The sequence below is a fragment of the Hevea brasiliensis genome, chromosome 8 (genome assembly GCF_030052815.1).
Source record: "Hevea brasiliensis isolate MT/VB/25A 57/8 chromosome 8, ASM3005281v1, whole genome shotgun sequence".
NCBI lineage: Eukaryota > Viridiplantae > Streptophyta > Magnoliopsida > Malpighiales > Euphorbiaceae > Hevea > Hevea brasiliensis.
In genome coordinates, this window is record NC_079500.1 from 87,451,669 (window position 1) to 87,512,616 (window position 60,948).

The window sequence follows — 60,948 nt, forward strand, 5'->3', positions numbered from 1 at the left end:
TGTTTCCATAATATCTATTAGAGGGCCCCAATTCAATTCTTAGTTTTAGAGGAAACTTCAAAAAGCACTTGGCATATAGCTAAATTTTAGTACGACTTTCTACCTACAAACAGATGGGTAGTCTGAAAGAACAATTCAGATATTGGAGGATATACTTCGCATGTGCGTCATAGATTTTGGAGGTCAATGGGATGATCAGCTACCATTAATGGAGTTTGCTTATAATAACAGCTATCATTCCAGTATTGGACTGGCACACTATTAGGCATTATATGGCAAAAAGTGTAAGTCCCCTCTATGTTGGACAAAAGTTGGAGAGGTGAGAGTCATGATTTAAATATGGTGCAGTACACTTCAAAGATTGTTCCTTTGATTAGGGAACAGTTAAAGACAGCTTTCAGCAGGCAGAAGAGTTATGCAAATCCAAAGAAGAAAGATGTAAAATTTGTTATGGGTGATTATGTAACATCCCCACTGTATGTATTCTATACGTTCTATTCCTCCAGTGGCCAAATAACAATCCAGGCAAGTTAGGATGTTTGAAACTACACTTCGGTGATAGTGAGCAGACATATAATGATGAAATAAATAAAAAGAAAATATAATAAAAATCAAAGAAAAATGAAAGAGAGAAAATGAAACTAAGTTCCGCAGCGATGGGTGACCGCACTAGGAAGGCCGTTGCCAACCCCAAGATTGCGAGGAACCCTCGGAATTTAATTTTGAGGCATAAATAAAGGTGTATTGAAATGTAATTGACACTAAAAATATCAAAGAAAAATTAATAAATTAATACAAAGAAAAAGGAAAAATCGAGAAACAGACAAAAATCGATTATTCAGAAAAATCAGAATATAACCCGAAGTGGGGTATTTTGGTCATTTGACACCTAGAGTTGCCTTTTGACCTCAATGTCCATTAAAAATAAATGATATTACACTTTATAAATGTCATGAAAAATTAAATTGTGATACATTATAAGAATAGTGAAAGAAATGGGGGATAAAATCTAATTTATGAAACTTTGAATAATTAACATTGAAATCCAAGTTAGTGCTCCACTAACTCTTAATTTGGGACACTTAATTAAGTCATTTTGAACAGAAATTCAGTCCATCTTCTTCCTCCCAAATGACCAGCCGAATTGATCCTCCCAAAACCTCCATGGAAGTCCACCATGGCCAAACTCCCTCCATTACCATGCACCATTGATCAAGCCATCCTTTCCTCTTAATTCCTTTATTAAAGCTTGCCTACTTACCTTGGGGAAGATATTGGCAACAAGAAAAACAAGATTTGGTGAAGTTTTGATAAGCTTCAAAAGTGGTAAGTGTCCAAAACCTCTCCCTTACTTTAGTAAACCTTGTGTTTAGGTTGAGGTGAGTATTTTAGTGAAGAGAAATGAAGAAAATCTTGAGAAATGAAATGGTCCATTTTTGGCAGCCATGAATATATGTTGTAGTTGAATGTTTCTTACCTCTAATGGATGGAAACTAAGGTTGAATAACTTAAATGGAGTAAGTAGTAAGTTAAAATCTAAGTATGTGCATGTAGTGCTTGAATTAAGGGTGTGTAATGAAACCTTAATGCTTTGAGCAAACTGCCATGTTTGGCAGTCTATTAAACCATGAATTTGTGTATGAACATGTAGTTATTAATGAAATATGCTAATGTTAAATTGTGGGCAGCAAGTGTAAGTGATATTGAAGTATGATTATGTTGAAGTGTATGTGTAATATTGACATTGAGATATGTTGAATTTTGGTGGAAGTGAATGTTGAACTTAATGGTGAATTGTGTGCATTGAGCACTTGAATATTCTACCCAAAATTATTGCTGGAATTGTGTACAATATATATATATATATATATATATATATATATGAAAGTGTTATTGATTGAATATTGAAGTAATGAGGAGGAGAAGGAATATCAAATTGAAAGTGTATGTACTTTGTGCAGGTTGTGTGTTGAAGGTAGTACCTAAATTAGGCCATAAGTGCCAAACTATGAAGCCAATTGGCATGAAGCCAATGGGAGGTGAAACTAGACACCAAATAGGCCAACTTTCATGTAGAAATGTTGCCAAAATTCTGCCTAGAAACTGACCTTAAAAATGACCAAATCCGGATTAGCAACCTTGCAACCCAGATTTTTGACCATATGAACAGTAGTCCTTGGGATGACCATAAATCACTCAAAACAGGTCCAATTGACCTGAAATTTTTGACATGGTTATTTTAGACATAGATCTACAATTCTTATGAAGACACCAAAGCCCAGAAATGGCCAGAACCAAGTCAAATGGCTTGCACAATTTCGGGTACAAAAACTGCCGAACCAAAAGTGACCTAAAATTGACCAAATTTTGCACTAAATGTGCAATCTGTCCAGTTTTAGTAAATTGACCATATCTTGGTCTATACAACTCAGAATGACCTGAAATTTTACCCCGGGTGCAATAAGACATAGAGCTACAATTTTAATTCTTTGACCGGAGGCTAAAAACTAAGAGAAATAGGACTTTAAGCTAGACCAATCTAGCACACAAAAATTAAGAATTTGACATTTTACATACAATGATGCTTGAAGCATTTTGGCAATGAATGCCAACTTGTAAAAATGGTAAATTGCACTATATTGGCAGCATATTGAGATATAAATTGTGACATATTGGTGCTAGAAACAACTTATCCATATTACCTAAAAAGGTCAACATATGCATTGACTTGTGAATTATATAATAGTTAGTAAACTCCAAAGATTGAAGAATTAAACAATTAATTTATATTGTGCCCTAGTTTGCCTAGTTGACTAGTATGGATAGGTTGGCATGCCAATAGGATTTTGACAGCTGTTCTGTAAATGGCTTCATGCCATACTGTGTTTCTATGGCTTATTATGCCGCACTGTGACTTTAATAGCCTATGGCTATACATATTGTGTATTTATTCTTGGCTTATCGCCAGATTGACTATATGACTTCTTAGCCACAATAATTGCACACTGGAAGACACTTTGTGACCGATGGTGTGACGGCCCAAGGTACTAGGTATCCAGTGCCAGTATATTCGTTTATCCAGTCTGGTCAGTATATAGGCTACACAAGCAGTAATTCAAGTACTATTAAATTCAAATAACTAAATCCAGTCTACTGACATACAGCACCACCAAAAATTCATAAATACTCTATTTACTTTATTTTAGTGTATATTTCTTTATATTTGGCACCACTAAGCAAAATTGCTTAGCGCGTTACTTTTGTAACGCGTAGGTATTGGAGACACAGCTGGGGAGCCCAGCAGACCTATGACCGGGTGAGACATCAGATTTGCACAGGAGTCCAGAGTCATCTGCACTGCATTGCATACATGGTAGGACTTAGGATATCTTGTATTTTGTACTTTTATTGTATTTTTGAAATTCAGCCTTGTATTTTGTAATATTATGAAAGCCCTAAAGTTTGTAATATCTTGTACATATTAAATAACATGGAGATTTTCTATATATATTTAAATTATTATGGACTGTATTATGGAACTGTTTAATGACTGTAAAAGTCTATTGACTTTACTGAGAAATAGAGACTGTGAAATATTTGAGATTTTGATATTATCATATTGAACTGTTTTCAATAGGTTTAGAAGGACAGTTTGTCCGAAATACAGACGGCACCTTATCAAATTTTTATTACCAATCTTGAAACATTGATTTTATTAATATATGAAAATAGTATCAGTATCATATGAATATTACATAAAAGACTTCTTGAAATCAAATTGAGCTCAGGAAAAGAGATAATCACAGCTAGGTGTTCCGGCACGCTGTGTAGCACGCCTTGCTCGACTATTCTGTAGACGAGTGAGGGGTGTTACATTTAGTGGTACCAGAGCACGGTTTAGGCGTTTCTAGACCTAGATAAATTGCATATCATGCATTGCATTGTAAGTGTTAAGATGACTCTAATGCAGATCTTTTGATTTGTTTTATTATTTTGATCAGAATATGGACTCCACATCGCAGAGAGCGATAGATGAGGAAGTGGAAAGTCATGCTCCATCTATGACTGAACCAGGAGACAGAGGAGGAACTGCTCCACCGATGCAGTGCACCAGCCACATTTCAGCAAATGGCTGAGTTCTTTAGACAGATGGCAGGAGTTATGCCACCACCACCACCTCCACATCAAAAATCTCATATGGAGAGACTCAGGAAGTTTGGAGCAGTGGACTTTCTGGGAAAAAGGGAAGATGATTTTGTCACAGCGAAAAACTGGTTGGACAGAACTGGAAGAGTCTTGAAACAACTTCATTGTACTCCAGAGCAGAATTTGGAAGCTGCTGTATCACTACTGCAAGATGATGCATACCAGTGGTGGGATCTGAGAACTAGTGAGGTGCCACGAGCAGATAACTTGGGATTTCTTTCTCAGAGTTCGAGAAAGAAGTATGTGGCGATGTATACCGGAAGAGAAGAGAAGGGAGTTTATTACCCTACGCGAGAGATGACAGTGGCTGAATATGAAAGAGAATTTGTCAGACTGAGCCGCTATGGGCGGGAAATAGTCCCTAATGAGGCAGAAAGATGCAAGAGATTTGAGGAAGGACTCAATGATAACATTAAAGTAATGATTACAGCCTTGGGGATTACAGAGTTTGCCAAATTAGTGGAAGCTGCACTGAAGGTTGAAAAAGTTAGAATGAATGAGCGAGCAGAAGGGACAGACAACAAAAAGAGGTCGTGTCGGACACATACATCTTACGCCCTAGTAAGAAATTCAGAGGTTCACCTACTTAGAGTTTCAGTAGAGCACCAAGTCAGGGTCAGTCACAGAGGCCCAAATCTCAGTTTGCACCAAGGAGAGGCTAGTCCACCCCTTCAATGGCTAGCTCTCCAGGGATAGGGTATAGGGGACTAGCCCCAACAGTATCTGTTGCTTGCCCACATTGCCAAAAATGGCATAAGGGTGAATGTTGGAGGATGATAGGTGCTTGTTTACGGTGTGGATCTACAGACCACCTAGTCCGAGATTGTCCTCGCAGAACTGCTACATCCACTCTAGTATCAACTGATAGGCCTGCCCCTCGGCTCAAGGGTAGAAGGTCGGGTGGCCGAGGCGACGATTACTTCACAGAAACCTGTATCAGAATCTGTGGAGAGAGCAGAAGGCAGAAAACCAGCCAGAGCCTATGCTATAAGGGCACAGGAGGAACAGGATGCTCCATATGTCATCAAGGGTACGTTCCTCCTTTATAATACTTCTATGCAAGCATTAGTGGATCCTAGATCTACTCATTCATATATTTGTAACAAGCTGCCCGTAGAAAAGGGAATACCAGTAGAGGAAAGTGACCAAGACATCCTAGTCACAAATCCGCTAGGCCACAGTGTGGTAGTAAACAAAGTGTATAAGGGCTGTCCATTGAAGATTCAAGGGAAAGAGTTTCCAGCAGACTTAATCGAATTGCCTTTTCATGAGTTTGATGTGATTTTGGAAATGGACTGGTTATCCCATCATCAGGCAATAGTAGATTGTAAATTAAAGAGAATCTCTTTGAAAACTGCTGAGAACGAAGAAATAATAGTAGTGGGTGAAAGGATAGATTTCTTGTCCAATGTCATCTCAGCTACAGTTGCAAGGAGATGGTTGAGAAAAGGGTGTGAAGCCTATCTGGCACACGTGGTTGACACCAGGCAGGGTAAACTTGACTTGTCTGACATACCCACAGTAAGGGATTTCTCTAAGGTATTTCCTGAGGAATTGCCTAGTTTGCCACCAGAAAAGGAAGTTGAATTTGCTATTAAGATTATGCCTGGTACAGCTCCAATTTCAATTGCTCCATATAGGATGGCACCTGTTGAATTGAAAGAGTTAAAAATCCAGTTGCAAGAATTACTAGACAAGGGGTTCATACGCCCCAGTGTGTCACCGTGGGGAGCTCCGGTACTATTTGTAAAGAAGAAAGATGGGACACTGAGGTTATGTGTTGACTATCGGCAGTTAAACAGAGTAACAGTGAAGAACAAGTATCCGTTGCCTAGAATTGATGATCTATTTGATCAGTTGAAGGGAGCCGGTGTGTTTTCTAAGATTGATCTCAGATTAGGGTATCATCAGCTAAGGGTTAAGGATGCAGATGTGCTTAAGACTACATTTAGAACCCGGTATGGGCATTATGAATTCCTGGTGATGCCATTTGGGTTAACAAATGCTCCAGCAGCATTCATGGACCTTATGAACCGTATCTTCCATCCATACTTAGATCGGTTCATAGTGGTCTTCATTGATGACATCCTGGTGTATTCCAAGGATAAAGCAGAACATGATGAGCATTTGAGAATTGTTTTGCAGACTCTAAAAGAGAAGAAATTGTATGCTAAATTGTCCAAGTGTGAGTTCTGGTTAAATGAGATTACATTCCCTGGACATGTAGTATCAGCTGAAGGGATTAGAGTGGATCCCAAGAAGATTGAAGCAGTGATGGAATGGAAGCCTCCCAGAAATACAACTGAGATCAGAAGTTTCTTGGGGTTAGCTGGATATTATAGAAGATTTGTAAAGGGGTTTTCCCTGATAGTTGCTCTAATGACCAAATTACTACACAAGAATATGAAATTTGACTGGAATGATAAGTGTCAAGCTAGTTTTGAGAGGCTGAAGGCTATGTTGACAGAGGCACCAGTGTTAACACAGCCAATATCTGGAAAAGATTTTGTAGTCTACAGTGATGCCTCACATAATGGGTTAGGGTGTGTACTCATGCAAGAAGGGAAAGTGATCGCATATGCTTCCAGGCAGTTAAGGCCATATGAAAAGAATTACCCTACTCATGATTTAGAGTTAGCAACAATTATCTTCGCATTGAAGATATGGAGGCATTACTTGTATGGAGAAAAATGCTATATATACACAGACCATAAGAGTCTGAAGTATCTGCTAACCCAGAAGGAACTTAATTTGAGACAGAGGCAATGGATTGAATTCCTAAAAGATTATGATTGTGTGATTGACTACTACCCTGGGAAAGCAAATGTAGTCGCTGATGCTTTAAGCAGAAAATCTATTGTAGCATTAAGATCTCTGAATGTCCAACTGTCCTTAACACATTATGGAGTTATTTTGGCTGAGTTACAAGTGAAGCTGAATCTATTACAAAAGATACAGGATGGGCAGAAGACAGATGAGAAATTAATGGCTGTTATGGGCAAAATCATTGAGGGGAAGGAAACTGAATATGAAGTGAAAGAATATGAGTGCCTATACTATAAAGAAAGAGTATGTGTACCAGATGATAAAGAGTTGAAAACCAGTATTCTGAAAGAAGCACATAACAGTGTGTATGCTATGCACCCAAGAAGCACAAAAATGTACCATGTCCTGAAACTCCGATACTGGTGGCTAGGTATGAAGAAGGACATAGTTGACTATGTAACTAGATACTTGACATGTCAGCAAGTCAAAGCAGAACATCAAGTTCCATCAGATTTGTTATAGCCCATAAACATACCTGAATGGAAGTGGGACCGAGTCACTATGGACTTTGTCAGTGGTCTACCTCTCACTCAGAAGAAGCATGATACAGTATGGGTGATTGTAGATAGGTTAACCAAATCAGCACATTTTCTGCTAGTCAGAACTGACTACTCACTGGAAAAGCTAGCAGAATTGTACATCAGTGAGATAGTTAGACTGCATGGAATTCCACTTTCCATTATATCTGATAGAGACCCGAGGTTTACATCTAGATTTTGGAAGAAATTACAAGAATCCTTGGGCACACAACTCCATTTTAGTACGGCTTTTCATCCTCAGACGGATGGACAGTCAGAAAGAATAATCCAGGTAAATTTTGAAACTCATTAAGTTATTGTAAACAATAAACCGATAATAATGATAGTAATAACTGAATATGTGTGATAGGTCCTCGAGGATATGCTGAGAAGTTGTGTTATTGAGTTTGAGGGAAGTTGGGACAGATACCTTCCACTAGCAGAATTTGCATATAATAATAGCTATCAAGCTAGCATAAAAATGGCACCCTATGAAGCACTGTATGGGAGAAAATGCAGAACACCTGTATGTTGGACTGAATTGGGTGAAGATAAGCTAGTGGGGCCAGACCTGATAAAATAGACAGAGGAAAAGGTGAAACTGATAAAGGCCAATTTGAAAGTTGCCTTAGACCGACAGAAATCTTATGCTGACTTGAGGAGAAAAGACATTGAGTATGAAGTTGGCGAGAAGGTATTTCTCAAAGTATCACCGTGGAAGAAAGTGTTGAGATTCGAGAAAAAGGGAAAATTAAGCCCCAGGTTCATTGGCCCATATGAAGTTATTGAACGTGTGGGACCAGTAGCCTACCGATTAGCCTTACCACCTGAGCTGGACAAGATACATAATGTATTCCATGTCTCGATGCTCAGAAGATACAGATCAGATTCTTCACATGTCATCTCAGCAGAAGAAATTGTGGTACAACCGGACCTGACATATGAAGAAGAACCAATTAAAATCTTGGCACGAGAGGTAAAAGAGCTCAGAAACAAGACAATTCTACTAGTGAAAATCCTATGGAGACACCACAACACGGAAGAGGCAACATGGGAGAGCGAGGAGACAATGAGGCAACAGTTCCCTCAGCTCTTCACATCAGGTAAATTTCGAGGACGAAATTTTAATTTAGAGGGGAAGAGTTGTAACATCCCCACTGTACGTATTTTGTACGTTCTATTCCTCCAGTGGCCAAATAACAATCCAGGCAAGTTAGGATGTTTGAAACTACACTTCAGTGATAGTGAACAGACATATAATGATGAAATAAATAAAAAGAAAATACAAGAAAAATCAAAGAAAAATGAAAGAGAGAAAATGAAGCTAAGTTCTGCAGCGATGGGTGACCGCACTGGGAAGGCCGTTGCCAACCCCAGGAATGTGGGGAACCCTCGAAATTTAATTTGAGGCATAAATAAAGGTTTATTGAAATGTAATTGACACTAGAAATATCAAAGAAAAATTAATAAATTAATACAAAGAAAAAGGAAAAATCGAGAAACAGACAAAAATCGGTGTTACCGAAAAATCAGGAATATAACCCGAAGTGGGGTGTTTTGATCATTTGACACCTAGAGTTGCCTTTTGACCTCAATGTCCATTAAAAATAAATGATATTACACTTTATAAATGTCATGAAAAATTAAATTGTGACACATTATAAGAATAGTGAAAGAAATGGGGATAAAATCTAATTTATGAAACTTTGAATAATTAACATTAAAATCCAAGTTAGTGCTCCACTAACTCTTAATTTGGGACACTTAATTAAGTCATTTTGGACAGAAATTTAGTCCATCTTCTTCCTCCCAAATGACCTGTGACACCCCTTACCCGTGTACTGTATACCCGAGTAAGTAATGCCACACGGTGTACCGGCACACTCTATTATACCTTAATAAATTTTCATCAATAATTTTGATTATAGCTTGTGAAATATGTTTTATTTAAGTCATTAGTGAAATTATAATTTATTTGAGGTTCCGAAAATTTTATAGAAAATCCGCAGTGATCTGGCTAAAAATGGAGAAACCAGTTCTTCGGAACCTGTGAAAAACACTTCCTATATTCATATTCCATCATCTCAACTCCATTTATCAAATTCTCAACATTTTTCAATCATTCATTCCTCATATACAAACAATAAATAAATGCTCAAGTTTTGCATTTATAACCATAACTTTCACTATTTACATAAACATCAAAATACATTACATAGATCCAAATACATATGAGAAAATCAAAATTTATTACAGAATGCCAAAATGACACCTAGTGTCCTACCAATGCACTGCAGAAGTTGAGGTGACAAGGACACTGAGCAGAACGGGATCTCCAGTACCTACGCGTGGCAAAAGCAACGCGCTAAGCAATAATGCTTAGTGGTGCAATAATATAATAGAAGAAAATAGCAAGAAAATGAATGTGTATAGAATGTGTATGCTTTCTTTGTTTGGTATTGGTATATCCATTATTTCGTTAACGTTGTTCACTTTTATTCATTTGGTTGCCCCAAGTAACCTACACTAAACGATCATTTGGATAACGGGTAACCGCCTGGGTACCTAGTACCTCGGGCGTCACACCATCGGTCACATATGCATCTCCGGTGTGCAGCGACTAACAATGTCAGAATAATATCAGGCACAAGGCCAAGTCTCAATACAAAGTCAGAATGGCTAAAAGCCATGAAATCACGGAATGGCATATTGCCATGTGCAGTACCGCTAACTGAACCCTATTGGCATGCCAAACTATCCAAACCAATCTTGTTAGGTATACTAGGGCATTTGAAACTTTTAAATTCTTCAATTTGTAAATTTCATGTTTTGGTATTACTATTCACCTCATTGGTCAACAAAAATGTTGACTTTTGGATAGAAAATATGTTCATTGACTTTGGCACTCCCAACATACCACATTTGGTGTTTAAAACTTCTTGGCATTAAGTGTTAATACCATTTCAAAGTGTAACCCAACACAAATAGAATTTTCAGTTTTGTTGAGTCAAATTCACTGTTCCATTGGACACTGTTACTGTGGGAATTTGAAGAAATGTAAAACATGAAAGTTGTTCCTTATTTTGTCTAGTTGAATTTCCTTTTTTGAATCACTCCATTTGGAGTTTTGTAGCTCCAGATATGGTCCAAAAACCACAGCTGGCCGGATTCCCATTCTGCAGAAAATACCATATCTACAGTAACAGGAATAGTAACTTCCACTACCATTTGGGTTAGGTTCTGGCCATAATTTGGGGTAGGTTCCTTCATGAAAGTTGTTTTTCTATGTCTTAACTTGTTGCTGTAAAAATTTCAGGTCAATTGACCATATCTACAGTGAGTTATGGCCAAATGAACAGTTACTATTCATTTGGTCAATTCTGCAGAACTAGTTGCAGGGTATCCGGATTGGGGCCAAGTTTTGGTCCTCTTGCTTTGGTCTTTTGGGCATGGTTTCTTCAGCAAAAATGTGCCATTATAAGCCTAATTTAATGTCCAATTGGCCAAACACCAATTGGACTAACACAGCCCAAGTTATGGCAGTGCAAATGGACTGAATTTTCAGTCCCTATGTCTTGTCCTAGGGCAGCCTGCAACCTCACTTTGCAACCTCATTTTTCAGTCCATTTGTTAGTCAAATTACCTAAAATGGTCACTAATTGACCATTAAAATGTTCTCTAACAATTTCCTAAGCCAAGTCACATTTTCACCTTTCCAAACCCTAATGTCCAACTAAATTTACTCATAACCTTAATTAACATACTTAGTTTAATGTCCATGTATATTAATACCTTAACCATCATTTCTAGCCACTCTAATTTTATTAAAACAATCAACCTCATACTTCCATAGGGCTGCCGAAAATTTAAGGTACCATAACACATGTAATTTACTTCAATTCCTTAAAATTTCTTAGCTCAAAATGATGTTCTAACTAGGATTTAAAAGAAGGAGAATGAAATTGTAGCACTAACCTTGAGTGGCAGAATTTTTCAAGTTAAATCTTCACTTTCCTTCACTTTCTAGGCAGCCAAACACTTTCCCAAAAGATGTGGTTAGGTTTTAATGAAAGGGTTTAGAGTTTAGTGGAGTAAAATCAATGAGAATTGAAGAAATAGATGAAAAAAAAATTTCATGGGAGAGGAGACTTGATTTGGCCATGGAGAAGTGAAATGAAGAAGATGGCTGTTTTTATTTTGTTTTTATCTCATTTTAGTTCATTTTTATCTCTTTTATTAATTTGTCAAATTGTGATTGGTGGAGCTTTTTAAATTGCATCACCATATGTCATAAATGGGCATTTTTATGGATTTTTCTTTTCTTTTCATCACTACTCAATTTCAATTTAATTTCTAGTAATGTTTATTCATATTTTATGTTATATTAATTATTTACTCAACTGGACAAGTCGGCCAAAAATCACCTCGGAAGGCAAAATGACCAAAATGCCCTTCGTTTGGCTTAACGGGTCAAAATTGTCTGTACTGATTGAAAAATTTTTCTAGGTATTTTCTTGACATTCTAATGCCATAGGAACCTCAATGACCCTTCTCTGGAGTCCCAAAAATTATTTTACAATTTTTTCCCCGAGTCTAGGGCTCCTCGTTGCGAGAACCGCAACTTTCCTCTGGTTACCCATCGCTAGGGCACCGGCTCGTTTAACTTGGTTGTATTTTATTTCTAAAATTTTTACTAAATTTTTCTTATTAATTTTTGAGTTAATTATGGTTCCTGACTTTAGTTTAAATATTTTTCCGGACATTCTAGCTGTCCGGACCGACACCGGTCACCGAAACAGTAGGATGTACGGAGTGGTTATCGGGAGGGTGTTACATGACCAGCCGAATTGATCCTCCCAAAACCTCCATGGAAGTCCACCATGGTCAAACTCCCTCCATCACCATGCACCATTGATCAAGCCATGGAATCATTAAAGCTTGCCTACTTACCTTGGGGAAGATATTGGCAACAAGAAAAACAAGATTTGGTAAAGTTTTGATAAGCTTCAAAAGTGGTAAGTGTCCAAAACCTCTCCCTTGCTTTAGTAAACCTTGTGTTTAGGTTGAGGTGAGTATTTTGGTGAAGAGAAATGAAGAAAATCTTGAGAAATGAAATGGTCCATTTTTGGCAGCCATGAATATATGTTGTAGTTGAATTTTTCTTACCTCTAATGGATGGAAACTAAGGTTGAATAACTTAAATGGAGGAAGTAGTAAGTTAAAATCTAGTATGTGCATGTAGTGCTTGAATTAAGGGTGTGTAATGAAACCTTAATGCTTTGAGCAAACTGCCATGTTTGGCAGTCTATTAAACCATAAATTTGTGTGTGAACATGTAGTTATTAATGAAATATGCTAATGTTAAATTGTGGGCAGCAAGTGTAAGTGATATTGAAGTATGATTATGTTGAAGTGTATGTGTAATATTGACATTGAGATATGTTGAATTTTGGTGGAAGTGAATGTTGAACTTAATGGTGAATTGTGTGCATTGAGTACTTGAATATTCTGCCCAAAATTGTTGCTGGAATTGTGTACAATATATATATATATATATATATATATATATGAAAGTGTTATTGATTGAATATTGAAGTAATGAGGAGGAGAAGGAATATCAAATTGGAAGTGTATGTGCTTTGTGCAGGTTGTGTATTGAAGGCAGTACCTAAATTAGGCCATAAGTGCCAAACTGTGAAGCCAATTGGTATGAGGCCAATGGGGGGTGAAACTAGACACCAAATAGGCCAACTTTCATGTAGAAATGTTGTCAAAATTCTACCTAGAAACTGACCTTAAAAATGACCAAATCCGGATTAGCAACCTTGCAACACAGATTTTTGACCATATGAACAGTAGTCCTTGGGATGACCATAACTCACTCAAAACAGGTCCAATTGACCTAAAATTTTTACCATGGTTAGTTTAGACATAGATCTACAATTCTTATGAAGACACCAAAGCCCAGAAATCGCTAGAACCAAGTCAAATGGCTTGCACAATTTCGGGTACAAAAACTGCCGAACCAAAAATGACCTAAAATTGACCAAATTTTACACTAAATGTGCAATCTGTCCAGTTTTAGTAAATTGACCATATCTTGGTCTATACAACTCAGAATGACCTGAAATTTTTCCCCGCATGCAATAAGACATAGAGCTACAATTTTACTTCTTTGACCGGAAGCTAAAAACTAAGAGAAATAGGACTTTAAGCTAGATCAATCTAGCACACAAAAATTAAGAATTTGACATTTTACATACAATGATGTTTGAAGCATTTTGGCAATGAATGCCAACTTGTGAAAATGGTAAATTGCACTATATTGGCAGCATATTGAGATATAAATTGTGACATATTGATGCTAGAAATAACTTATTCATATTACCTAAAAAGGTCAACATATGCATTGACTTGTGAATTATATAATAGTTAGTAAACTCCAAAGATTGAAGAATTAAACAATTAATTTATAATGTGCCCTAGTTTGCCTAGTTGACTAGTATGGATAGGTTGGCATGCCAATAGGATTCTGACAGCTGTTCTGTAAATGGCTTCATGCCATACTATATTTCTACAGCTTATTATGCCACACTGTGACTTTAATAGCCTACGGCTATACATATTGTGTATTTATTCTTGGCTTATCGCCAGATTGACTATATGGCTTCTTAGCCACACTAATTGCACACCGGGAGACACTTTGTGGCCGATGGTGTGACGACCTGAGGTACTAGTTACCCAGTGCCAATATATCCGTTTATCCAGTCTGGTCAGTATATAGGCTACACGGGCAGCAATTCAAGTACTATTAAATTCAAATAGCTAAATCTAGTCTACTGACATACAACACCACCAAAAATTCGTAAACACTCTATTTACTTTATTTTAGTGTATATTTCTTTATATTTGGCACCACTAAGTAAAATTGCTTAGCGTGTTGCTTTGGTAACACGTAGGTATTGGAGACACAGCTAGGAAGCCCAGCAGACCTACGACCGGGTGAGACATCAGATCTGCACAGGAGTCCAGAGTCATCTGCACTGCATTGCATACATAGTAGGACTTAGGATATCTTGTATTTTGTACTTTTATTGTATTTTTGAAATTTGGCCTTGTATTTTGTAATATTATGAAAGCCCTAAAGTTTGTAATATCTTGTACATATTAAATAACATGGAGATTTTCTGGATATATTTAAATTATTATGGACTGTATTATGGAACCGTTTAATGACTGTAAAAGTCTATTGACTTTACTGAGAAATAGAGACTGTGAAATATTTGAGATTTTGATATTATCATATTGAACTATTTTCAACAGGTTTAGAAGGACAATTTGTCCGAAATACAGATGGCACTTTGCCAAATTTTTATTACCAATCTTGAAACATTGATTTTATTAATGTATGAAAATAGTATTAGCATCATATGAATATTACATAAAAGACTTCTTCAAATCAAATTGAGCTCAGGAAAAGAGATAATCACAGACTAGGTGTTCCGGCACACTGTGTAGCACGCCTTGCTTGGCTATTCTGTAGACGAGTGAGAGGTGTTACAGATTATGTGTTCTTAAAGGTCTCTCCTATGAAAGCGGTTATATGATTTGAAAAAAAAGGCAAGTTGGCACCCCGTTATATAGGACCTTTTAAGATCACGGACAGAGTGGGAGCAGTTACTTATCGGTTGGAGTTGCCACCAAACCTTTCTTATGTCCACTCAGTGTTTCATATTTCCATGCTTAGGAAATATGTTCTTGACCCTTCTCATGTGCTGCAACCAGACACAGTGGAGTTAAATGAGAACTTGACTTTTGAGGAACAACCAGGGGTCATAGTGGATTATCAGATGAGGCAACTTCGGTCAAAACAGATCTCTATGGTTAAAGTCCTATCGAGAAGTCAATCTGTAAACGAATACACTTGAGAGTCAGAGTGGTAAATGCGCAATAAGTACCCATACTTATTTAGTATGTAACTCAGTGTATTTGTTCTGCCTTGTATAAAATTCGAGGATGAATTTCTATAAAGATAGAAGAATGCAACATCTTGAACTTTTAAATAATTATTTTATGTGAAAATTTGACTAGTTTGGCAGGCTCAATAGGGGCATTATATAGTTGTTATGCTATGGGCCTAAGGCCTTTTAGATTTAGAAGTGTTAATTGAGTTATTTTATAGGTTGAGTAAGTCCTAAGTACAGGAAAAACTCTGTCGGATTTCCTGCATAAACCTAGGGTGTCTTAGGTTCTTTAGTTCCTTATTTTGAGTTAATATTGATAAATTTCTTAAATATGATTGTTTAGGTGATCCAAGTTAACCTTCCTTATCTTTTTAGTGGCTCCAATGACATTTAAATAATCTGTGAGTAGATATTGATTTTATTTATAATTTTAATATTATTATATATTCAACGCATGCCTATGCATTTACTTATAAATATGTATATATATATAATTAATTACTAGGCATGCATTGTATTACATATTTAATTGATGATGCTATTGTGGATGTCGCCTTAAGGTAATTTGAAGTTGTGTGCGTGTGTCGGCATGCGTGTGGTGTGTTTATGGATATGGGTAGAACGGATAGCCGCGGCTAGAGCTTGACTCACTAGGACTCGATCCTTTTTGTGGATAAATCAGGGTGAGTACAGCTTTGAGTTAATCTCGCTGGCAGGTGTTGAAATTAAGAGAGCTGTATAGGGGATCAGCTCTCTCTCTCTCTCTCTCTCTCTCTCTCTCTCTCTCTCTCTCTCTCTCTTTCACACACACACACACACACACACATATATATATATGTTGATGTGACACGCCGGTGTGTGAGTACTCCAAATTATCTTTTGTATAAATATTATTTGACTTGTTTAGAAATATGTGTGTATGTTGTATTTCATATATAGGAATACATTAGGCTTAGATAGTTATAAAAATTATATTTAAAATCAATATTTTACTCTATGAGTCGAACGCTCACTCCTATTCAATCTTTTTTTACCATGTGATAGATGAACTATTTTTCTAAATAACCTGCTTCATTTCTCATAGATTTGCACAGTTGCAACTTGTTTGTATTTTATTTCCTTGAATTATAATCTAGAACTCCACATGTGCTAGTAGTGTTCTAATCTTGTTGGGATTGTAATAATCTATTTCTTTTGAAATTGTAAACTTGTTGTATGGATATGTTGGATTGTATGAGATGAGTATCCACTTTGGATGAAGGAGGCAAACTCCCATTTTATTATTTATTGTTTTGAAGATTGTGAGGGTGAGCTGAGCTCCCCAAGTTGAGTTATTTTTGTATTTACAGATAGAGTGAGTTAATACTCCCCGTCGAGTAGTCCAATTTATAGCTGGACTCTACAGTTAAGGGCCTTATGGTTGGGTTAGGGATAGTTAGGCTTACTACGAGCTTTGGGTGCCTTATACTGACCCAAGTCCTAGTGTCGATCTGACCTAGAATTTAGTTTATAATAATACTAATTATATAGAGTTAATGTATGAATAGTACATTTAATTATAATATATTTCACAATTGATTATATTACTAATTGAATAATAATTAATAATTGAAGAAAAATCTAGCATTTATAATAGTGCTACATACTAATTATATGGAATTAAGGTGTATATAATATATTTAATTATAAAATGTTTCATAATTGATTTAGTACTAATAATTTCAGTAGTAGCAATTGATGTAAGATGTTTAATATATTTTATAAAATTATTAAAAATAAATTTAACTAAAGTATACTATATAATACCTTTTGAAAACATTCTAAAATTTTCAATTAAAATTTTAATATATTAAAATTCAATTAAAATTTTAAATTTTAATATATTAAATTTTTGTCACAATAAATATAAAAGTTTTATACATTTATAAATAAACATATATATTAAATGAATAGAATAATTGATTTTTATATTTTATACAATTATTTAATATCTATATTATATATAAATGTGGGAAGGGGAATATTAGTTTCGGCAAAAATGCCCTTAATTCTTCAAATTAATTACAATTATATTTTTATTATCTTAACAAGAAATTAATAAGTAAAAAATAAAAAATACATGTAATATATATATATATATATATAAAACATTGACTTGACATTACCACTAATTGAAATAAAAAAAAATATCATGGCAGTATTACATAAATGGATATAGACATAATGTAATATCATAAATTTCATAATATTAATTTGATAGAAAAAATTATCCTTTTATTATAGCAATATACTAAATCAAATGTTACAAATTTTAAAATTATCTCTAAAAATTAGTATATAAAGAGAGGATTAAAAATATATTATTATAAATGTAAACTAATTAAAGTATGAGTATATATCAATCAAATAAGAAATTATAAACATGAAAAATTTTAAATTATTGAGTATATTTTAATAGTTGTTTCTAATATCTAATTTTACAAATAAATTTTATGTTAATATAGATTATTTTAAGGTAAATATTATCTTTTACTATAAATTTTATTTTTTATATTTTATATTTGATTTTTCACTTATGATCCATATAACTAACTTATTTTTTAAAAGGGATTTAAAATTAAAATTGTTATATTTAATAATGTGGTTCATATTTTTAAATTAAATTTTTTTTTAAAAGAGGGAAAACTTATACCATAACTAATAGTGTAGTTAAAGAAATTAATCATACTTATTTTAATGTTCATAAAAAGTTTAAACTATTACTGTAATAAAAAAAATATATTATACTAATTCTTTAAAAAATATTAAAATATAACTTCAAAACTTTTGATAAGGTAAATAATTATACCAAATAAAATAAAATTGTAAATTGTAAAATTAGTTTATAGTATATTGATTTGATAATTTTTTATATAAATTTTTTAAATATAATTATTTATGTAAAATCAACTTATAAAACTAAAGATAGAAGTAAAAGAGAAATTATAATTATTATCAAAAGATAATTATTATTTTTGTCACACCTTACTCCTCCGTAAGGCATAGCATGCTCCCGTAGAATACTTAATGAACTACCGAACTTCACCTACCGATAACTCATTAAGTACCCTACAAGGGATTTTAAAACAATTTTCTTACATTTTGGAAGTGGTGAGCATTTTGGTAAGAATTAAAAACCATTTATTCAAAGTTTAAATACTAGTAAAAATTTTTGTCCATTCAAATTTTGTCGCAAATTTTATAAAAATTTTGACAGAGTTCCCTCTGTATTTTGAGAAGCCAGTTCTTCAAATACCTGTAAAAAGCACTTCCAAAACTATTTTACAACTCCCAACCTCCAATAATTCACAATTCAACTCAAGTCAATCCATTTCAAAACAGTTTCACAATCCAAGTCAAATTTGTCTACTCAGTAGGTTCAATAATTCCATTCACAAAACATAAGGCAGAAAATCCATATGTACAAATATTAAATTTACAGAAGAAAATCTAAAATAATATTATTATAGTTTATTTACAACTGCTCAATTTACATTGATACTTATGACATTACTGTATTTACAACAAAATAACCATAAGGGTATAAAATAATACCCGTACAAAAAGGGATCAAAAAGATCTTGTCAATTCCGCAGCTCACTCTGCTGCTTTCTCCTTGCTTTTATCTGCGACAGTAAATTAAACTATCACGAGTATAAACATACTCAGTGGTGCACAATAAAGATTTAAAATGTGATACATAAATCATTTATTGATGAAACATAATTTGAATACTTCACAATCACATTTCACAAATATCAAGCTCATAACAACTTATTTGTCAAATAATATATTAAACAATAGTTTAGTCAAACAATTGCATAAACACAGTGTTGCCAAAGTCGTACACAACTTAAGCCATGACACAAAATTTCCGATCAATGCCGTGTTGTACACCACGACAAAGCAATATCAACCCCATTAATCGAAACCAATGAGGAGGTGGCTAGCTAGCTAATGAGTACTCATCCGATCTACAACCTCAATCGGCAAGCCGAGAGGGAGGAAAATAAACGATCTCAACCCCATAAATGGAGGAGGAATAATAAGTAACTGTCATGCTAAGTGTGAATCAAAAATTCATTTCAAACATTTCATTCAAATATTGCATACAAAAATCAATCCATTTCCAAAGTTACAATTTGATCGCAAGGTGGCAACACAAAAGTTCATAAATTCATAATGCGTAATAAATCAAATTTTCAAGGATAAAATGCTTAAATAGGGTTTATTGTGCACAATCCTCAAGCGAGTCGTCCCTTAGCCTCGACTGCTTCCTCGGTTCCTTCCGATATTCTTTCCAACTGAAACACAAAATTTGACAATGTTTCAGTACTAGAACTTAACATAAATCCCAAAATGAATTTTAACTTGCATTTACCTATTTCTAACGTGTTAAATTCGACGTTCTCGAAATTTTGTGTTTCAGGTTACTATTCACTGCACTATTTAAGTCAAATAATTGACTTTCTAAGGATTAATAGGTATGGGAACTCCAACTTCACCCACATACCACATTTTGGTCACCAAACTTGTTGGTTTTGGTCATTTGTTTAAAGCTTAGGTCATTTTGGCAAAATTGCCAATTTTCGCTTTGGTTCTCCGAAGTTGCACTGTTCCATTGGTCGATCTACTGTTGGAATTTGACAAAACTTCCTTCATAGAAAATGTTCCTTATTGTCTTAAGTGTATTCTCATTTTTGGATCACCTCAATCGGAGTTTTGTAGCTCAAGTTATGGCCAAAATAAGTTTACTGTTCACGTGTCTTTGTTCATACCGAGATTTTGGTCCGTGATTTTTGGTCCAATTTTGGTTAATAATTTGATCAAGTTAAGTTCATAATTTGGTCTCACTTTCTTCATATGAAATGTTGTACTATGTCTTACGTTTCCATCGGTTCAAGAATCGCCTAAATCCGAGTTTTCTAGAGGGAGTTATAGCTATCCAAACATTGCTGCTCAACAAAATCTGCAGAGTTGTAGTACAGTAATTTAATTTTGCTCAATAATTTTGAAAGGGTTAATGGCCTAATTTGGGTTGGTGTTCTTCATGAAAGTTTTAGGTCTATATCATATCTAATTGCTGGTAAAATTTCAGGTCAATTTGACCTACCTAGCTCGAGTTATGACCAAATGAACAGTTACTGTTCATTTGGTCAGTTTGGTGCAGGGCAGGCTGCTATCAACTCACTTTGGTCAATTGTTTCACCAACTTTTGGTCAGTTTTTGGTCATGGTTCCTTAATGAAAGTTGTGCTCTTTTATGTCTATTTTCATCTCCAATTGGTGGCATATCCATTAGGCTTGTAAAATTTGAGTTTTGGTCCTTCAAAGTAGGTTTGGTCATGCAAAGAAGCATGACCATTGACCTACGAATTTAGCTAAATTTTCCACCATTCCCACACAACTTATTTGGTCATAATTGACCATTAATTCATGTCACAATAGGTTAAACATGCCATTTATGCATTTCTTCAAATTTTAGTTCACTAACCCTAACATTCAAACCCTAATCTCACTAATTCATTGTGTTTAACTACTTTCAAAGCCTTAAACCATAATAACTCAACTACTTAAGGTTCATATACTCATACACACCTTTAAGTCCATCAAATTCATACACACACATCAAAACCCTAGCTGGATGAATTTGTCTTTAATCCTCCCACCATTAATTTCTTTTCATTTTAAGTATATTCCTAGGTTAATTAAGCTATAAACATAACTAAATCAACTAACAATTCAAGTTTAGTTTACTAACCTTGTGTGCAATTTCTTCTCCCTTTTCTTCAAATTTTTCTTCTTTCTTTTCTTTGAATCCTCTTTCCTAGTTGTCCAAACAACATCTAGTTATGGTAGGACAATTGGCCATGGTTGGATTTTGGTTCTTCAAGCTCAAAAATGAGCTTTCATGGTGGTTTTGGTGTGGGAGTGTTAGAGTGACGTTTTTTTGAAGAAGTTGTTTTGTTTTTTAATTTTTTTTTTTCTTTTCTTTTCTTATGGAAGACCAAAATTCCCAATTTAATAATTCAAGAAATTAATTTGTTTATGACATCATTCATGATGTCATCAACTTTGACTTTTCCATCTTCTTCCCCTTTTTTTTATTTATTTTTTTCTATTAGTTATTTAATTTAATTATCTATTCCAAAATTTGCTTTTCTTCGATTTTATTTGTGATTAGGTCGAGTCACTCTCGGGGTCAATTGACCAAATCGCCCCTCACCTGTTAATCCGGTTTGCAAATAATCCAATATTTCTTCCGCTCCACGACCTAATTATTTGACCGGCTTACAGCTTCTTTTTCATGATTTTCTCTTTTCCACTTTGTGTTCATAAGGGTCCTAAGGACCATGGCGTCACTTTTTACGGTTCGAAATTTGAGTTTAAAACGACTTGCGATGCGTTCAGGAGGTCACTCATCGCTGTGACTCTCGGCTCGTTAAACCTCTTATGTTCTGTTTTTCTTATTTATAGTTAACTAATTAAACATTACTAATTATTTGCGTTTATGGCTTCTCAAGTTGTCTTAAGTGTGGCCCTAATCCCATTAATTGTCCGGACCGACACCGATCACCGGAATAATAAAATATACTAGGCTATACAACGGGGGTGTTACAATTCTCCCCCCCTTAAATAAATTTCGTCTCGAAATTTTACCTGGTATCAATCTCTGAATAGCTGTGGGTGCTGTCTTCTCATGTCCTCCTCTCGTTCCCAAGTAGCTTCTTGGCCCGAATGATGGTTCCACAGCACTTTTACCAATGGTATCTGCTTATTCCGTAGCTGCTTCACCTCATAAGCCAGAATCTTTATGGGTTCTTCTTCATATGTGAGGTCTGGATTCACTTCTATTTCTTCTACTGGTAGTACATGAGATGGGTCTGATCGATACCTCCTCAACATAGACACATGGAAGACATTATGTATCTTCTCCAACTCTGGAGGTAGTGCCAAACGATAAGCCAAAGGACCCACTCTTTCCAGAACCTCATATGGCCCAATGAAACGAGGACTCAGTTTCCCCTTTCTGCCGAATCTCATAATTCTCTTCCAAGGAGAAACTTTGAGGAAAACCTTCTCACCCACTGCATACTCAATATCCCTTCTTTTCAAATCAACATAGGACTTTTGTGATGCGATGCGACTTTAAGTCGATCTCGATCACCCTGATTTTCTCTTCAGTCTGTTGAACAATTTCGGGTCCGATCATCTTTCTTTCACCCACGTCATCCCAACACAACGGGGTTCTACATTTTCTGCCATACAAAGCTTCATATGGAGGCATCCCAATGCTTGATTGGTAGCTGTTGTTGTAAGCAAACTCAATCAAAGGCAAGTGTGTATCCCAACTGCCCTCAAACTCAATCACACAAGCCCGTAGCATATCCTCCAAAATCTGAATTACCCTCTCGGTGGCCATGCATGCGTGGATGGAATGCGATCGAAGTTCAATCTAGTTCCTAGGGCTCTCTGAAGACTACCCCAGAATCTAGAAGTGAACCTAGGATCTCTGTCTGATACGATAGATACTGGCACTCCATGCAATCTCACAATCTCATCGATGTACAACCTGGCCAATCTGTCCAAACTATAGTCCATTCGGACTGGCAGAAAATGAGCAGACTTGGTTAGTCTGTCAACAATGACCCAAACTGCATCATGACTCTTCTGTGTCCTTGGAAGTCCCATCACAAAATCCATTGTTATTCTCTCCCATTTCCACTCTGGTACTGGTAGTGGATGTAACAACCCAGCGGGTACTTGATGCTCTGCCTTTACTTGCTGACAAGTTAGGCATTTAGAAATAAACTCTGCCACATCTCTCTTCATACCCATCCACCAGTAATGCTCCTTTAACCCTTTATACATTTTTGTGCCACCAGGGTGCATGGCAAAAGGAGACTCATGTGCTTCCTTCAAAATGATCTTCCTCAATTCAACATCAATAGGAACACATATTTTGCCCTGGTGTAGCAGTAAACCATCATCTCTAACTGAGAACTCTGGTTTCTTGCCCTGCCGGACTTCTCCCAACGACCGATACTTCTGATCATTCTGAGTAGCCATTCTAATCTTATCAATCAACACTGGCTGTACATGCCATGCAACTGCTGCTTGCCCATCATCATTAACCTCTAAGCTGGCATGCAATGATCTTAACTCATGTACCAAAGACAAAGGAGTAACCCATAGACTTGCCATAGTCTTGCGACTTAAGGCATCAGCCACAACATTAGCTTTCCCTGGCTGATAGTCTATCAGACAATCATAGTCTTTTATCAATTCTAACCATCTCCTCTGTCTCAAATTCAACTCTTTCTGGGTGCCCAAATACTTCAAACTCTTATGATCTGTGTAAATGTAACACTTCTCCCCATACAAATAATGTCTCCAGATCTTAAGAGCAAACACAATGGCTGCAAGCTCCAAATCATGCGTCGGATAATTCCTCTCATGCGGTTTTAGCTGGCGTGATGCATAGGCAATAACATTTCGATCTTGCATCAACACACAACCTAATCCGTTGTGAGAAGCATCGCTATAAACTGTGTACTCTTTACCCGGAGTAGGTAAAGTCAGGACTGGAGCCTCTGTCAAACATCTTTTCAATTCATCAAAACTTTGCTGGCATTTGTCCGTCCACTGAAATTTCACATCCTTTCTAAGCAACTTGGTCAATGGAGATGCCAACATGGAGAATCCCTTCACAAATCGACGGTAGTATCCATTAACTTGACTGCGAATCTACGTGACATTTCTGGGTGGCTTCCAATTAAGGACAGCTTTAATCTTGCTAGGATCTACCTTAATGCCCTCTTCTGATACTACATGCCCCAAAAAGGATATCTCATTTAGCCAAAATTCACATTTCGACAATTTGGCATATACTTGTTTCTCTCTCAAAGTCTGTAGTACAATCCGCAGATGTCTATCATGCTCTTCTGCATTCCTCGAATAGACCAATATATCATCGATAAATACCACAACAAATTGGTCGAGGTATGGTCTGAAAATAGTGTTCATCAGATCCATAAAAGCAGCCGGAGCATTGGTTAACCCGAATGGCATGACTAGGAATTCATAATGGCCATAGCGGGTTCTAAAGGCAGTTTTAGAAATACTCTGCTCTTGTACTTTTAGCTGATAATAACCTGATCTCAGGTCAATTTTAGAGAACACAGCTGCACCCCTCACCTGATCACACACGTCATCAATACGGGTAATGGATATACATTCTTTATTGTCACCTTATTCAGCTGCAGATAGTCAATGCATAGCCAGGAGAGTGCCATCCTTCTTCTTTACAAATAATCTGGCGCTCCCCAAGGTGACACACTAGGGCGAATGAAGCCCTTATCAAGCAACTCTTGCAATCGCACTTTCAATTCTTTTAGTTCATTGGTGCCATTACGTATGGCGTTATGGAGATTGGGTCCACACTGCATAACATCAATTTCAAATCGCACTTCTCTTTCGGAGGTAATCACGGCAATTCATCAGAAATACATCAGGAAAGTCACATCTGATAGGAATGTCCTTGATCTTTGGACTCCCCACTTGGGTGTCTATCACATGTGCCAAGTCGCCTCACACCCTTTTCTAATCATTTTTCTAGCGGTCAAATTGAAATGATGTTTGAAGGCAATAACTGCCTCTCCCCCTATATTACTACATCACCATACTGAGGAAGACCAAAAGTGACTGTCTTCAGTCTACAGTCAATCATAGCATGATGCCTGGCTAACCAATCCATGCCCAAGATAATGTCATAATCTCTGAAGGGCATTTCAATTAAATCAGACAAAAATGTGTCCTTGGATCACCAAAGGGCCGATCTCTATATAGCCTATTTACCACGACCTCTGGCCTAATGGACTAGTTACTAACACATCATAGTCCATTGGTACACGGAATAGTAGTAGAACACATCACACTAGCACTAACATACGAATGTGTGGAGCCAGGATCAAATAACACATGCACATCTTTGTCAAGGATGGAGAAAATACCAGCGACAACGTCTGATGTTTCAGCCTCTTCCCTCTGACGCATGGTATACACTCTAAGCCCAGTGCGCCATCGGATCTGGTGGTTAACGTGCTCGACTTCCGGGGTGTTACCGGGACCCCTACCTCTGCCTGCCTCTAGCGGTGATTGTGACCCTGCAGGTGCGAGACTTGGTGATCCTTCAGATGTAGTGAAAGACCCAGACCGGCGGGGACTAGTGCAATCCTTAGCGAAATGTCCGCTCCCTCCACAGTTAAAACACGCACCAATAGCTCTGTAACAAACCCCACCATGAGTTCTACCACAGGTTTCGCACTGCCGTACTGATAGAGCTCCTCGAGTCTTTGGTTGGGTCTGCGACTGGACCAAGGTGGTCTTTGGCGGAAAATCGCCTCGGCCTCTACGGAGCTAGATCCCCAAAGCTGTTTCCTCTTCCCAGAACCACTTCGGATGCTTGTTGGTAGTCTTTTGATTTTCTCTTGTGGACCCTTCTTCACGCCCCTTCGATTCTATCTTTTCTAGTTCTAGGGCTGTGAGATCAATTCGGCAAAATTCGATGTCCGAATCCCACAACTTGCATTCTCGGACTCTGTCTTAGCCCGACCTCAAACCTCTTGCATCTGTCTGCAGGGTGGAGACTAAGCTTCGACATAGTGGCTTAGTCTTGAAAAATCTCTCTCATATTACCTTTCTGATTCGGTTCCCTTGTTTCAAACTCAAGAATTCTTGCAACTTCATGTCCACATATGCATCGGGAACCCATTTCGCCGGAACTCCCTCAAGAAGTCGACTGAGTTAACACAGTGGCTCCACGGTGTGGGGATGGTCTTCCACCATTCATAGGCATCCCCTTGTAATAAGGAGACAGAATACTCAAACTTCATTTCTTACGTACCTGCAGCTTTCTAAAAACCCGTTCCATTCTTTCCAACCACATTACGCTTCGGTGGATCCACAGTACCTTTAAACTCGGTGGCCCCAAATTTCATCAATTTTTCATACTGCCGAGCTAAGGGCTGTGGTTGTGCTGCAGGTACTGGCATTTGACCTTGGGGTGGCACATTGCACCGCCATTTCTTTGAAAGAAGCGACCATCTGCTGCATAAATTGAGCGAGAAAGCTGCGGTCTTTGGAGCATGAGTGAGTGGTGACCCACTCACATTCAGAGTCTTGAGGCTTCCCCTTGAACCTCGGTCTCAGCAGTTGTTCTTGAATGATCTCCTCCTTCCATTCCGTTTTTCACAATTTTCTACTTCACGAGATCAAACACAAGGAGGTTGACCTCGTTAGTGCATATTCATGATGTAAATATGTCATATGCATCAATTAAAGACACTTGAGCGATTATACTTATCAAAGAAATATTCACATACATAGTCAAAATTCAGTGCAAAACCATGCTCTGATACCACTAAAACATGTCACACCTTACCCCTCCGTAAGGCATAGCATGCTCCCGTAGAATACTTAATGAACTACCGAACTTCACCTACCGATAACTCATTAAGTACACTACAAGGGATTTTAAAATAATTTTCTTACATTTTGGAAGTGGTGAGCATTTTGGTAAGAATTAAAACCATTTATTCAAAGTTTAAATACTAGTAAAAATTTTGTCCATTCAAATTTTGTGCAAATTTTATAAAAATTTTGTGAGTTCCCTCTGTATTTTGAGAAACCAGTTCTTCAAATACCGTAAAAGCACTTCCAAAACTATTTTACAACTCCCAACCTCCAATAATTCACAATTCAACTCAAGTCAATCCATTTCAAAACAGTTTCACAATCCAAGTCAAATTTGTCAACTCATGAGGTTCAATAATTCCATTCACAAAACATAAGGAGAAAATCCATATGTACAAATATTAAATTCTGAGAAGAAAATCTAAAATAATATTATTATAGTTTATTTACAACTGCTCAATTTACATTGATACTTATGACATTACTGTATTTACAACAAAATAACCATAAGGGTATAAAATAATACCCGTACAAAAAGGGATCAAAAAGATCTTGTCAATTCCGCAGCTCACTCTGCTGCTTTCTCCTTGCTTTTATCTGCGACAGTAAATTAAACTATCGCTGAGTATAAACATACTCAGTGGTGCACAATAAAGATTTAAAATGTGATACATAAATCATTTATTGATGAAACATAATTTGAATACTTCACAATCACATTTCACAAATATCAAGCTCATAACAACTCATTTGTCAAATAATATATTAAACAACAGTTTAGTCAAACAATTGCATAAACACAGTGTTGCCAAAGTCGTACACAACTTAAGCCATGACACAAAATTTTCGATCAATGCCGTGTTGTACACCACGACAAAGCAATCTAAACCCCATTAATCGAAACCAATGAGGGAGGTGGCTAGCTAGCTAATGAGTACTCATCCGATCTACAACCTCAACTGGCAAGCGGAGAGGGAGGAAAATAAGCGATCTCAACCCCATAAATGGAGGAGGAATAATAAGTAGCTTGTCATGCTAAGTGTGAATCAAAAATTCATTTCAAACATTTCATTCAAATATTGCATACAAAAATCAATCCATTTCCAAAGTTACAATTTGATCGCAAGGTGGCAACACAAAAGTTCATAAATTCATAATGCGTAATAAATCAATTTTTCAAGGATAAAATGCTTAAATAGGGTTTATTGTGCACAAACCTCAATGAGTCGTCCCTTAGCCTCGACTCGTTTCCTCGGGTTCCTTCCCGATATTCTTTCCAACTGAAACACAAAATTTGACAATGTTTCAGTACTAGAACTTAACATAAATCCCAAAATGAATTTTAACTTCGCATTTACCTATTTCTAACGTGTTAAATTCGACGTTCTCGAAATTTTGTGTTTAGTTACTATTCACTGCACTATTTAAGTCAAATAATTGACTTTCTAAGGATTAATAGGTATGGGAACTCCAACTTCACCCACATACCACATTTTGGTCACCAAACTTGTTGGTTTTGGTCATTTGTTTAAAGCTTAGGTCATTTTGGCAAAATTGCCAATTTTCGGTTTGGTTCTCAGAAGTTGCCTTTATTCCATTGGTCGATCTACTGTTGGAATTTGACAAAACTTCCTTCATAGAAAATGTTTCTTATTGTCTTAAGTGTATTCTTATTTTTGGATCACCTCAATCGGAGTTTTGTAGCTCAAGTTATGGCCAAAATAAGTTTCTTGTTCACGTGTCTTTATTCATCTTGAGATTTTGGTCTTTGTGATTTTTGGTCCAACTTTGGTTAATAATTTGATCAAGTTAAGTTCATAATTTGGTCTCACTTTCTTCATATGAAATGTTGTACTATGTCTTACGTTTCCATCGGTTCAAGAATCGCCTAAATCCGAGTTTTCTAGAGGAGTTATAGCTATCCAAACATTGCTGCTCAAGCGAAAATCTGCGAGTTGCGATCTGAGTAATTTAATTTTGCTCAATGATTTTGAAAGGGTTAATGGCCTAATTTGGGTTGGTGTTCTTCATGAAAGTTTTAGTTCTATATCATATCTAATTTCTGGTAAAATTTCAGGTCAATTTGACCTACCTAGCTCGAGTTATGACCAAATGAACAGTTACTGTTCATTTGGTCGATTTAATCTTGAGGCAGCCTGCTATCAACTCACTTTGGTCAATTGTTTCACCAACTTTTGGTCAGTTTTGGTCATGGTTCCTTAATGAAAGTTGTGCTCTTTTATGTCTATTTTCATCTCCAATTGGTGGCATATCCATTAGGCTTGTAAAATTTGAGTTTTGGTCCTTCAAAGTAGGTTTGGTCATGCCATGACAAGATGACCATTGACCTACGAATTTAGCTAAATTTTCCACCATTCCCACACAACTTATTTGGTCATAATTGACCATTAATTCATGTCACAATAGGTTAAACATGCCATTTATGCATTTCTTCAAATTTTAGTTCACTAACCTAACATTCAAACCCTAATCTCACTAATTCATTGTGTTTAACTACTTTCAAAGCCTTAAACCATAATAACTCAACTACTTAAGGTTCATATACTCATACACACCTTTAAGTCCATCAAATTCATACACACACATCAAAACCCTAGCTGGATGAATTTGTCTTTAATCCTCCCACCATTAATTTCTTTTCATTTTAAGTATATTCCTAGGTTAATTAAGCTATAAACATAACTAAATCAACTAACAATTCAAGTTTAGTTTACTAACCTTGTGTGCAGAATTTCTTCTCCCTTTTCTTCAAATTTTTCTTCTTTCTTTTCTTTGAATCCTCTTTCCTAGTTGTCCAAACAACATCTAGTTATGGTAGGACAATTGGCCATGGTTGGATTTTGGTTCTTCAAGCTCAAAAATGAGCTTTCATGGTGGTTTTGGTGTGGGAGAGAGAGAGTGACGTTTTTTTGAAGAAGAAGATTTGTGTTTTAATTTTTTTTTTCTTTTCTTTTCTTTATCTTATGGAAGACCACAATTCCCAATTTAATAATTCACTAAATTAATTTGTTTATGACATCATTCATGATGTCATCAACTTTGACTTTTCCATCTTCTTCCCCTTTTTTTTTTATTTATTTTTTTCTATTAGTTCTTTAATTTAATTCTCTATTCTGAAATTTTCTTTTCTTCGATTTTATTTGACAGTTAGGTCAGGAGTCAGCTCTCGGGGTCAATTGACCAAATCGCCCCTCACCGGTTAATCCCGGTTTGCAAATAATCCAATATTTCTTGGCTCCTAACCTAATTATTTGGTAGCTTAACAGTTCTTTTTCATGATTTTCTCTTTTCACTTTGTGTTCATAAGGGTCCTAAGGGCTGCAGCGTCACTTTTTACGGTTGAAATTTGAGTTTAAAACGACTTATGATGCGTTCAGGAGGTCACTCATCGCTGTGACTCTCGGCTCGTTAAACCTCTTATGTTCTGTTTTTCTTATTTATAGTTAACTAATTAAACATTACTAATTATTTGCGTTTATGGCTTCTCAAGTTGTCTTAAGTGTGGCCCTAATCCCATTAATTGTCCGGACCGACACCGGTCACCGGAATAGTAAAATATACTAGGCTATACAACGGGGGTGTTATAATTTTAATATTTTTATTTTTATTATTTAAATTTAATAATTATATTTTTATTTGTTTAATTTTATTATTATTTAGATTTAAGTAATAATTTTCTATCTTATAGTTCTATACAAAAAATTAATAAAAAGTTATATAAAAATAAATTAAATCACGAGTAATGAGTATAAACAACGTGCACAACACGTCTAAAAAATTAACATATATTAAATGAATAGAATAATTAATTTTAATATATAATTATTTAATAGATGCACTCACATTGATATATATATATATATATATACATATATTAGAAGAAAAATTAATAAATATGTAATATTGTTTAAATGATAAAAATATTCTTTATATGTTGAGAAGTTTAGTGTTCAATTCCTCACTTCACTAAACTTCTTTTTAATTTTAATTTGATTAGTTTGATTTTTTATTAAACTGGTTTGATTTTTTATTAAACTAAATTTTGAAATATGCTACATTGAAAATAATCATTTGAATTAAATATTACTCTTTAACCGATAATATTATCCTTTTTACATTAAAAAAATTATTATTATTGTGTATAACATTTAATGTATAAAATATTAATAAATATAATTAAAAGTTAATAAAAATACTAATAAGTCCCTCTTGATTTGATCAACTTGATCCGCATGCCATTATCATTTTCAACTTTCAAAATCAACCGTTCATTTCCATCTCCCCAAATCGAATCATCCACGTCATCAATCCGCGTCTCTTCAAAACCAACCAGTCACGTTTCACCCCTTTTCCCTATATAAACAATTGCAATCTCGCCTCTCAATCCAACTCAATCGAAATCCAATTCTTTTACTCAAAACTCTCTCCCTTTTGCTTCGTTGAATACCATACCTAACTAATGGCGCCCAAGGCAGCGGAGAAGAAACCGGCGGAGAAGAAACCAGCAGCGGCAGAGAAGGCACCGGCCGAGAAGAAGCCCCGAGCGGAGAAGAAGTTGCCGAAGGAAGGCTCTATTGATAAGAAAAAGAAGAAGGCCAAGAAGAGCGTAGAGACTTACAAGATATACATATTCAAGGTGTTGAAACAGGTTCATCCTGATATTGGTGTCTCTAGCAAGGCTATGGGGATCATGAACAGTTTCATCAACGATATTTTTGAGAAGCTCGCTCAAGAGGCTTCGAGGCTTGCTCGATACAACAAGAAGCCCACCATCACTTCCCGGGAGATTCAGACTGCTGTTAGGTTGGTTCTTCCTGGAGAGCTTGCTAAACATGCTGTTTCTGAAGGGACCAAGGCTGTTACTAAGTTCACTAGTTCATAAATTTAGGGTATCTAAAGTTTCTTATGGATCTATATTGGGTGTTTAAGAATTGGCCTAGTAGTGATTAGGGATCTAGGGTTTTTTGGATGTAAATTGTGCATGGATTAAGGTTTTTTATTGAAATTTGACTGGCTTTTTAATTAATGAATTTTCTGGTTCCTAATTTTTCTCTTATTACTAGCTTTTGATGCCTTTAATTTTGTGGGTTTCAATTAAATTTTCTGATTTAAATTTAAGATTTTATGGATGCGTGGGAGTTGGTATTGGCTATCTTGCATACTGCAGAGCAACCGCTTGTGCCCAGTAAGTCGTTTGATTCCCTTTGTCACTAAAACATTTTATGCTAAAAGAGTATCATATGCTTATCATCGGTAATGATACAATTAACCATCTGCCATTGATGACCTTGGTTCTAGCATGAACATTGTATTCTTAATATTAATTATATATGTGTATTGCACCAAAGTATAAGAGTTATTATGCTGGTTACTAACTTCGTTCAGTAGCTAATGAGATGGGGCTATATCGGAGCCCACTTATATTTTTGTTTTTATGGATTTTGAAAGCAAGTTTGAGTGCCATTGAGCCGAAATTTTGAATGCCACAATTTGTTCCCATGATCTAATTAAGTGCTTGTACTGATATTGTAGGTTCTTTCGCAAACATTCTTTAGAACTGTTAACTTTGATGTGATAGTTTCAAATTTTTGTTGCTGGGCTCCAATTTTAATTGAAATAACTTAAATGCTTTTCATCTTAAAATGCTTTTCATCGTCTTAAGATATCTATAAAGTTTATTGAGAATGGGATTTGATTTGTGAAATGTCAAGTTTGCATCAGTTACCTCCAAAGCACAGCACAATGCATTCATTGCTTTGGCATAATATTTGTTGCTGATTGAAGGAAACTATTAGGTAGTACAAGAGTACATGTTTTTTCACTCCCATAACTTGTGGCACCCACAATACATGTGAGAGCATTTGTTACCTTGGTATGTTTTCAGTATATCGGTATGTTTGAGGTGAAGGGGGAAAAGGAGGTGATGGGATTTTTGAGGGGTGTTTTGGAGTGGTAGAAGTCTTATGCAGCAGCTCATTTTTTACAAAGCGTGTTGTTCTTTTGGATGCTGTAGCACGGGGTAATGGGCTCAATTCATCACAGGTGAAGGAATACTCATGGTCCCTGGTTGCAAGCTTTCTGTATTATTCATGACAGGTGAAGGGATACTCGTGTTTCTGGTTGCTAGTTTTCAATGTTCTGCTGGCTGATCATTGCAGTTAAGAAACAATGCTGGTTTATTTGTGATTAGCCTTATCGTATATATCCCACACATTTATCTAGCTCGTTTATTGTCCTATTATTTTTGCATTATTACATCGTTGACATTAGGTATTGCGGGCTTCTGAATTCTGAGTTTTTTCTCACATAGATGGTGAGATCTGCAGCAATGTCTCTATTGCATGATGAGCAGCACATGGAAAGTCTAGCTTTCAATACCAAGTTAGTTTATCATTTGGTTTTGGATCTCTCTTTTTCCTTATTTTACACAATGAAATTTATTTTTTCTTCCATATCTCGAGTTGATGAGCTGAATCAGGGCAGCAGAGAAAGTTGATTGGAGTTGAAACCTCGAGAGGCTCAAGCCCTTGAAGGTTGGTTTATACTTTCTCTCTTGGTATTTGCTAAAACTGACACATACCACCTTGTACTAGTGATTGACTAAGTGGCCTGGAATGAAAAGAATTTTCCGACAAAACATTTTATTTACGAAGAATGAAGAATTGAGGTGCCATTTGTTATTCCAATTATACATTGCATAACATTCCACATATAATCAGAAAAACTGTGGCAACAACTGGACACTCTACAGATATGACCCTGCGGAGCTTCCTCAACATCCATACTGACGTAAGCTCCCCTCCATCTTCATCACAAAATCTAATCAATTTCAATTATTTTCTTTTTTGTTTTTTTCCCCCCTCTTTATAGTATCGAGTATGCTCTGATCACTTCAACAATCGGTGCTCGACACAATGGGCACTTTCCTCCCCCACGAACTAACTCATTTGCACATTTTGAACAAGTGCACATGTGCCCACATCTGCAAAATGTTCAGATTTAAAATCAACAATCCCGCCAAATCAAAACAGAATGACACTGTTGCATCTTGTATTAGATCAGAAGAAAATGTCACAGCATACCTGTATAATAAAGAATCAATGTGGCTGTCACAACAAACGCAACATGTCCCTTTCCTTACATGACCCCACTTAGATCCATCCTCAGACGTCTCAGCAACAAAACCTGTAAAATTGTGCATGTTTAAACATGATTAAAATAGAAAAGCAAATAATCAACTAGACTTTATAGCCCTAATTAACAGATATTAGGGTTAAATGAATCGATGAAATAGTGTGAACCATGCTAAATCGATGGTCCAACAATAAAAATTAAAGTGAACACAAACCTTTTTCACCAGCTGATCGATTCAAAGCTGCAGACACTTCCTGTCTAACAGAACGCTGCAACTCAAGTTGCATATCCATGCAGGCCTCCAACATCCTCTGCATGTGGCTCATTCCTTGCTGAAGTCTTGCCATGTCAGCTCTCAAGTCATTAATCATCTCCCACTCCTGCACCATATCAAATTCCTCATTTAGAATACACAAGTCACATGTTACTAAATGTAGATTGGCATTGGCAGAATTAGCAACCTCTATATAGTGCATAATGGATATAAATAGGTCCAATTTAATATTACAAACAAGTCTTGAAAGATACAAGAGTTGCTAGTTATGAAGTCTTACCCTTGCACATATAGGACCATGCGCATATTTGCTATAGATAGCTAGAGAGAGAGAGAGAGAGAGAGAGAGAGAGAGATTAATTCATAAATCAGACAACTTGATTTCAGTTTGCTTCCATGAAAAAATTTTTCTCAGTTTTTGATCTTGAAAAAATGGTTCAAAAGAAATAAAGCTTGAAAAAAAATCTGCCCTAATAACTATATGACACGAGTGAACATAATGCCTGACCAGAAATCAATAAAGAATCAAATAGAGGGAAAAAAAAAAGGAAAAAAAAAACAGAAATTCAGTAAATCAAAGAGAAAAAACAATCACTTGTAAGTAAAACCCACTAAATTGTAAGCTCTATAGTGAAAAGATGGCTCACAAGTTCTGAGCGTTGCATGCTATGGCGAGACCAGCTAGTATGATGCAAATCCTGGTGCCAAAGAGGCTGAGGTGGGGGAACAGGTGGAGCTGGCAAAACCAATGAAGGTCTGTTCATAACATCACGCTGATCCTCATTTTGTTCATCTCTCTGCTGGTCCTCATCTCGCTCTGGTGAAGTGGGAGTCGGTGTTGGCAAGTTTCTGTGCAGATCCCAATCAATGGGAGCACGACCTTGCCTCTCTACATATGACTGTATTAATTGGTCCAGACTTTCACGGAAACCACTACGAAGAAGATTAGAAACACTTCTCCTATAAAATGAAGAGCAATTTTCATTATTTAGTGATCAAAGAACTATGAAGCTCAAGAAATAAGATCATCATTCTCCATCATCAAATACCTGCTCAAAAGTTCCCTAAGTTCCATACTATACACATTGTCATCATCAGGAGGGTGAAATCTATTATATCTTCTCATTGGAACAGCACGACGCATCCTTGGAGGATCAGAAGGCCCCTCTGTCCAATTTTCGACAGCTTCACGAGAGCCATTCTGATGCCAACCTCGCTGAGCATCTTGTGGACGACTTTGTTCACTCTGTACATTTCCAGGTGTTTCCTGGGGCCAGTCATTAACTGAATTCTCTTGCCAATTCCCATCTATAGGCTCTGCATCACCATTTCTCCATTCATTAAACTGACTATAGTCTGACTGTCGCCAATTACGTCCCTCATCATCTGTAATTTGTCCCTGCCAACCCCCAACTTGGTTAGCCGTTTCTTGCCAATTCATGTTATTGGCAGCAGCATTGCTTTGTAAGTTTTCTGTTTGTTCAGACAGCCGATGGGTGTCATTTTCTTGACTTCTAGATTGCAATTGTTCACTGTCTTCAAGTTGGATATTCTGAGAAGTGTTTGTCTGACTCCAATCATTTCTAGGATCATTGACATTACTATCAGGTGTGCTATCAGAATGGCCACTTACTTGGCCACGAACGATATTTTCCAACCTGAAACGGAATCCTTCCCTGCAAGAGAAAAGAGAAACCGATCCAACATCAGGAAAATCATATAGCACCCACAAAGTCTCTTATTTATGTTGTTCAGCAGCAGTCATCACTACTGCTAACATTCATGCAAGCCAAAGAGCAATAAGCATAATTACTAAAGGAATATAGTAGTTGCTCTAGACTATAGAGCGAAAAAAATCCCAGACGATTCATTAATGAGAAAAGGAGTCATAAATACCATTACGTAAATGTTTTCTTTTCTAGAGAGGAAAACAACATAAAAAAAAAAATCCTGAACACATGCGCAAGCAATTGGAGAGAGAAATAGACAAAGGGAGGATAAAAAAAATAGTGTCTATTGTGTCTTGTCTATCCAGACAAGGTTACATAAGTAAAAAGGATCATCAATTGTACAATGGTCATCATCTGAATACTTTTTTTTTTTAAGAGAGAAGGGGGCCGGGGGAGGGGGTGGGGGGGGGGGGGGGGGGGGGGTGGTTGTTCGGTTGCGCATGGGATTGCAGAATGGCATATTCTGCATAGCTTTTGACAAAATTCTAGACTCGGTGGCCAATTAGAATAGCAGTGCTATATCCATATCTGTCAGTTTGTGAGAAAAACCAGCAGTAGCACATGCACATTTGGATTACAATCTGCACACCAGTCACAGCATCCACAAATTGCTAAAAGCAATGAGAAGAAGTGAACCTAAGACTTTCTACCATTTCTCTTTTTTTCCCTCACTCCACACATCCCCCAGCCACTCCCAAAAAAAAAAAAAAGAATAAGAAGAAGAAAGATTAAGGGGTTCTCATACAATCAATATTCCCCAATACAATTTGAAATGCAGCCATCTACATAACAAACCAAACCTGTATTTAATATCATGGCTGCAACGAATTAGCGGCTTAATGAAGACCTATAAGGTCAAAATTTTTTAACACATGGGAACATCACATGAGCACGTACAAATGAAAAAAAATTGAATTTACCAAGCCATCTGGTGCTAGTTATCATCTTTCTTCTATAATGAAACTACCAAAACTTTTATTTAAAGAAATTCCCATTATAATTCACTTACTCATGAATGTGGACAACTTAAAGATTCCTCTACAATGAATTACTGTAATGAAAACCATCTGATGACAGGTTCTCCAAATCAATCAAAAGAAAGTTGTATGTATCTGGGATCATCCTAATATAAGATCTATTCCATGATTGTCCTTACCAGCAACCTCATAAACTAAAATATTGTTAATCTAAAGGCAGATAAGAATAATAGCAGAATTCAAGGGACCAAAATGCAAAATATTCAAATAAGTGGTGACAAAAATATTCAATAACAATCGAAAGGCTTGTGTCATGAGAAGACAGAAAAATCCATACCTTAATCCAGAAACAGTGTGCCGTTGTCTTAATTGAACTAGTTCACTTGCAGCCATTGAAGGCGGTCTCTCTTCTTCAACAGGTCTTTCATTTCGCAAGAATCTACCCCTCAGTAATGACTGTAAAAAATATTATATTTTAGTAATCAAGCCATTGATTATATAAATAAACCAAAACCCTACAATAATTTATTGGAAAACCTTCTAGGCAGAAGGGGAGAAGGGAGAATTTTTCAACCATCTTAAATGCAATTTTAAAATATCTGAAGCTCTAACATCTAAACTCACTTTTAACATAAAGATGAGAAGTTCTAACCTTGGGGAGGGAGATATAGAAGTCCTTTTGTGTTTAATCAGTTACATAAAAGAATAATCACGCAACCAAAAGTAATATATCTAAAGCAATTCAACCCAGTAAACACGAGCACAAAAAAAAAAAAAAAAAAAAAAAAAAAAAAAAAAAAACCCACAAAAAAAGGAAAAGAAAAGCCAGTATTTCAGTTAGGAAAAATAAAAAATTACTATGAAGTAAAACATTGGTAGCTACGGAGGGAAAAACTGCAAATATGGTACTCGCCATACTTACAAAACAACTGAAGTGCAATGAAGTAAAGTGGAAGTGTATCTACTTAAAAAGAAATCCTATACAATCTTCCTAAAAATGTAATTGTTAGGGAGGGGAGAAAGGTGTGACCCAGATAATTTCATCCAGGAAAAGGCTTAAGAAGCCCAAAGTTCCCACTGGAGAGAAATCCATTTATTTGAGGAATATCACTAATTTCTCACTCAACTGGGAAAAAGTTACATTAAGAGAATCATGTAGGACTGACTTTATAAGTTAAAAGATTCCTTTGTAAATGAACAAGTTGAACTTCAGCAGATATTGAGACCAAAACCATCAATCATATAAGAAAATATACACTATATAGACAAAATATATTATTTGCATCAAAAAAAATTGTTGACAAATATATCATACAAAATGAAGGTTTATGTTAAAACAAGAACCATGTAGTTCACAATGATTATGTTAAAACAAGAACCATGTAGTTCACAATGATGTATACTGTTCAAATTACCAGAGACTCAATCACGGTAAATAACAGCATGATAAAAAATACTACCATAAATAAACTCATTACAGTAAATAACCAACCTGAATGCGGTTACGATGAGCAAAATCAGAGACAGCTCGATGCTCCAACAATCCTTGAAGTTCCCTCTGTCTTTCCCGCTCAATCCTCACAAGTAGATCAAGAAGAGCTTGTCTTCCACGAAGCCTCAGCATGTCTCGACGGATATGTTCTGGTTGCCCTTCATCATGGTCAGCAGCTGACCCATCACGAACTCTGTCAACTTGTGCATCAAGTCCAGCAGCCTGCTCTTCCCTCCATCCCCCACGACCTCCTCGCTGCTGACTTGCCATCTGCACCCACTCCCTAACAATTCTAACCCTTTCACGTTCAGTCTCACCAAGCCATTCCCCTCTTGGACTATCATTCCTTTGAGACACATTAGATGTATGATCACTAATGCCGCTCTCCATCCATCCTCGAACAATCTGCCTCACCCTCTCCCTCTCAACTTCCCCAAGATCAGGAGATTGCTCCCTACTAGACCCATTATTATCCCCATGCTCATTCTGTGCGCCCAGCCGCTCATGTGACCAAGGTACAAATTCATTCTCGCTCTCACTTGCATCCACCAAACTTCCCTGATTCTCACTACCCCGACTCTCTGACATGTTTGTACTCGACATATTTGTATTAGACTCCACACTTCTTTGCTGTCTCAGTCTCTCCCTCACTCTTTCTCGAGCCCTATTCAATAAATGCTCATCCTCCAACTCCCGCCACATTTGTAGAATTGCAGATGCCTGAGTACTTGGCCGTTCAACTGCCCCTTGCCTCCTTGACGTGGGTGACTGCGACTCCCTCAAAAATGAGGAATCAAGCATGGAAACTGTGTGCAAACCGGCAAGTGCCATCAACTCTGACTCACGATTCCTCCTCTCAATAGTGGTTATCATCTCCTGTGCCTGCCGAGCAGCCCAACGGCTTAAAATGCGGGAGTGGCGCCTCCTTGCAGCAGATGATTCAGCCAAATCATCACCCTCCAGATCAGACCTACGTCTCCTGCGGACAAGCTGATCCCCCTCATCATCCTCCTCGTCCGCATTACGAGTGGAGCTACATGAGGCAAATGACATACAATCATCCAAGTGGCCACGCATCAATTCCTCCAATCCCCTCTCAAATTCAGCGCGGGCATCATCTGTTGATTCAGGTTTCTGCTGTAAAGGTTGAAAATCTGTCATCCTCACACAATCCCTACCCCACCTCACACCACCCACACTCAAAATTACCACCTATAAATTATAATAATCCCGCTTTAATTTCACGAAATACACATAATTACCCATAAAAAAAAAATTTTAAAAATAATGACTCTCTTCAAATCCGAAACCGAATCCTAAATTCAGTTTCAAACTAGTAAAAAAAACTGAAAAAAAAAAGGGAAAAGAAAAAGAAAAGAAACTATGCCCTAATTGGATTCTGATCGATAGAGTATGAATTCATATCACCTGATAACATTTACAAAAGTCAAAATTAAACAAAGACATCGATAATTCCACAACTTTTATTAAGAAAAAAAATAAAAAAATAAATCAAAATGAGAAGTGTTAAAATTGAAATAATGTGAAAAAATTTTAGGGATTCTGGGAGCGTGGAAAGAGACGTACCTATGACGCTGTACGTATGTTTTGAAAGCGTTTCTGTTTCTATTGTCTCTCTTTCATATTCTTTCCTGTATCAAAGTGACAGAGAAACCAAAGCCCTAACTTTCTTTTCTATTGGTATACAGAAAGAAAGACAGAAAAGGAGAGAAAATGTGAAGTGTAAAGAGAAAAATTGTTGAAGAAGAAGAAGAAAAGAGAGAGATCATACAAGAGGATGATATCACAATTCATAAAATACATGATAGAGAGAGAGATTTTAGAGAGAGAATCAAATAAGCTCTTTAGAGAGAGAAAACGTATAAGGCAATAGGTGCGTCTCGGTTCGATTTTTTTTTCTTTTTCTCCAAACCGAAACTGAAAACGAAATTTTGAACCGAATCCAACTTAGACTTTTAATTCAATTGGATTTTATTTTATTTTAGGACTTCACTTTTACATTTCGATTCATAATAACTTCATTATAATATTTTATTAAACTATCAAACCTCAAAATTAATAATTTTAAATTATAATTATATTATATTTTTTATTAAATTAGAACAAGATTTATATAATACCCCCATTTAATTTATAATTTTTTTTTACTTGTAATTTAATTTAATCTAACATATTTTCAAATTTTATAACAATTATTTTATAATGTTAAATATCTTATCATAATATAATAATTCTTTTGAAATGATCATAATATAATAATTATTATATTTAATAATGGATTAAAAATAATATTAATTTACTTAATTTAATATATTTATAGTCAAACATTTTGTAGAAAATTTTAAAAAATAAAAAAATATCAAGTTCTAAATAAACATGTAAAGATATTTAATTGTATAAATATATTTAATTAATTATCTTATTGAAATTATATAATATATTTAAAAAATATTCTATAAAATTAATTTTAATTTTATAAATATAAGGAGATTTTATTTTGATTAATAATGAAAAATTGTAAATTAATTTAATTTATTATCATATTATTTTTCAATTTCAAATATTTTTATTTGATTAAAAAGATAAATTATAATTAAGCATCTGAATTTTAACAAAATTTATAAATTAATGTCTAATGCAATTAAATTTTATTTTGTTAATAATTTAATTCTCACACTTTACTTTTATTAATAAAATGATCCTCAAAATTCATTAACATCAATTTGTTAATAAAAATAAAATATGAGAATTAAATTATTAATGAAAATAAAATTTAAAAATAAGTTATTACTAAATTTATATTAGAGATTAATATGTAAATTTTATTAAATTTTAGGGACTTTATCGTAATTTTATAAAAAAAACTACGCAAACCTTTATGAGGCACAGACACGAGGGAAGGAGAGCGACAATATTTTGTTTTATTTATTTGTTTTTTAATTAAAATTTTGGTCTGTGATAGGACAACGGATCTAACGGGAGCGCCGATCTAACGATGACTGACACGTAGGCTTTTTTTTGGCTTTAATTATTTTCATATATTTTATAGTTAAGAATTATCCTATTAATTAACTAATGCCATGTCATATTAACACGTGGAGTTTTTATATAATTTTTTATTTGTGTGTTGAATGAGAATGTCACGAGATTAACGGCCAAGTTAACCACTTGCTGGTCTTCTTTTTTTCCTACCCTACACGGCTATGAAAATATCTGTGATTTTTGGTTTTGAGTTTATCTTCTGAAATATTTGTATATATTTTGATTTTGTATAAAATCAGAAAATTAAAGTGAGATTTAAGTCTTAAAATTTAGCCTAACAATCATGTAATTTATTTTTTGAAATTCAAATGGGTAATTAAAATTTTAAAAAAATTAAATAAATTTTTTAAATTTTAAAAATATATTAAATAAGACATTTTATTATTTTAAAATAAATAAATTCTTTAATTTTTTTAAAACATATTAAATGAGACTGTACTATAACTTGCTTCAAAGCTTTGCATAAAGATTTTTTTGTCTGTGTCCTCATCAACTATCATGTGTTTCAATTTACAATATCTTATAATAGTTTAATAAGTTATTTTTGCTTAATAATTTAAAAAACTTTTCAATAAATATTTGATACACATTTTAAAATAAATTGATAAATTATTCCTTACTTAATATTCATTATACCTTCGCTAGCTTGATTATGATTTGATGATATCTTATTTTGATTATTTTATTGAGAATAATATTTTTCTTTGGTCATTGTCATTGTCATTCATTCTCATCCTATTCTTTATATATCAATAATAATGTTAAAAGAATCGCCAAAAAATAGGTTGTCAAAAATAAAATAGAGTATGAAGAAAAATTATAAACTGAAAATAATGGCTTAGTTAATATTTTTTTAAAATTTAAATGATTTATTTAATTTATTTTTTAAAATTTAAAGAGTTTATTTAAAAAAAATTGGAGAGTTTAATTAACTAGGCGTAAATAGGCAAATTAAATTACTCATTATTTAATAAACTTTGCTTTTGAATAAAAAGAGCAAAATCAAGCTAATAGAATTAATTTTTATTAGACATATTGGACTTGGATAGACTCACAGCTAAATAGTTGGATAATAAAAAAAAAATTAATAAATAAAATATTAAATTTCAATATTTAATTATAAAATATAATCTAAATTATCATATTATTAAAATTTTATATTATTAATTGTAAACTCAAATAACATAAAAAATATATATATTCTTATTCTCTTAGTTGCTCATTCCAATAGAAAAATAAAATAATTAGTGAACAAAAGAAATTCTATGGACTTCAGTTTTGAAAAAATATTTTAATTAATAAAGAAAAAAAAATTAATTATCTTATCTTAAGCGGGACATCTTTTGACTCAAAGAATAATGTGAAATAATTATTAACAATGGAATTTTTGAAAAAATAATTGAAGCAATAATTATTTCTTTATATATATATATAATGAATTAATTCTATAATATAAATTTAAATTTAGTTTTGATAGAAAAAGATTATTTTTAATAGTATTCTTTATTTGTTTATCAAATATTTTCTTTTGCTTTCTTTTACAATAACATATAAAAAATTATATTAAAAAAATCATAACAAATGCACATATTTAAGACACATACATAATCGTAATATCATAATATAAATAAGAAAAAAATAGTAAACATAAACTTTAAATAATTTGATCGTAAATTTTTAATATAATAAAAAGAGTACTGTATAATCGCATAGAATTTTTTAAACTCTAATAACAATGTATTTTTCTTAATTTTTCATAATATTATCACAATATATTGCAAATATAATATTTATACAACTCTATCCATATTAATAGAGGTATTGGCTTAAACAATAGAAAATAATGTAAATTATATTAGAAGGATTAGATCTTTAGAAGTAAAGGAAGCACTTAAGAGAATGAAAGTGGGTAAAGCCTGTGGACCCGATGAAATACCAATTGAAGTGTGGAAGTATTTGGGAGATATGGGAGTGGCATGGTTAACTAAATTATTTAATAAGATTCTAAACTCAAAGAAAATGCTTGATGAATGGAGGAAGAGTATTTTAGTACCTATTTTTAAAAATAAGGGAGACATACAGAGTTGCTCAAACTATAGGGGAATTAAACTCATGAGCCATACTATGAAGTTGTGGGAGAGAGTTGTGGAGCATTGACTACGTCATGATACTTCTATCTCTCTCAATCAATTTGGTTTCATGCCCGGTCGTTCAACTATGGAAGCGATCTTTCTCATTAGAAGCTTGATGGAGAAATATAGAGATGTGAAGAAAGATCTACACATGGTTTTTATTGATTTGGAGAAGGCTTATGATAGTGTTCCAAGAGAAGTCTTATGGAATGTGTTAGAACAAAAGAGGGTATCTATTAGGTACATACAAGTATTGAAAGATATGTATGAAGGAGCAACTACTATTGTGCGCACAGTGGGAGGGGACACAAGAGATTTTTCGATCTCAATTGGATTACACCAAGGATCAGCCATAAGCCTTTACCTTTTTACATTAGTTTTAGATGAACTGACGAAACATATACAAGAGAGTATTCCTTGGTGCATGATGTTTGCGGATGATATTGTTCTGATAGATGAGACACGAGGAGTCAATAGGAAGCTAGAACTTTGGAGAAGCACTCTAGAGTCAAAGGGTTTTAAGTTAAGTAGAACGAAGACAAAATACATGCATTGCAAGTTCAGTGAAGGCCAAACTGGTGATAGGGAAGGAGTTAGTTTGAATGGAGTGGTACTGTTCCAAAGTAATCACTTTAAATATCTAGGCTCAGTCCTTCAAGTAGATGAGGGATGTGAGGAGGATGTTAGTAATAGGATTAAAGCCGGATGGTTGAAGTGGAGACGTGCCACGGGAGTTTTATGTGATCGTAAGATTCCCAATAAATTAAAAGGAAAATTTTACTGCATGACCATACGATGGCTATGTTATATGATAGTGAGTGTTGGGCACTGAAAGAGTCGGATGCATTTAAGATAAGAGTTGCAGAGATGAGAATGTTAAGGTGGATGAGTGACCATACTAGACTAGATAAAGTCCGTAATGAAAGTATTAGAAAAAAGGTAGGAGTGGTGACAATTGAAGATAAGTTGAGAGAAGGTAGATTAAGGTGGTTTGGTCATGTGAAGCGTAGACATACGGAGGCTCCAGTTAGACAAGTAGAGCACATTAGGTTAGAGGATAGAAAGAAAAAAAGGGGTAGACCTAAATTGACTTGGAGGAGAGTAGTACAACATGACTTAGAAGCATTACACATTTCTGAGGATTTAACCCAAAATCGTTCAGAGTGGAAAAAGCGAATCCATATAGCCGACCCCAAATTTTTTGGATAAAGACTTAGTTGAGTTGAGTTGAGTTGAGTTGTATCGGCTTAAACTTAAAGCTCATAATTAACCTCACAAAATATTTCATTCAAATAACAATGTGAAACTTTTGAAAAAAACATATTTAAAATTGAAGCCATTTAAGACAAAATGTATTGAATTATTGATTTTTGAGTATTAAGAAATACATGTGGGGGGGACAACCAACTTTGTAATCTTGAATTCATAGCGATTACCAAAATTCCAAAGTAAGTGTCCTAGTTGAGAGGGAAGGCAATTTTCCTGCGCAGGACCGCTGCTTATCATTTAGATTTTGTTGCTTGGAAAATGAAAGTTTATAACTTAGATACTAAGTCTCCTCTATTAATTTTGGATTATTATTATTATTTTGTCAAATAAATGTGATATTATGAAAACTATAATAATTACCATAAAAAGTTCAACATAAGAATATATTTAGGTATTAAAATAATTTTAAAATTATATTTTTACTTTAATTTGTAAAATAATATTAATTGTTGATATTAATATATTTCTTGTATGACTATTTCATTGACTGAATGAGATTTTTTATATAACTAAAAGAAATGTAAAAGATATTGACAAGTCATATTCATAGCTACTTTAACACCTAATTATGGAAAGAAAAAATTTTCTATTTTTAGGAGAAAATAAATTTATATTATTTTAAATAATAATAATAATAATAATAATAATAATATATTATTATTATTATTATTATTATTATTAAATTTCAATTATTTTCAATCTTCATAAGGTTTAATCCTTCAAGGATCTTTTAATTTTCTTCTAATTGAAAAACATTTTATGCAAATTTGGGAAATTTGCAATTTGGCCCCTGAATTTTGCTCTGTATTACACTTCAATTCTTAGATTTTGAAAAATTAATTATTTAGTCCCTGAGTTTTACATTATATTACACTTTAGTCATTAGATTTTGAAAAATGAATTATTTAGCTTTTTTAATTTTAATACATAGAATAATTTAGTCCCTATAATTTTAATATTTATAATGATTTTATTAATTGATAGAAGAACTAAATTATTCTATATATTAAATACACATAGATTAAAGTGTATTATAGTGCAAAATCTAGAGACTAAATCTTAAAATTTATGTTTGATGTATAAATAATCTATGTTTGATTAGAGATTTTTTAAATGTATGTAAAACAAAATATGGTTATATTATGATTGTAGATTTTTTCTAGTATTTTTAAAATTACAAAAATAATATTAAATAGGTCAAATCATACAAAAATAAAACATTTTTATAAAATTATAATTTAATTAAATAATTTTAATTATCATAATTTAAGTCAAACTCAAAAATTTGATTATAATTTTAATTAATTCAATAAAATTATGCTTTCAATTTTACTAATTTTGATCAATTTGTCGGCATAATTACAGTGAGTAAAGAGATTGATAATTGTAAGCTTAATTCTAAATAATTAGATTAAATTAAAAGTCTAATGTTTGTGTGAATTATTTTTTTTAATAATATAATTTAATATTAATTTTCATATTATATATATATTTTTAAAATCATATTAAAATTTTTTAATGTTAAAATGTTTAATTAATTATGTTAAATATAATTTCAACATATATTAAATTTGAATAGTTATATGTCTATTAAGGATGTGATAGATAAGAAAAAGAAGAAGCTTTTCCAAACCTTAATTTCAACTCTCATAAATATTTAAATAGTAAAAATCTTTTTCTTTCTTTTTTTATTTTTTATTTTTTATTTTTTTTCCTTTTTTAGTTGAGGGGATAGAGTTTTTTTCTTTTTTTTTCTTTTTTTTTTTTTCCGAAGTGGGGAAATAGATGGAGAGGACCATTTGATATATTGAAATGCCACGAGGGAGATCAGGCCCTTGTCTTACTCTTTCCTTTGGGTGTTTGTTGCCTTTTTCATTGATGTTGATGTTGGGAATACATTTTCAATATCTTGTAAATGATAGTCATGTCTGTTTTGGGTGCACCAAACAGTTCCTTCCCAGAATATTATATAGCTTTAGCAAAAATTAATCACCGTCTTAAGAGGGAATTCTTGCCTATATTAAAACCAGAATATTTATAAAAATTAATAATATTAAAATTTAAAATATAATTATATAATGGGTTATATGATTAGAGAATGTGTTCGGTAGGATTAGAGCTTATTTTGTTAAGAAGAAGAGAGAGTGAAGATATTAAAAAAATAAAATTTTTGAAATTATTTATAATAGAGAAGCATGTGGTCCCAAAATATTTGTTGCAAGGCAAAGGGACGTGTTAATTTCTTTTCCCGATGGTGCAACCGCAACTTTCCCAGCCAATCTTAGATCCTTAATTGTTTGAGGTCTCAATCACATCCAATTTTACTTGTCTCTATTTGGTATTTAAACCTTTTTTTTTTTTTACAATTTTTGTTAATATTAAAATTATATTTTCGAGAAAATATTTCATGTGATTCTAATTTTTTATAAGTAAATTTAATAAAATAAACTATTTATATAAAAATTAATAGTAATTATATATCTTGATTTGAAATGTTTAATCGTATTAATAGAGTATTTAAGAATTAATGGAAAGAATGTGAAGGAAAAATATTTCCCTAGATGTGATTGCTACAAGCTAGCTTGGGTTTCAAATCAAGTTTCACATGGCACAGTTTAAGAGTGGGGTGCGAATTGCCACAATTAGACTTGATTTGGAGAGTGGGAAATGGTGAACATATTAGAGTTTGGTCTAATAAATGGGTGTCTGCGCTCCTAACTTTACATCCTGTGGTGGATCAATTTAATTCCCCTAAAGCTTTGGTTAGTGATTTTGTGGATAGAAACAAGGGATGTGGAATATTGATTTGATCAACAAATCTTTTGTTTCTTGAAAGCAAAATGAGATACTAAAAAATCCTGTTGAGAGCTCGTTTTCCTGAGGATGTTCTTTATTGGTCTCATGCAAAGGATGGGAGATTAACAATTAGATCGGGTTATCATCTGGCCATTCGATACGCAGATGGAAGGGGATTGCCGAGTAATTATCAATCAGTTAGCCAGTGGTTAATGGTGGTTGGGACCTGTCCGTCCGATTTTGGGAAGCATCTCAGAGTGCTGAAATGCTTTTTCACGTGTTTCTTTTCTTTATTTTCCCTTGCTTATTTGCTGCTTGCGTAATCTTATTGCCCAACAAGCTTATGCTATGTTCGGCAATGTTAATTATTCTAATAATTGTTAGTTGTTTTAATATCTTTTGGCTATTTTATTAATTGTTAACTGTTTATATAATTATTTAAAGTAGAAACGTTTGTAAAAATTATTGTTAGATTAACTGCTAAATATAAAAATAATAGTATCGTCTTGTTGACTTAGTTAAAATGCTCCATCAACCTTTTAAAACTATGAGAGATAATTTTTCATAAACCACTCCTTCAATATTCAAATATTAATATAAATACTATATCACCGAATAATATAAATAAAAGAAGTAGTGTTTTGACTAAAAGCTATTGTTAAATAAAACCTTAATCTTTAGAAGTTGCTGGTTTCTCTAGAATTTATAAAACTCATTTCTTTGATTAAAAAAAAATATATATATATATATATATATACATAAGGAGGAAAAGAAGAGAGAATCGCCTGCTTTGGAGAGTTTACAAGAGTCGAAAGAGAAGATAAAGGAGAAAAAAAGCAAAGAGTAAATTATATCTTTTGATATCCTATGATTTGCAAAAAAAATATTATTTAAGTTTTATATTAAAGTGAAATTAATTATTTAATTTTTATATTTTTTAAAATATATTAGTTAGTTTTAAATTTTAATTTTGCCATATACTTTGTTTTTTCATCTATTTTTCTCAATTTTACCATTAAATATAAATACTTTTAGAATTGGAAGGCTTGGAGGAGAAGATGAGAGGAATTGAATAAAGAAAAGTGAAAAGTTGGATAGAAGGTGATTTGGTGAGCAGATCTGGAATTAGAGTGGAGCCTGGATTGATCAACAGCTAACCAAGCCTGATACTCAATTATTGATAATTTTTCTAGAATTTGCTACTTGATTGACCGGATCACTCTAAGATTGGAAGATAGCTTCTGGATGGGATCAATGTTATGGCATAAAGAAGGAAAATTTTCTTCAAAGTCTTCTTGAGAGAACATCATGCAATGAGAGATTAAAGGAAGTGCCAGAGGTGGAACAATTTCTTGCTTATTTTCCTTTTCTCTTTCTTTCCTACTTATTTTTCTTTTTTCTTTCTTTCCTCAAAATTTCCAATGCTATTTCATAAATTGACAAAGGATTACACCGTTGTGTTTCTTTACTAATAACAATTCATGAGCCAGAATCTGGAGAAGAATCTCTTCGTGGCTAACTCGTCCAGATCTCTCTTTGGCTCAATAGGAATGCTATCAATAAGAGAGGGAGAGAAATTTATAAAGCCACGAGATAAAGAAGTTAAAATGTTATTTCTTGGTGTCATAATTAGAATATTATTCATTTGAAGATTTAAAAGATTATTCTGTCTCAAATTGTGGTATTTGCATGGTTATTTGAGGAGATAGAGTATCAACTTTGATTTCTGTTAGTTGAGTTTGACTAATCACCAAGTCAATTTTTAAATTAATTTTTTTAAGAAATTTGTTTTGGATCTCGACATTTAAAGTCTGCTAATTCAATACTTCTTCTGCTTAGGATAAGGGTTTCTCAGGGGATCTCATTTGCATTAAGACCTAGTGAAAGTAGCCATTAGAAGATTTGTCAGCTATTCATTGAGGATTAGCTTTACCAACTTATCTCTGAATAATTATCACAGTATTTAAATAATTGTAAAAGTGGACTCTGCATCTGAAATAAATATTTTTATCCTTTAATTTTTATTATTATTAATATTTTTATTTTTGATTGACTATTTTTTATTTTTTATTAATACTTAAATTAATAAAAATAAACGTAAGGAATCATATATTTTTAAAAATATAAAAATGATATTATTAATTTTAATATAATTAAGAGGTTAAATAGTAATCTTATTTTGAGAATTTTATTTTTGTCATAATTTTTCTCCAAGGATTTGACCCTCTGATCTAACCGGTAGTGTACTGTCAATTGCCAGCCGATCGAGCCCTTTCCTTTTCAGTAATTTATTTATTAGTGAAAATTATTCACCCACGTGAACATCACTCATAAATTGCACTTTTAAGTGATAGAACTTGATTTTCAATAATAATAATAAAAAGCATAATTTGTAATTTTAATTTTTTAAAAAACGTTTTTTTTTTACTTATTTGATTTTATTTTAAATAAAATATATTTTAATCCATCACAAAGATAAAATAATAATTTTATTTTTTAATCAGATTCATTTAACACTCTATTTGAATAAATAATTAGAGAGAAAAAAAATTAAAAAAAAATCTTTTCTTATTTTTCATCACTTATTTTTCTTTATTGTGTTTGGATAAATAAAAAAATAAAAGATGAAAAATAAAAAATAACAAAATGAGCTATTTTAACCCATTTGGTTTTTCTTTTTTTTCTTCAAATTAAAGAGAAAATAACTAAAAAAAATAGGACAAATTTTCCTTTCCTTTCTTATTTTACTTCTTCTTTTTAAATAAGAGAAAACATCTTATCAACTTTATTTTTCTCTTGTTATTTTTTTTTCTCCCCTTTTCACCTATCAAAAAAAGGTGTAAAAGTTGAAACATTAAAATGTTATTTAAAATAAAATTTTATGAATTGATGTAAGAAATATTTTAACAGATTGACTAAAATATAATGAAATTAAAAAGAAAATAAATTTAATAATAACAAATTATTTAATATTTTAATTGAATAAAAAATAATATAAATTTTATTATTATATCAATAATTTTTAATTTAATTGATTAGATTAATTTCTATTTAAATTTAAATTTCATTCTATTAAGAAATATTATTTATTAAGATTTTTTTTTAATCCAATTGAAAATTGAAATAATCAATTTATCTATTTATCTAGAATAATGTAAATAATAAGATACATATTAGTTATCATATGTTAATATATGTAAATATGAGAAAGACATGCTCTTTAGTTTTAAAGGACACATTCATTAATAAGAAATCAATACATCTTTTGACTTTAAATAATATGTTTTTTCATAAGTAACCAACACATCTTTTAACTGGAAATGACATGTTTCTTCATAAGAAATCAACACATCTTTATTTAAAGATATATCCTTTTAAAATTACAATATTTAAAAGCCATGCCGTTTTTTGAATTAAAAAAGTGAGTCTTTTGATGATATATGTTGGTATCTATAAACATGTAGTATCCTTAATATTTTAAAATATTTCTAAATACTATATTCCTTCTCTTACTTTGATTTTACTTCTCAATTTTCTCTATCTTTTTTTGAGTTGAGTTCTTATGGTAGAAGAAATCAAATAGTGCAAATTTGATTTCTTATTAGATATTGCATTTTGAGGATAAAATTTCTACACCTAGAGAGAAAATTACTATCCTATAGATATTTTTCTTGTAAATGCTTTGCCTATAAAAATATTTCTTCAATTTATTTCTTTTTTTCCTTTTATTTCTTTATTTTTTATATATTTTTTTGCAACAGTAAAAAAATACACTTTATTATTTATATTATTTGTAAAAATAGCACTAAAAACAATATCTATAAGTCAATCAGGAATAGTCTAATTGATTTTTCTATAATTTTAACGTATAAATAGGAAAGAGGTGTTGAGTTCTCCTAATCTACTTCTTTTAAGATTATTTATCTTTGTGATAGGAAAAAAGATGATTATCTCTGGCTGTATTGCCCATTAATTATAGCCAATCTATTATACTTCCATTAAATCTAATAATAATAATAATAATAATAATAATAATAATAATAATATATCTAACAACAAATATATGAATCCGTCACTAATAATATAACTCACAACAATAATATATTTATTGTTAATTCACATTAATTCATCGTTAATAATAACTAATCTAAATAATTTCAAAATAAAGGATAATTAGTCATTATTAAATCCAATCATGTCATTTTCTTTTTCATTTCATAACTCTTCCTCGTTTCCACTTTTATATACTAAAGATTAAAATTACTTTGATATATTTTTGCCTTTTTTATTTATGTATGACATGGAAAGCTAGTCTAAAGCCTGTAATAGATTACAATTAACACTCCTTTAGTGATTGGAGAACAAGATTCTCTAAACTTGCTTCCTCTCAAAGTCAAGAAAGTTTAAGTGCTACGCTTATTTCAATTTTGAAAGTCATAAGTAATTAATACCCTACTCATTAGTCTAATAAAATATTATAAAAAAATATATTTTTTAATTAATTTGATTAGCATGCCCATGACAATGAGGAGTTTTACCCCTCTAAATACTTTTAAAAAAATTATAAATTGATATAGTAAATTTTAATATATTTTCCTTTTTTTCTTAATTGGCACTAGGAAACTTTTTATTAATTTTAATAATTAATAATTTATTTAATATACTTTAAATTAAAAATATTAAAATTACTTGGTTATTGTTAAATAAGTATGAAATTTAATTAAAAATTAATTATTTAAATTTTATATTTACAAATTAGATTATAATATGTAGTTGTTATTTAGAAGTAAATACAAATCAATCTAAAAATTTTCTATTGCACCATCTTAAATTAAAGGAGATTTCTCAATTTAAATTTTTCGCTCTCACCCTTCCCCTATGGATACAGTATAAATTTGAGAGAATTACTATGAGGTCCCTAGATTTGCTTTTATTATTAGTGTCCCTTAATTTCTATAATTATACTATTTAGTCATTTCATCTGATTGCAGTCATTTACTGTTAGTCAATCACGTGACAAGCGGTCTAATGACATAGAAAATTTTTATTCCTAGATTACCCTTCCCGTCGTTCTCTCTCTGTGTTCCTCCCTCTCCTTTTCCCTCGTGTAAAAATAAAATTATAATTATATAACACTTATATTTGTTATAAAATTTATTATAATTTTTTAAAATAATAAAAAAATATTTATACTTTCACATTTTATATTATTTTTATTTTTTTATACACTCATGCACTATATTAGATTGTACAGTATAAAAATTAAATTGCGGCATAACAAAAATCTTGGTCTTGCGAGTTATGCCCATTCAATCACCAAGCATAGTGTTGATTTTTTTTTTTTTAAGGAAAGAAGTTTTTTTTTTTATTAAAAACTCGAAGGGGAGACATTTAGAGGGGTAATTATTACATAAGTGTTGAAGACTGATTCAACATTAGTGGTTTTCTGTTAGCACCACTTAGTCAATTTGTTGCTGTTTAGTCTCCTATTATTTCTCTTAGTTTGTTGAGTCAAAGCACTTACAGTTAGTGCCATATTTCTCTGATTTTATTGTTATCTTGTGGCTATATAAGAGTCATTGTTTTGTTTATTTGAATATATATTTTTAGCAGTGCTCTTTCTCCAATTTGTTTGTGTCCTTTACTTTCTATTTTCTAGTAATTTACTTGATACAGCTAGCACTGTGTTCAAGTTTCTTGTTTTCTACCCAACATTGTGGTATCAGGCTGCGGTTCTTGTTTGGGTTAGTGTGAGTTCAAATAGAGAGTACGAGAGAAACACGTGAGGGAGTGAAACACAACAGGAATTTAGCTTATGGCTATGAATGGTGTCTCAGCTTCTCTGCAACCACTCATACCCATTTTTAATGGTGAAAAATATGACTTCTGGAGCATTAAAATGAAAACACTTTTTCGATCCCAAGAATTATGGGATTTGGTGGAAACAAGTTTTGCAGATCCTGATACTGATGCGACAAAATTGAAAGAGAATAAGAAAAGGGATAATAAGGCCCTTTACAAAGATACAACAAGTCATTAGTGAAGAAATTTTTGGTCGAATTTCAGCAAGTAGTACCGCTAAAGAGGCGTGGGAAATTCTCTGAGAAAGAGTACCAAGGCACGAGCAAAGCGATTCTTGTTAAGCTCCAAACACTACGCCGTGACTTGAGAATTTGTTGATGAAAGAAGATGAGACGATACAAGTTTTTATGTCTAGAGTTTCCACAATTGTGAACGGTTGAGGTCGTATTCTGAAAAGATTACTGACCAAGTTGTGGTTGAAAAAATTCTAAGGAGTTTAACTCCTAGATTTGATCATGTTGCAGTTGCAATTGAGGAATCAAAAGATTTGACTACTCTTTCTTTTGATGACTTGAAAGGGTCTTTGCAGTCTCATGAAGCAAGAATGAACAATGAGATCATCGGTAAAGTGGATGAAAAAGCTTTTCAAGCCAAAGCTTCTTCTTCATCTGGTAGAGGCAAGGAGTCCAATAGAGGAGGTCGCAGTGGTAGAGCAAGTGGTAAAGGCAGAGGCAGAGGAAGGTCCAATGAACAAGCTGATTATCGGCAGTCCAGTGATGAACAAAAACAGTACAAAAGTAATGTTCAGTGCTACTATTGTAAAGGTTATGGCCATGTGAAAGCAGATTGTTGGAAGCTAAAAAGGAAGGAGAAAGCGAACTACGCAGAAGCGGAGGTTGAAGAAAAGCTATTCATGGCTAAAGAACATATGGTGAATGTGGCAACGGAAGTTTGGTACGTCGATAGCGGCAGTTCACACCACATGTCTGGTGAAAAATCTGCATTCAAACAACTTGATGAAAGCTTTAAGACAGAAGTAAAGCTTGGGAATGATCATGAAATCAAAGTGGAAGGAAGAGGTACTATTGCCATTCGGAATCAAAATGGTAATGTAAAGTTTCTTGATGATGTTTATTTTGCTCCGAGCTTGGCGAATAATTTATTGTGTGTTGGTCAGTTAATGACTGGAGGATATTCGGTCTTGTTTGATAATGATTGTTGTGAAATTAAAGAAAAGAAAACAGGCCAAATTATTTTTACGATTCCCATGGCTCGAAATAATTTATTTCCACTTGATGTTTCCGGCGTTGAGAGGTGTGGATTGGCTGTTGGGAGTAAACCAGATGACTCTACCTTGTGGCACCTAAGGTATGGACATCTCAATGAAAAGGGGTTAAAATTGTTGAGCAGAAAAGAAATGGTTTTTGGTTTACCCAAAATTGAATCATTTGGGCTATGTGAAGGCTGTATTTTCGGGAAGCAGAGCAAAAAATCATTTCCGGTTGGGAAGTCTTGGAGAGCATCTAAATGTCTTGAGCTCATACATGCCGATCTGTGTGGACCGATGCCAACAAAATCTATTGGCGGATCTCAATATTTTTTGTTATTTACTGATGATTTTAGTCGTTTCAGTTGGGTATATTTTCAGGATAGCAAGGCAGAAACATTTCAGAATTTTCTAAAATTCAAAGCTATGGTTGAGAAACAAAGTGGCCAATTCCTAAAAATTCTTCGCACAGATCGTGGAGGAGAATTTCTATCTGGAGAATTTAAAGATTTCTGTGAAAGTAATGGCATTCACAGGGAGTTGACCACTCCTTACACACCGGAACAGAATGGCATAGCGGAGCGCAAAAATCGCACCACTGTTGAAATGGCCAGAAGTTTGTTACAGGCAAAAAATCTTCCAAATAGCTTGTGGGGAGAAGCAGTTGCAACTTCAATTTATTTGTTAAATATTTCTCCTACAAGAGCAGTTTGGAATAAGACTCCTTTTGAAGTGTGGTCTGGTAAGAAGCCTTCTGTAAGTCATTTGAAGATTTTTGGTTGTATAGCCTATACCTTAATTAGCCAACAAAATCGTCAAAAACTTGATTGTAAATCTGAGAAATGCATTTTTGTTGGTTATTCATCTCAATCAAAGGCTTATAGGTTGTACAATCCAACTAGTGGCAAAATAATTGTTAGCAGGAATGTAGTGTTTGATGAATTTGCTAACTGGAATTGGTGTGAGAATCAAAAATTACCAACTGCTGGAATTCAGATTGAAGATGATATTTCTGTTCAGAAAGAAGTGCCCATTGATTCTCATGTCATAACAAATGCTCAAAGTTCTTTGCAATTGGAGGCCAGGCCAAGACGTCAAACTCAGCCATCATCTCGTTTGCGAGATTTTGAAGTAATTCAAGATGATGCTATTGATGACGAAGGAGACATAATTCAGTTTGCAATGTTCGCAAATGTTGATCCATCATCATATGGAGAAGCAGCAGAAAAAGAGGTGTGGTGTAATGCAATGAAGGAAGAAATGGTGTCAATTGAAAGAAATGGTACCTGGGATTTGGTTGACTTACCTGCTGGAAAAGAAGCAATCGGTTTAAAGTGGGTATTCAAAACAAAGTACCAAGCAGATGGAAAAATCCAAAAATATAAGGCGCGTCTTGTGGCCAAAGGGTACCATGTGATGCAGTGTTGACTACGAAGAAACCTTAGCACCTGTAGTGCGTTTTGAAACGGTTTGAGTTGCTCTAGCATTAGCAGCTCAAATGAAATGGCCTGTTTTCCAATTTGATGTGAAGTCAGCGTTTTTAAATGGGGACTTGCAGGAAGAAGTTTATGTGTCACAACCAGATGGGTTTGTAATCAAAGGCAAGGAGAGCAAAGTTTATAAGCTGCGCAAGGCTCTTTACGGCTTGAAACAAGCGCCGCGCGCCTGGTACAGTAAGATTGATGCTTATTTTCGAAATTCTGGTTTTGTTAGAAGTGAAAATGAACCAACTCTTTATCTTAAAAAACAAGTGAATGATCTGTTATTTGTTTGTCTCTATGTTGATGATATGATTTACATGGGGTCATCTTCTTCACTTGTTTTTGATTTTAAAGAGAATATGATGAAGTCTTTTGAGATGACAGATTTGGGAAAGCTTCATTACTTTCTTGGGGTGGAGATTATTCAAGCGGCAGATGGGATTTTTATATCTCAAAAAAAATTTGCAATTGATCTTCTTAGAAGATTTAAGATGTTAAATTGCAATTCCACAGCCACTCCAATGAATGTGAGTGAAAAATTGCAAATTAATGACGGTTCGGAACCTGCGGAAGGGAAGTTTTATAGAAGTTTGGTGGGTGGTTTGATTTTTTTATGTCACACAAGACCAGATATAGCCTTCCCTGTTGGTGTTGTTTCTAGATTTATGCATAATCCTTCAAAGGTTCATCTTGGAGCAGCAAAAAGAATTTTGCGGTATGTTGCAGGAACTCAAAATTTTGGTCTATGGTATACTGCTAATTCTGCTAATTCAGATTTCAAGTTAAAAGGTTTCACAGACAGCGATTGGGCCAATTCTCTTGAAGATAGAAGAAGTATTTCTGGACAGATTTTTTTTCTTGGCTCATGTGCAGTGTCTTGGAGCTCAAAGAAACAACCAACAGCAGCCTTGTCGCCGTCGAGAATACATGGTCACTCGCTTGACTTGTCAAGCTATTTGGCTTCGGAGGTTACTGAAAGATCTTGGTCAAGAACAAGAGGGAGCAACTGAGATTTTTTCAGATAACAAGTCCACAATTTCGATGGCAAAGAATCCAGCTTTTCATGGGAGGACAAAGCACATAGACACCCGTCATCACTTCATTCGAGAGCTAGTCGCAACTGAGCAAATTGTCCTAAATTATTGCAGTACTGAAGAACAACTTGCAGATGTTCTAACCAAAGCACTCCCACTCAAAAACATTCACATACATTCTGTTTTGCTTTGTGTGAGTTTGAATCAAGAGGGAGTGTTGAAGACTGATTCAACATTAGTGGTTTTCTGTTAGCACCACTTAGTCAATTTGTTGCTGTTTAGTCTCCTATTATTTCTCTTAGTTTGTTGAGTCAAAGCACTTACAGTTAGTGCCATATTTCTCTGATTTTATTGTTATCTTGTGGCTATATAAGAGTCATTGTTTTGTTTATTTGAATATATATTTTTAACAGTGCTCTTTCTCCAATTTGTTTGTGTCCTTTACTTTCTATTTTCTAGTAATTTACTTGATACAGCTAGCACTGTGTTCAAGTTTCTTGTTTTCTACCCAACAATAAGATTATTTAATTTTGCTAGCATTTTTATAAAATAATTTAATTTTAATCTCTTTTATTAAATTCATTAAATTTTAATTTGATTTTATAAAAGTCATTGTAATAAAAAATTAAAAATTTTTAAATTAATCTGTTAATCTCTTAAGTATTTTATAAATAAAATTACTTAATTAATGATTGCTATAGAGAAAAAAAAATGGATGAATTTAATGGAGAGGGGATAAATAGATGTATTTTCTACATCTTATTTTTTTTAAAAAAAAATTAATAAAATAAAATAATTTTATTTATAAAAAAATTAATAAATTAAAAGATTAATCTAAAAATATTTAATTATTGATCACATTAATTTTTATTAAATTAAATTTAAATTTAATAAAATTTATAAAAAAATAAAAATTTAATTATTTTTATAAAAATATTCATAAAATTAAATGATTATATGTGATATTTACCAGATTCTACAAGAGAAAAGAAAAGGAAGGACATTCTCAAGGCAAATAGTCTCAGCAGAATGGTTTGGGAGAGCAAATTTAGCTAAATAGTGTGTTAGATAATGCGTTCGAAATATATTTTCTTTTAGATAAATTTAATTTATTAGATTATTAGTAGCTTAAGACAAAAGTTCCTTTTTATATCAACATAATTATAAATAATTATGTATTTATTTTAATTATTCTTAAATTATAATTATATATATATATATATATATATATATATATATATATATATATATATTAAAAGTGAAATAAGAAATAAAGGGAAAGTGTATAGTAGTTGTGTTGGTATAGGATAACTATATAAAATAACAATTAAAAAAATTATTTGATTTTTTTTGTCTAGTTTTATATCTATGGGATTCATTATCATAATTTAATTTTGATTAATTTATTATTTTATATAAGATTTTTTTATTAAAATTATTTTTTTATATAAGATTATTTATATGAAATTTCTATTTAGCATGAAATTTTTACGACACAAATTAAATGTCATAGTTTGGATGATGACGATTATTAAAAAAAAAAGAAGGGATGATGATGTGGATAGAATGAGAATCGTCGGTCTGGAGGCCACGTGGCACTTCATTTTGCATGGCGACAGAATTCTTTCTTTTTTTTTTTTTTTAAGAGCCAGAACGCTTTTACTCGTCTACTTGCGTGCACGATTTTTTTTTTATTTTTTCTTAAAATTTAAGGAATTATATAATAAAATAGTAATTTTATATAATATATATATATATATATTTCAATTATTTTCAAAAAAATAAATATATGTAAGTTTCAATATATATATGATTGCATTTAAATTTACAATTATTTTGTATTTTTTAAAAGTAATAACTAATAAATTTAGTGAATAATTACACATAAATGATAATTTGGTAATAAGAATAAGAAAAAAAATAGTGAGATTTGTAATTGAACTAAGATTAATTAAATTAAATTAAAAACTCGATTAAATAAATTTATGAATTTTCCTATAATTTTTAATTTTGAAAAAATTCACAATTAATTAAACTATAAAAAACCTAAAATACTTATATCTATATATTATAATAAATTAATAATTTTATATAATTTTATTTTTAATCATAAATTGTTATATATTTATGATTAAAATAATTATATGAAAATAAATACATATATTTTCTTATAAAAATAAAAATAATAAAGAATTGATTAATAATCTTTTCAAAGAACAATAGAAATACATATATTTCAGAAGATTAAAATCACAATCTTTCTAAAAAATTGATAAAAATTTTTATTTTTTATATTGATAAAATTGTTATCAGCTCAAATATTTTTAGCATTAAACATTTTTTTTCATTACCTCACTTTTATATTAGAAAAAAAAAAGAAATTATAGAGAATTTTGCATAAAACTAAATATTCATATCTCTAAATTTTTTACTAACTCATTAAATTTTATTATTAAAGAAAATTCACCAAACTCAATAGAATGTTACAATGATTAAATAAGAGAAAGAGAAAAGATATACTAAAATTGATCTTTTATTATTAATTTATCAAAAAATCTAAGTATTAAATTGAAATTTTTAATTTTGTTGTTCTAGAATATATTTGATAGAATAACAGTTTTAAAAATCTGGGATATTAAAAATCCTCATTGATTTTTAATGTAGATTTTTTTTTAAAATTCTTTGGCTAAAACTCTAAACACATAATTTATCTAAGGAGAAATGGGTTAGATTTTCTTCTATTGGGCAAATTATTAAACTTATTAATAATTAGTGAAATTCACACTTACATACTTAGTTTTTAAAAATTGAAATAAATTGTTCTTATTCTTAAAAAAAAAAAAATTAATATTTTTATTACATTTGAATTCCTCACTTATGTTAAATAACCTTTCTTGTATATTTTTTAGATAAAATAACATTTTAGCCCTTATCTTTGATTTTCTTAAAAATTAAAAATTAATTTTACATGAAATTTAAGGACTAAAATGTTATTTAAAGCAATTTCATAAAGATTAATTATATAGTATTTTAATTATACAAGTAGATTGTTATAAAATTAAGAGTTGAGTACTACATTTAAAAAAAAAAGATATAAATATTAATTTTATTAAAAGTAAGAGAGCTTAAAGTAATTAGTTTTTATTTTTGTTTAAAGAACTATTATACCCCTAATCTTTTTTAAAATCTCAGGGGTCCAATGCCCCCCTTATCCCCTTAGTGGCTCAGTCCTTGAATATATATAAGACATTATATGAGTATTCAGTGTACTATTTTTTTAGTATACTAAGTTTATCATTTTACCGATTCTCCCTGTAGAAGGCTTTTTTTTTTTCATAAAGATAATATCAAATGAAATATAAGGAGTGGGAACTTATCCTCAAAATGAATACATCACATGCAATTATATAGCTATTACAATAGCGGAGGAGACCATTATTCATATATGC

General features: G+C 33.1%; 2 protein-coding genes across 4 annotated transcripts; one reads left to right on the plus strand and one right to left on the minus strand.

Moving 5' to 3' along the window:
* Nucleotides 1–31,441: 31,441 nt before the first annotated feature.
* LOC131182342 (probable histone H2B.3) lies at nt 31,442–32,053 on the plus strand. Its single transcript, XM_058151588.1, has one exon. It carries the CDS (start codon nt 31,508–31,510, stop codon nt 31,928–31,930), a length of 423 nt encoding a protein of 140 aa, XP_058007571.1. The 5' UTR covers nt 31,442–31,507; the 3' UTR covers nt 31,931–32,053.
* A 1,619-nt stretch (nt 32,054–33,672) lies between these two features.
* Nucleotides 33,673–40,511, minus strand: LOC110649078 (uncharacterized). Of its 3 annotated transcripts, none has more exons than XM_021803489.2 (8): nt 40,243–40,511; nt 38,656–39,867; nt 37,501–37,619; nt 35,506–36,132; nt 35,104–35,416; nt 34,397–34,562; nt 34,131–34,233; nt 33,673–34,030 (listed from the first exon to the last, which is right to left on the minus strand). In XM_021803489.2, exons 2-8 carry the CDS (start codon nt 39,814–39,816, stop codon nt 33,913–33,915), a joined length of 2,607 nt encoding a protein of 868 aa, XP_021659181.2. In that variant the 5' UTR covers nt 39,817–39,867; nt 40,243–40,511; the 3' UTR covers nt 33,673–33,912. The 3 variants fall into 3 exon arrangements, with proteins under 3 accessions (XP_021659181.2, XP_021659180.2, XP_021659182.2); XM_021803488.2 differs by having other exon boundaries at nt 38,656–40,083; XM_021803490.2 differs by having other exon boundaries at nt 38,656–39,789; nt 40,243–40,510.
* Between the last annotated feature and the right edge of the window lie 20,437 nt (nt 40,512–60,948).

Coding starts and splice junctions, on each gene's coding strand:
- LOC131182342 (XM_058151588.1), top strand. CDS start 31,508: ATGGCGCCCAAGGCAGCGGAGAAGAAACCGGCGGAGAAGAAACCAGCA.
- LOC110649078 (XM_021803489.2), bottom strand. CDS start 39,816: ATGACAGATTTTCAACCTTTACAGCAGAAACCTGAATCAACAGATGAT. Junction 34,563..35,103: donor GCATGCAACGCTCAGAACTT/GTGAGCCATCTT, acceptor GATATGGTGCAG/GAGTGGGAGATGATTAATGA. Junction 34,031..34,130: donor ATTGATTCTTTATTATACAG/GTATGCTGTGAC, acceptor AACATTTTGCAG/ATGTGGGCACATGTGCACTT.